This window comes from Dermochelys coriacea, chromosome 20, assembly GCF_009764565.3.
Source record: "Dermochelys coriacea isolate rDerCor1 chromosome 20, rDerCor1.pri.v4, whole genome shotgun sequence".
NCBI classification, from domain to species: domain Eukaryota; kingdom Metazoa; phylum Chordata; order Testudines; family Dermochelyidae; genus Dermochelys; species Dermochelys coriacea.
Genome location: NC_050087.2, coordinates 8,359,480 through 8,430,298, shown reverse-complemented (window position 1 = coordinate 8,430,298; position 70,819 = coordinate 8,359,480). Strand labels below are relative to the sequence as shown.

The 70,819-nt window shown below is 46.9% G+C and overlaps 2 protein-coding genes across 5 annotated transcripts; both read left to right on the top strand.

Moving 5' to 3' along the window:
* Window positions 1-28,891: 28,891 nt before the first annotated feature.
* Window positions 28,892-36,670, top strand: LOC122455396 (maestro heat-like repeat-containing protein family member 2B). 3 transcript variants are annotated; one of them, XR_006278379.1, is made up of 6 exons: window positions 28,892-28,933; window positions 30,150-31,004; window positions 33,497-33,616; window positions 33,871-33,993; window positions 35,863-36,015; window positions 36,481-36,670. XR_006278379.1 is itself a non-coding variant. In XM_043506790.1 (5 exons), the coding sequence occupies exons 1-5, from the start codon at window positions 30,993-30,995 to the stop codon at window positions 36,499-36,501; spliced, it is 429 nt and encodes a 142-aa protein (XP_043362725.1). In that variant the 5' UTR covers window positions 30,101-30,992; the 3' UTR covers window positions 36,502-36,670. The 3 variants fall into 3 exon arrangements, 1 of the variants encoding a protein (XP_043362725.1); XR_006278378.1 differs by lacking the exon at window positions 28,892-28,933 and having other exon boundaries at window positions 30,101-31,004; window positions 35,855-36,015; XM_043506790.1 differs by lacking the exon at window positions 28,892-28,933 and having other exon boundaries at window positions 30,101-31,004.
* A 192-nt stretch (window positions 36,671-36,862) lies between these two features.
* Window positions 36,863-61,703, top strand: LOC119845984 (maestro heat-like repeat-containing protein family member 2B). 2 transcript variants are annotated; one of them, XR_005289747.2, is made up of 8 exons: window positions 36,863-37,025; window positions 37,183-37,305; window positions 37,726-37,805; window positions 38,278-38,417; window positions 38,592-38,686; window positions 39,552-39,656; window positions 60,534-60,790; window positions 60,914-61,703. XR_005289747.2 is itself a non-coding variant. In XM_043506787.1 (7 exons), exons 2-7 carry the CDS (start codon window positions 37,186-37,188, stop codon window positions 60,633-60,635), a joined length of 642 nt encoding a protein of 213 aa, XP_043362722.1. In that variant the 5' UTR covers window positions 36,863-37,025; window positions 37,183-37,185; the 3' UTR covers window positions 60,636-60,881. The 2 variants fall into 2 exon arrangements, 1 of the variants encoding a protein (XP_043362722.1); XM_043506787.1 differs by lacking the exon at window positions 60,914-61,703 and having other exon boundaries at window positions 60,534-60,881.
* Window positions 61,704-70,819: the final 9,116 nt, after the last annotated feature.

Genomic DNA, 70,819 nt, shown 5'->3' with positions numbered 1-70,819 from the left:
AATGTTATAATTCTTGACGTCTGATTTGTGTCCATTCATTCTTTTACGTAGAGACTGTCCAGTTTGGCCAATGTACATGGCAGAGGGGCATTGCTGGCACATGATGGCATATATCACATTGGTAGATGCGCAGGTGAACGAGCCTCTGATAGTGTGGCTGATGTGATTAGGCCCTATGATGGTATCCCCTGAATAGATATGTGGACAGAGTTGGCAACGGGCTTTGTTGCAAGGATAGGTTCCTGGGTTAGTGGTTCTGTTGTGTGGTGTGTGGTTGCTGGTGAGTATTTGCTTCAGATTGGGGGGCTGTCTGTAAGCAAGGACTGGTCTGTCTCCCAAGATCTGTGAGAGCGATGGCTCGTCTGATATTCTTGTTAACTGCTGGAATTAGCCTACCTGCTTGTCACCATGAAAGGTTTTCCTCCTTTCCCCCCCCTGCTGTTGGTGATGGCTTATCTTAAGTGATCACTCTCCTTACAGTGTGTATGATAAACCCATTGTTTCATGTTCTCTGTGTGTGTGTATATAAATCTCTCCTCTGTTTTTTCCACCAAATGCATCCGATGAAGTGAGCTGTAGCTCACGAAAGCTTATGCTCTAATAAATTTGTTAGTCTCTAAGGTGCCACAAGTACTCCTTTTCTTTTTGCGAATACATACTAACACGGCTGCTACTCTGAAACCTAAGAATATCAGAGGAACAGTGGGGGGTGGGGTGGGAGGGAGAAATACCATGGGGAAATAGTTTTACTTTGTGTAATGACTCATCCATTCCCAGTCTCTATTCAAGCCTAAGTTAATTGTATCCAGTTTGCAAATTAATTCCAATTCAGCAATCTCTCGTTGGAGTCTGTTTTTGAAGCTTTTTTGTTGAAGTATAGCCGCTCTTAGGTCTGTGATCGAGTGACCAGAGAGATTGAAGTGTTCTCCAACTGGTTTTTGAATGTTATAATTCTTGACGTCTGATTTGTGTCCATTCATTCTTTTACGTAGAGACTGTCCAGTTTGGCCAATGTACATGGCAGAGGGGCATTGCTGGCACATGATGGCATATATCACATTGGTAGATGCGCAGGTGAACGAGCCTCTGATAGTGTGGCTGATGTGATTAGGCCCTATGATGGTATCCCCTGAATAGATATGTGGACAGAGTTGGCAACGGGCTTTGTTGCAAGGATAGGTTCCTGGGTTAGTGGTTCTGTTGTGTGGTGTGTGGTTGCTGGTGAGTATTTGCTTCAGATTGGGGGGCTGTCTGTAAGCAAGGACTGGTCTGTCTCCCAAGATCTGTGAGAGCGATGGCTCGTCTGATATTCTTGTTAACTGCTGGAATTAGCCTACCTGCTTGTCACCATGAAAGGTTTTCCTCCTTTCCCCCCCCTGCTGTTGGTGATGGCTTATCTTAAGTGATCACTCTCCTTACAGTGTGTATGATAAACCCATTGTTTCATGTTCTCTGTGTGTGTGTATATAAATCTCTCCTCTGTTTTTTCCACCAAATGCATCCGATGAAGTGAGCTGTAGCTCACGAAAGCTTATGCTCTAATAAATTTGTTAGTCTCTAAGGTGCCACAAGTACTCCTTTTCTTTTTGCGAATACAGACTAACACGGCTGCTACTCTGAAACCTGTGATTATGCAAGGCACTGAATTTAGCCGTATAGAGTGGAAATCTGTCAACTTCATGAAAAAACTCGCACAGATACAGACAGACATCATCTTCCTCTCCAAATGCAAACAGATGGACATCATACCGAAAGGACTGAAGGTAAAAAATCCATTACAATCTACATACCACACAGACTATGCTGACAGCTTGTGCCACACACTCTCAAGGAAACTGCGGAACCACCTGATCAACATCCTCTACAGCAAACAGGGAAAGATTAAGAATGAGCTCTCAAAACTGGATACTCTCATAAAGAACCAACCTTCTACACAAACTTCCTCATGGCTGGACTTTACAAAAACTAGACAAGCCATTTACAAAACACACTTTGATTCTCTACAAAAGAAAAAGGACACTAAGCTATCTAAACTACTATATGCCACAAGGGGCCACAACAATGGTTCCCGTAACCCACCCAGCAATATTGTTAATCTATCCAACTATACTCTTAGTCCAGCGGAAGAATCTGTCCTATCTCGGGGCCTCTCCTTTTGCCCCTCCACCCCCACGAACATGATACAGTTCTGTGGTGACCTAGAATCCTATTTTCGACGTCTCAGACTCAAGGAATATTTCCAACACACCTCTGACCAACATATTAACCCACAGAGACCTTCCTGCCAACACTACAAAAAGAAGGATTCTGGGTGGACTCCTCCTGAAGGTCGAAACAGCAGCCTGGATTTCTATATAGACTGCTTCCGCCGACGTGCACAAGCTGAAATTGTGGAAAAGCAGCATCGCTTACCCCATAACCTCAGCCATGCAGAACATAGTGCCATCCACAGCCTCAGAAACAACTCTGACATCATAATCAAAAAGGCTGACAAAGGAGGTGCTGTCGTCATCATGAATAGGTCGGAGTATGAACAAGAGGCTACTAGGCAGCTCTCCAACACCACTTTCTACAAGCCATTACCCTCTGATCCCACTGAGAGTTACCAAAAGAAACTACAGCATTTGCTCAAGAAACTCCCTGAAAAAGCACAAGAACAAATCCGCACAGACACACCCCTGGAGCCCCGACCTGGGGTATTCTATCTGCTACCCAAGATCCATAAACCTGGAAATCCTGGACGCCCCATCATCTCAGGCATTGGCACCCTGACAGCAGGATTGTCTGGCTATGTAGACTCCCTCCTCAGGCCCTTTGTTACCAGCACTCCCAGCTATCTTCGAGACACCACCGATTTCCTGAGGAAACTACAGTCCATTGGTGATCTTCCTAAAAACACCATCCTAGCCACTATGGATGTAGAAGCCCTCTACACCAACATTCCACACAAAGATGGACTACAAGCCGTCAGGAACAGTATCCCCGATACTGTCACGGCTAACCTGGTGGCTGAACTTTGTGACTTTGTCCTGACCCATAACTATTTCACATTTGGGGACAATGTATACCTTCAAATCAGCGGCACTGCGATGGGTACCCGCATGGCCCCACAGTATGCCAACATTTTTATGGCTGACTTAGAACAACGCTTCCTCAGCTCTCGTCCCCTAATGCCCCTACAATACTTGCGCTTCATTGATGACATCTTCATCATCTGGACCCATGGAAAAGAAGCTCTTGAGGAATTCCACCATGATTTCAACAATTTCCATCCCACCATCAACCTCAGCCTGGACCAGTCCACACAAGAGATCCACTTCCTGAACACTATGGTGCTAATAAGCGATGGTCACATAAACACCACCCTATATCGGAAACCTACTGACTGCTATTCCTACCTACATGCCTCTAGCTTTCATCCAGATCATACCACTCGATCCATTGTCTACAGCCAAGCGCTACGATATAACCGCATTTGCTCCAACCCCTCAGACAGAGACAAACACCTACAAGATCTCTATCATGCATTCCTACAACTACAATACACACCTGCTGAAGTGAAGAAACAGATTGACAGAGCCAGAAGAGTACCCAGAAGTCACCTACTACAGGACAGGCCCAACAAAGAAAACAACAGAACGCCACTAGCCATCACCTTCAGGCCCCAACTAAAACCTCTCCAACGCATCAACAAGGATCTACAACCTATCCTGAAGGACGAGCCATCGCTCTCTCAGATCTTGGGAGACAGACCAGTCCTTGCTTACAGACAGCCCCCCAATCTGAAGCAAATACTCACCAGCAACCACACACCACACAACAGAACCACTAACCCAGGAACCTATCCTTGCAACAAAGCCCGTTGCCAATTCTGTCCACATATCTATTCAGGGGATACCATCATAGGGCCTAATCACATCAGCCACACTATCAGAGGCTCGTTCACCTGCGCATCTACCAATGTGATATATGCCATCATGTGCCAGCAATGCCCCTCTGCCATGTACATTGGCCAAACTGGACAGTCTCTACGTAAAAGAATGAATGGACACAAATCAGACGTCAAGAATTATAACATTCAAAAACCAGTTGGAGAACACTTCAATCTCTCTGGTCACTCGATCACAGACCTAAGAGTGGCTATACTTCAACAAAAAAGCTTCAAAAACAGACTCCAACGAGAGATTGCTGAATTGGAATTAATTTGCAAACTGGATACAATTAACTTAGGCTTGAATAGAGACTGGGAATGGATGAGTCATTACACAAAGTAAAACTATTTCCCCATGGTATTTCTCCCTCCCACCCCACCCCCCACTGTTCCTCTGATATTCTTTTCAGAGTAGCAGCCGTGTTAGTCTGTATTCGCAAAAAGAAAAGGAGTACTTGTGGCACCTTAGAGACTAACAAATTTATTAGAGCATAAGCTTTCGTGAGCTACAGCTCACTTCATCGGATGCTCTAATAAATTTGTTAGTCTCTAAGGTGCCACAAGTACTCCTTTTCTTTTTTCTGATATTCTTGTTAACTGCTGGAATTAGCCTACCTGCTTGTCACCATGAAAGGTTTTCCTCCTTTCCCCCCCTGCTGTTGGTGATGGCTTATCTTAAGTGATCACTCTCCTTACAGTGTGTATGATAAACCCATTGTTTCATATTCTCTGTGTGTGTGTATATAAATCTCTCCTCTGTTTTTTCCACCAAATGCATCCGATGAAGTGAGCTGTAGCTCACGAAAGCTTATGCTCTAATAAATTTGTTAGTCTCTAAGGTGCCACAAGTACTCCTTTTCTTTTTGCGAATACAGACTAACACGGCTGCTACTCTGAAACCTATGCATGCCTCAGTTTTCCTCTGTACTTGACACTGTTACCCAATGGGTCCAGAAGGGTTAAAATGCTCATGGGCAAAGTAGGAGACATGAGGTTCCTGGACTTTCAGAAAGCCTTTGATAAAGAGCCTTTGGTGGGGGTCCTAAGCAAAGTAAGCAGTCATGGGATAAGAGGAAAAGTCCTCTCATGGATCAGTAACTTAAAAGACAGGAAACAAAGGATAGGAATAAATGGTCAATATTCAGAATGAAGAGAGGTAAATATTGGTGTCTCCCAGGGATCTGTACTGGGACTAGTGATGTTCAACATATTCATAAATGATCTGGAAAAGGGGATAAATGGTGATGTGGCAAAATGTGCAAATGATAGAAACTTACTCAAGACGGATAAGTCCAAAGCAGACCGTGAAGAATTACAAAGGAATCTCAGACAACTGGGTGATTGGGCACAAAATGGCAGATGAAATTCCATGTTGGTAAGTGCAAAGTAATGCTCATTGGAAAACATAATCCCAACTATACATATAAAATGAGGGGGGTTTATCATATCAATGATGAGCTGTTACCACTCAGGAAAGATCCTGGGGTCACTGTGGATAGTTCTCTGAAAGCATCTGCTCAATGTGTAGTAGCAGTCAAAAAAGCAAACAGAATGTTAGCAACCATTAGGAAAGGGATAGATAATGAAACAGAAGATACCATAATGTCTCTATATATGGTATGGTGTGGTATGGTATGGTATGGTATGGTCACACCTAGTAACCGAGGAGGAGATTTCCCCCACCTCTCTGCAGGGAAGCAGAGCACAGGTCCCCCAGCTAGCAATTTTATAGCCCCGCAGCCCAAGTCAGCTGACCCAGGCCAGCTGTGGGTTTCACTGCAGTGTAGACATACCCCCCCCACACACACACCCACCTACCTACCTGCCTACTCTTCCCGTCCGCTCCCAGAGCTCAGTGTAGAGTCTGACAAGTGCAGAACACCCAGCCTCCTGAACCTGCCCCTGCTGCTGTCTAGGACCACAGGAACTGCCAGCTGGGATCAAAACCAGGGTTCCTCTTGCCCAGCAGCTGGTGCGAGCCCCACACTGATGGCATCTCTTCAATCATGGCCTGGCCTGGAGCTGCAGAGTCCAGGTCTTTGCTCAGATTAAGGGCTGCGTCCACACACAAAACATTAGCTGAGAAGGGCAATGCAAAAAAGAGACTCCAAGTGGGGAGCAGCGACCTGTGAGGAGAACTGCTCAGGGAGCGACCTCACCCCTGCACAGGATGGCAATGCCCCGTGGGAGGCAGTGAGGTGTCAACTTGCGCCTCTGCACAAGGTTTGTGCCTTCGGCTGCAAGCTAGGTGCAAAGGAGGATGCTCCAGAGGGCCAACAGCCTTAGTGAGAGCTGATGCCGGGCAAAGGAGGGAACTCAACACCCCAGTGAAGCAGCCCCCATGCTGGGCAGATCAGCCACAAGACAACTGTGAGATGGACGCTGACTGCACCCCCAGAGGGGCTGACAGCATTGCATGCCGCTATTCAGACAGAAGCGGGAGTTGGTCACACACAGGCTTCTGAAGGCATGAGATCTGCCACCCGCCTTAGCTGTAGTTGGGGGCCCAGGCTGGCATTCCCAGAAGCACTGGTATAAGGCTTGGCATTCATTCTGCCATTTTCTCTTTTCAATTCTTTGCCAAGTACACTTTGCCCTGGTGACTGGCACCAGCAGAACAGGCCCTGCCAGATGCTCCCCATTAGGAACCAGCATCTGACCTTACAGCAGCCGCAGGAGCAGGAAATGCAGCTGCAGCACTGTCGAAAGGGAGGCTCCTGCTGAGAGCTGCCGCAGGGCGTCTGGCATGGGAAGTGCCAGGCATGTCTCTCCCATAGCAAAGGAGGCAGCGTGTCCACACCAGCTGTGAGCAGCAGCCCCAATACCCAGGCTATGCTCTCACCTGGCTGTCAGTCCATCAGCATTGCTGCACATGCACTAAGACACAGGGTGCCTGGCACAGCCCAACTGGGTTCCTCCCACACAGCCGCCCCTAGGTTAGCTCCATGGGCTGCACGAGTGCCCATTCCCTAGCAAGTTTCCTGGTCCTTGACCCACAGCAGAGCTAGGCAGCAGCACTGTTGTGATGCTGACACTCAGGCAGCTCGCCAATATGGTGGGCACCTATTATTAATACTTGGCCTTTCATCAGAGACACCACACCCACCACAAACCAGTTACTGAACCCCAGTGCCCCTACTGGGGGGATGACTGGCCCCATGTGACAGAGGGGAGCAACTCAGCTGAGGTCGCCCGGGAGTCAGTTGGTGCTGCAGAACCTGTCTCCTAGGCACTGTCAGCTTAGATTAGGGTTTTCATCGCATCACACACCCATTGCTAGGCCAGCCCTTGCAGAGTGCAGAACTGGGTGCAGCTCTGCCAGACCTGGCCCAAAGCAACACGCTCAAGGGGGAGAGTTAGCAGTGGACACAGGTGAGCAGCCCCTTGACTCTCATCTCTCAGGCTCTGGCCTTCAATCCCTTTCTGCCCCACCATTACTCAGGGTAACAGCTGCATCTCCGAGGCTCAGGGAATCCTGGTCTTTCAAGCACACTGCCCCTACAAAGGCAGGTGAACAGCCAGGCCTTCATTGGAACCATGTAGGTCAAACCAGGGGGTTGCGGAGCACCATCTCCTGGTGGGCAGGGGACCAGGACTCCAGGTTTTCTTGCTCAGCTCTGCCACCAACTCCCTCTGTGACTTTGGGAGAGTCATTTGGCCTCTCCGTGCCTCAGTTTCACAATCTACAAAACATGCCTAATACAAATCTGGGGAAGCTTGCTTTAAGGGTCAGTTCCCAGGCAGGAGAGGGGAGAGCCACACTGAGAAGGCCAGAGGTTGTTGTTCTCTGCAGCAGAATCACTGGGCACAGCAGGGGCTTGGCACTCTCCTAGGCCTACAGGACTCAGACCAGGGGTCATGCTGGCAAGTGGAAGGTTGGACATATGACCAGGGAAGAGTATAAAAATATTGCTCGGGCATGTAGGAAAGATATCAGGAGGGCCAAATCGCACCTGGAGCTGCAGCTAGCAAGAGATGTCAAGAGTAACAAGAAGGGTTTCTTCAGGTATGTTGGCAACAAGAAGAAAGCCAAGGAAAGTGTGGGCCCCTTACTGAATGAGGGAGGCAAGCTAGTGACAGAGGATGTGGAAAAAGCTAATGTACTCAATGCTTTTTTTGCCTCTGTTTTCACTAACAAGGTCAGCTCCCAGACTGCTGTGCTGGGCATCACAAAATGGGGAAGAGATGGCCAGCCCTCTGTAGAGATAGAGGTGGTTAGGGACTATTTAGAAAAGCTGGACGTGCACAAGTCCATGGGGCCGGACGAATTGCATCCGAGAGTGCTGAAGGAATTGGCGGCTGTGATTGCAGAGCCCTTGGCCATTATCTTTGAAAACTCGTGGCGAACAGGGGAAGTCCCGGATGACTGGAAAAAGGCTAATGTAGTGCCCATCTTTAAAAAAGGGAAGAAGGAGGATCCTGGGAACTACAGGCCAGTCAGCCTCACCTCAGTCCCTGGAAAAATCATGGAGCAGGTCCTCAAAGAATCAATCCTGAAGCACTTAGAGGAGAGGAAAGTGATCAGGAACAGTCAGCATGGATTCACCAAGGGAAGGTCATGCCTGACTAATCTAATCGCCTTTTATGATGAGATTACTGGTTCTGTGGATGAAGGGAAAGCAGTGGATGTATTGTTTCTTGACTTTAGCAAAGCTTTTGACACGGTCTCCCACAGCATTCTTGTCAGCAAGTTAAGGAAGTATGGGCCGGATGAATGCACTATAAGGTGGGTAGAAAGCTGGCTAGATTGTCGGGCTCAACGAGTAGTGATCAATGGCTCCATGTCTAGTTGGCAGCCGGTGTCAAGTGGAGTGCCCCAGGGGTCGGTCCTGGGGCCCGTTTTGTTCAATATCTTCATAAATGATCTGGAGGATGGTGTGGATTGCACTCTCAGCAAATTTGCGGATGATACTAAACTGGGAGGAGTGGTAGATACGCTGGAGGGGAGGGATAGGATACAGAAGGACCTAGACAAATTGGAGGATTGGGCCAAAAGAAATCTAATGAGGTTCAATAAGGATAAGTGCAGGGTCCTGCACTTAGGATGGAAGAATCCAATGCACCGCTACAGACTAGGGACCGAATGGCTCGGCAGCAGTTCTGCGGAAAAGGACCTAGGGGTGACAGTGGACGAGAAGCTGGATATGAGTCAGCAGTGTGCCCTTGTTGCCAAGAAGGCCAATGGCATTTTGGGATGTATAAGTAGGGGCATAGCGAGCAGATCGAGGGACGTGATCGTTCCCCTCTATTCGACACTGGTGAGGCCTCATCTGGAGTACTGTGTCCAGTTTTGGGCCCCACACTACAGGAAGGATGTGGATAAATTGGAAAGAGTACAGCGAAGGGCAACAAAAATGATTAGGGGTCTAGAGCACATGACTCACGAGGAGAGGCTGAGGGAGCTGGGATTGTTTAGTCTGCAGAAGAGAAGAATGAGGGGGGATTTGATAGCTGCTTTCAACTACCTGAAAGGGGGTTTCAAAGAGGATGGCTCTAGACTGTTCTCAATGGTAGCAGATGACAGAACGAGGAGTAATGGTCTCAAGTTGCAATGGGGGAGGTTTAGATTGGATATTAGGAAAAACTTTTTCACTAAGAGGGTGGTGAAACACTGGAATGCGTTACCTAGGGAGGTGGTAGAATCTCCTTCCTTAGAGGTTTTTAAGGTCAGGCTTGACAAAGCCCTGGCTAGGATGATTTAACTGGGACTTGGTCCTGCTTTGAGCAGGGGGTTGGACTAGATGACCTTCTGGGGTCCCTTCCAACCCTGATATTCTATGATTCTATGTTTCAGAGCTGACAATGATCAGGAGCCACATGGCTCAGAGAAGCACAGAGATCTCATGGACCAGTTTCCATCTGGCCAGGCTGCTCCTTCACTCTCAGAGCCTCTAGCCAGGCCCACTGTATCAGTAAGGCAGGGGTGGGCAAACTTTTTGGCCCAAGGGCCACAAGGGGTTGTAAAACGGTATGGAGGGCTGGGTATGGAAGGCTGTGCCTCCCCATATAGCATTGCCTCCTGCCCTTATACACCCCTTCTCCCTTCCCACCCCCTGACTGTACCCCTCAGAATCCCCGACTCATCCAACACCCCCTGCTCCTTGTCCCCTGACCACCCCCTCTAGAGACCCCCCGCTACCCAACCCCCTGCGTCCCCTATCCACACCCCCGCACCCTGAGAGGCCCCCCAGGACTCCCACACCTCTCCAACCACTCCCTGTCTCCTGACCGCCTTGACCCCTATCCACACCCTAGCCCCAACTGCCGCCCGGGACCCCCGTCACCTGACCGCCCTCCCCCTGAGTCCCCGCCCCATCCAACGCCCCCTGCTCCCTGAGTGCCCCTGCCCCTTTCCAGTCCCACCCCCCCCCCGCTCGTTAGAGCCGGCCCCGCCGCTGCAACGCTCCCTGGCAGGCGCAGCCGACGGAGCGCGAGCGGCGTGGCTCCGGGGGAGGGGAGGCAGCGGGGGAGGACCGGGCATTGGACAGGACGGTCCTGCAGGCCGGACATAGTGTGGCCACGTCCTGTCCGGCAGCCTGAGCCCCCCGCCGGGGCAGTCAGGGAGCAGGGGCCGTTGGATGGGTCGGAGACGGGGGGAGGGCAGTCGGGGGAGCGGCCGGGGCTCGCCTCCTTGGCCGGGAGCTCATGCAGGCCGGACGGGCCGATCCTGCGGGCCCTAGTTTGCGCGTGTTGGTCGCAGGCCGGGACTCAGAAGTGAGGGTTCCGGGTGCAGGGGGAAAGGGACTGGGCAGTGGGTCCAGATGAAGGTGGTTGGGGTTCAGCAGGGGAGTCTGGGTGCTGAGGACTCAGCACAGGGGTCCAGGTGCTGGGGGGCTCAGCGGGATGGTCCAGGTGCAGGGGGTTGGGGCCAGTCAGGGCATGGGTCTGGATGCAGGAAGGAGGAGCTCAGCAGAGATCCAGGTGCAGGGGGTGGGGCTCTGTGGGGGGTAGGTCTGGATACAGGGGGTCTCCATCCCTGCTGAAGGCAGCACGGAAGTGAGGGTGTCAATCCTGCAATGCCCCTAGAGCATCCTTGCAACCTTCCCCCATCCCCTTTTGGATTGGGACCATTACTATTACAACACCCTGAAATTTCAGGAGTAAACATCCAAAAAATGTGAAATTGTCTTATTTTCAAATCCTATGGCCGTGAAATTGACCAGAATGGACTGTGAATTTGGTAGGGCCCTAGTAATAACAGAAAGTTTATCACTGCTGTATTCGATCTCATAGTGTGCTCCATCATAACCGTGACAAAACCCAATACAAGAATACACCACCAATTATGGGTTTTGCTCACAAGAGTGAAACAAGCCTAACCGAGGAAAGCATACATTCAGGGCCACACAGCAGTCTCAAATAGATAGATTACTCTGCGCTTCACCCTACATGTAGTGAAGATTGACGGACATGTTCCATCCAAGGGCTGGCTGCAAGTCAGCAAAGGATAAAATAATACCATGTGTAAAGCACTGAAATTCTTCTGGATAAAAGGCACCATATGATCATAACAAGTGTTATCAATAGTCACAGCCACACATCTGATAACCAGAGGACTAAATCTACTAACCAGAGTTTGCTTCAAATGATTCCTTTCCTATTCAGTGGAGTCCAAGGGCTGTACTATAGTGGGAATGCCAAATCCCATGCCCTTTACTTCACTACTGGTGGAGGAGAAGGGCTTCCTGCTCAGGTGTTGTCCCTGAATGTTATTTGAGACTCGCACATTTTTCTGTTAGACTCGGCTACAAAGTGCCTCTTTAATTTGATGGTTTCCCAGTCTGCTGAGAAGAATGGAAACCTTCTTCTCTCCAAGACACAAACCCATCCCTGCTGTCTTGTTAGAGGGAACCAATACCATTCTCTCCATCCATCCATCCCCATTCTCTCCCATCCCTATCAGCTGCTTCTTCCCTTCTCTCTCTGAGTTTTGCTTTTTAGGCTATAGTTACATTACAGCTCAGTGCAGATGGACAGAGTCCCTGCGTGTTTCTGGGAAGGCTCAGCCCTGGCACTGTGTCCCGGTCGGGTGCAGCCTCACCTCTGAGTCCATGTCTCAGGGGAGGTGGGGGGCTTCAGGGTGATCTCCCACCTCCATACAGCCAGTGCGTGATTCTTGCCCCCGTTGCTGTGCCCGCCCTGCAAAGGTGTGGGGATGACACAAGCAGCTATGGGGAAGCCGTCGGAGCCTTGGCCAGGGCTGCCATTTAGGGAGGGTGGAGGGTCACCCCCATCCTGAGTTCCGTACCATAGGTTTGCTCACGGTTCATACCCAGCTCCAGTCACAGCTCTTACCTGCTGCGCCATGCAGGTGCCCTCCTCCAGCTCCTGCGGTCAATTTCCTCCACTGCATTAGAGTGTCTGAGGGTGGGGCAGGCAAAGAAGGGGTCAGTTGGGGGGTGGAGGTGGGGAAGCACAGGGACCCTGGGGATGGGGGAGGGAGAGAAGCAGAGGATCCCCAGTGGTGGGACAGCTTCAGAAAAATCTAGAGAAATTCTGCTCTTAGGTTTGATACTGTTTTATCATCTATTTAGTATGAACATTTAATTGCATGTCATGCCCTGGGCTTTTTGCAAGTAGCATATGGAATGCTTAAACCTTGATTATGTATCTTAGATTATCGTTACAATTGGATGTCTCTGAAGACCTTAGATTGAACTGCTACTGTACATAATAGAGCCACATTAAGTGCATATTTTGCTCCACTTTGCACATTTTAAAATGTGTCTAGATTAGGAAAAATTGTCAGGGTTAGATAAACCTCACGTAGATGCAAGGATGTAGTTTGTGGGGTGGGAGGGTCGCCCCTCCCCTCCAAACTGCAAGCCTTGACAGTTGTGGAATTTGCCCCTCCCCCATGCAGAGTCCTGTTGGCCTGACTGAAGATGGCCCCCCAAATGTAGAAGTCAAACTATGCCTGTGTGTAGATCTTTTACCTCCAGTGAGCTGGTTGAGGTTGATTGCCGGGTACTCCTAGAATTAACCCACTAAAAATCTGCCAAGTTCTTTGAGTGCTTGCTCATGTCGATTCCAAGTAGGTGTGTGTATGCCACGTGCATACTCGTAGGAAGGTTTTTCCCCTAGCAGTACCCGTTGGGTCAGCTGTGGAGCCCCCGGAGCTGCGCCTTCATGGCAGTGTATATAGGTTCCTGCCGACCCGTCACCTCTTCAATTCGTTTGTACTGCCTGTGACGGTCGTTGGATCTGTATGTCTCTCTTGCCTCCGCAAACATTTCCCCTAGTGATTGGACTTTCTGTTAACCTGTAAATAGTTAATTAGTTAGTTTTAGTTTTCAGTAATTAGTTAGATAGAAGTGGTGGGTTCCCCCAACCCCAATTCCCTTCCCTCTTGGGGTTTGGCATATGCCTCCATCCCAAGAGTTTAAGCCACAAGCTGATGTCAATGGGCGACCCCCACGACTCCTGCCTAAAGTGTCTGGGGGAGGCACATCAAACAGATCACTTCAAGATCTGTAAAGTTCTCTGCCTGAGAACAAAGAAAGAAAGGGACTTCAGGCTTAAACTCTGGGCTAGCAGGACTTGGCATTAAGCACCTCTGTGCGCAGCGCTCTGGCCTCTGTTAGAGAAACTACGGCACCGAGGAAGGACTCTAGGCATAGAGACCCATAGCACTGTCACTCCCCGGTGCTGAAGCCTGCAGCGGCCATGTAGCACCGCTCGCACTCACTGGTGCCACATAAGCAGCACAAGAAGACGAATAGAGGGCACTCACCCATGGTCAGAGCACTGGGTCTGACAGCATAAGCGGCATGCATCCTGCACAGGGATCAGCACCGTCGACTTTGGGCCTGCAGAGGGATCCATCAAGTCTGGTGCCATTGGATTCTCCTGCTTGAGAGTGCCAGGTGGAGGAGCTGGAGCTCCCTTCCATCCTGGATACGTTTGAGGTGACCAGGGACTTGATTGCCATGATGGCACCGCAGGTTCCCACCAGGCAAGATAGACCTCCGGCACCATGAGGCACGGTGCTGTCCAGAAGCAAGCCCACAATGATGAAGCTCCGCTCACCTTCACCACGGCACCATCCTCCGACACTGTCCTCTTGGACCACCCTGCCTGAGTGGCTGAAGACGTTAGCTGTCTGGTTCTTAAACTCAGCAGCAGCAGTCACTCGATGGGTGCTCAGTGATTCTCTGCCTCCCTGTGCTCAGCTCTTGCCAAGCCCTGCTTTTCCTCTGCTCCTCCACAGCTTCAGCCCAGATCCTGTCCTACACCCAGCCTTGCTCCTGCCTCAGAACCAGCCCTGCTCCTGTCTTCCCTGCCCCCGGTGATCTGGCTCTGACCCTTGGCTCTGATTCCTGACTCCGACTCTCTCTTGATTCGAGAGTGACCAGATGTCCCAATTTTATAGGGACAGTCCTGATTTGGGGGGTCTTTTTCTTATATAGGTTCCTATTACCCCCCTCCCCCATCCCGATTTTTCACATTTGCTATCTGGTCACCCTACTTAATTCTTGGCTCTGGCATTTGGATTCTGACTCTAGTTCTAATCTTTGAACCTCCTTCTTGGTTTTGGCCCTGTCTCAATCCCTGCTTTTGGCATTTGGACACTCACCACTAGGCATGACTCCCACTCTGACCACTATGGCTGACCGCCTACAACCCAGTCTCCTGCCATGTGGTCAGTCTGGTTTGTGCTTTAACCATCTGGTGAGTTCCATGTAACCTTGTGCATGTCTTTGTGAGGAAACCAAGTATCAGCAATAATGAGTGCATGTTATAGCACAGCGGTTCTCAAACTGTGGGTCGGAACCCCTTTTTAATAGGGTTGCCAGGACTGGAGTTAGACTTGCTGGGGCCCAGGGCTGAAGCCCAAGCTTGAGCCTTGGGAAGCAGGGCTCAGACTTGGGCTTCAGCCCTGAGTTCAGGTTACAGGTCCCCCCACCCTCTGCCTGGGCCTGAAGCCCTTGGGTTTTGACTTTGGCCCCTTCTGGCCCAGGGGAGCTAGGGCTTGGGTGGGCTCAGGCTTCGGTTCTCCCTCCTGGGGTCATGTAGTAATTTTTGTTGTCAAAAGGGGGTCGTGGTGCAATGAAGTTTGAGAACCCTGTTATAGCAAGTTCTTATCTTTCTCTTTTATCGTTTGCTATCCTAATGCCGTGTGGGAAGTAGTTTTGTTTTGCTGTACAGGGGTGGCTTGCTGCATCAGGGCCTCTAGTGGTGGAGCACATACGGGCTCTGGCTGGGAGTTGAGATGTGGCTCCCGCCTTTCCTTTTTAGAGGCATAGGGCTGGCTATGCTGGCTACACCCACCAGCCGGTGCAGAAAGGCATCAGGCCTAATTCAGGCCCCTTTGGATTTTGTATTGCTACTGGTGGTGCTAGCACTCCTTCAGCCCTTATGTTTGAGGTATAAGTTCTTGGCCCTTTCAGCTGTGCTGGTAGATACACGAGAGGGAGGAAGGGCTTTTTGAATCCTGTTTCCATTGCACACCCATACAGCCAGTCATGGGGCCTGATTTTCCCACCTTTCTGTAACCCAGCAGTGAGTGTGTGTTACAGGTCCTACTCTACCGAGCCACAGAGCATATGAGTTGCGACAGGCCCCAGCTACAGAGCCATGTTTCTCTAGCTTAAGCTCTAGCATCTTGTGCTCTTAACTCTGGAGGTCCCCAAGATGGTGGCCATCACACTTACATGGAATTATCTTATTACATGAGCACTACTCATGAAATAAAGTACTAACTGAGGTAAATGAGCGTGGCAGAATCTGGCCTCTGATTATTAACAGCTTTGGGATTAAAATAATTTAAGTATTGTCAAATTTCTGTTCTGATCACTCTGTTCAGGAAGACTCTGCCAGCCTCTGTTAGGTAGAGCTGACTTTCCTACGACAGGAATCCATATGGTTTTCAAAATGGAGTTTTGCACGATAGGTCCATTTTCCCGCTCTTTTAGTTCTCCTGGAAGTTGTAAACAAGTTCCAGTCAGAACCAGTTTTCCTAAGGGGTTTCCCAGAAGGGCTTCCCGCCTTTTCTAAGGGGTTTCCCAGAAGGGCTTCCCGCCTTTTCTAAGGGGTTTCCTAAGCAAGCCTGTAAAAGGCGGCCCTGGACACACCCTCCAGGCTGTCCATCTGAGTGGCAGCCAGGGACGGTCACGGGTCACAGGTCTTACCTGCAGCCTCATCTGTAAAGAGAGAGAAGGAGAAGAAACAAGGCTTACTGTCAGAGAGACACATGTTTATCTTTAACTTATCGCCTTGAACCACTGGTTGAGGCAAGTGTGGGGAATAACTATTTAATTTAACATGCAATTCCTTTGGAAGATATCCATGTAGCAATAGCTTTACTGATACCTGCAGTGGTACAGTGGTTGTCACAACCCCTTGGACTCCCTCTGGACCTGGCTAGCTTTGGTCTTGTGCTGGTCAATTGCAAGTTTTTCAGAGCTAAGCCAGCTCCTGGGAGCCTATGGGTGGGTCTTTGCTCCCGAGTTAGCCAGGTTGATCAGCCCCCCGGTAGCTTAGTCTGGGTCTGAGCAGCCACCCTGCAAAGCCATTTGAGTAACTGTGTCCTCACTGGCTCTGCACTTGTTCCGGGGAAAAATCCCAGGGCTCTTTGTGCTGAGACGCTCAGATTCTTTCCTTGGCCATCGCGGGAGAAGTTGTCTGCCCTGCAGAGGAATTGTGAGAAGGCCCTGGGGGACTGTCGGCACACGAGGGTTTAGCCTCTGCAGAGTGAGTGGGTTCCAGCTCAAGTAAAAGCAGAGCCTAACCCCTACCATGCCGCCAGCTAGGCCAGCTGGCCCCTGGGCTCCATCTCCCACCCCCACTTGGCTGGCTAGCCCCTCCCAACTGGGGTCAGAGGTGTTTGTGTGTGGATAGTAGCAGGGTTAGGTCAGGTTGCCTTCCATGCTGCTCCAGGCCAGAACTTATGGGAGACCCTTAGTGGTGGCACCATGTATTGCTGGCTTGGCAGTGGCAAGCCAGAGAGAACTCCAGGGTGTCTCTGTCAAGGAGCCTGGATAAAGGATCCCTGTTTAGCATCTCTGCTTTGTGGGGTGCCCTATAGAGGGGCATGATCTAGTGAGTTAGAGCAGAAAAGGGGCAGGGGGCTTAGAGATAAGACTCCTGGGTGCTATTCCCAGCACGAGGCAGGGAGGGGTGGTGTATTGCTTAGCGAATGTGTGGAGAACCAGGACTCCTGGATTCTAGGGTTCCCCTTTTGCCACTGTTCTGCCATGTGACCTTCAGCATGGTTCCTTCCCTTCTCTCTGCCTCAGTTTTCCCACCTGTAAACTGGGGTTGATTGTATGCCATGGGAGTTCTGCTTTGAGATCCTCAGGGTGGGAGGATAAAGAAGGGCTTTCATAGGTCATAGGGGGATAAAGAGATACAGTAAGGCGGGGAGGGGAGGAGTTAGGGGATCCTCTCTTCCTTCTCCAGTAGTGGATGAGGGAGGTGTCCAGATGCCCCAAGGGATTATGGGTGATGGGGTATTGGCTAAAAACCCAGTTAGAGCAATGTGGGTGGGGTTGGGAAGCCTCAGTTGTTGTTTATAAACCGACCCCTGGAGCATCGCTGTGTGAACATTGTCTCTCTTTATTTGCAGTGCCACCACATGATTGGCTCTGTCTCTGTCCTCCTCACCCCCTCCCTGGATGTGCGTCCTCATGCCCAGAGCTCAGATCCCATGGAAGGGCTGGTAGCAGGCGCTGCTTTCCGGAACCAGCTGCCCCACATACCGGGGCAGTGAAGGGACACTTTGGGGCATTGCCCTCACCTTGTTGCTGCCTCCATCCCCAGGCAAGTGGGATTGGCAGCGCTGGCAGATCTACCTCTACCGGCAAACAGGAACCCAGGAGTCCCGGGCAAGGCTCACCTTGGGGGCGGACACTGCTGCATCCAGGGGCAATAGGCGCTAACGGGCACAGACCCCCCTGCGCCAAGGGAGCTTGAAGACAGCTGTCACTGGAGGATCTGGGTAGCGCGATGGGGCCCTCCAGCCTGGCATAAACCTGGCCCCTCCGATGCAGCTGAGGGAGTGGTGATGCCATAGACACGCCCTGGAACTGCACTGGGCCCGGTGCTGACTCGGGTCTCTCCTCGGCTCGCCGGACAAGCCAGGGTCGAAGTAGAGGTCGTGTTTGCTCCTGCTGCCTGGGACAAAGTCCCCCATGAGGTGGCAGGCCAGACCTCCCTCTCTGCCTGCCATGACCTCCTAACCGCAGCCGGCGTCCTCCGTGGGTCTCAGCATGGATGGTAAAGGGGGGATTTTGGATAGGGGATCCCAGGCAGGCTGTGTGGTCAACTCCCCTCCCTTAGTATCCCTGATGGCTTGAAGTGCCAGCGTCTGTCCCTTCCTTTCTCTCTGCAAAGGGTAGCTGAACCAGCTGAGCAGCGGGGACAGCAGAGCAGCTCACAGCAGGAGTTTGCCTGGGACTGGTAAGTATCCGAGTGTGTGTGTTTGCTTGCTGAGGAAGTATCCGAGCGTGTGTTTGCTGGGAGGGCAGGGAGAGAGCCTGAGTGAGTGTCTGATTGGCTGCTAGCCTGCAGGGGGCGGGCATTAGGGTGTCTGTGTGTTTGCGTCAGGGAAGCCTGGCTGTTTAAAATTAGCCAGAGCCTCGCAGCAGCGGGGACAGCAGAGCAGTTCACAGCAGGAGTTTGCCTGGGAGTTCGCCTGGAGTGAGCCCAGTGAGGCTTACATCTTGCCAACGTCTCTGAGGAAGCTCATAGTAGGTAGGTGATATGGAAGGGGGGGGTTCAGCTGTTGTGACCTGCACTGGATGTGCCATGTTTGTCTTTCTTCCACAGGACAGAAGCGACTTTGTCTGTACAAAGTGCAAGCTGGTCTCCATATTGGAAGAGAAGATTGAAGGTCTGGAGCAACAGGTAACGACCCTGCATTGTAGATGAGAGACTGAGGATTTTCTGGACCAAACTCAGGATAGGCTTCTAGGGGCACAAAGCTCTAAAGATATAGAGCAGGTTGCACAGAGGAGCCAAGAGGCCAGTGAAGAAGCTTGGCAACATGTGACCTCCAGAAGAGGTAAGCGGAATGTCCGGGTTCCAGTAACACAGACACAGGTAACTAACCGCTTTCATGTTCTCTCCACAAGTACCATTGCGGAGAGTGGACCAGATGATATGTCTGGGGGGAGAAAGCAGAAGGAGACTCCGCTGGTTGGGAGGCATGAGATGCGATGTCCTGAGGTTGGGGGTTCCACGACCACCACTCCCAAGAGGAGAAGGCGGGTGGTGGTGGTCGGGGACTCTCTCCTCCGGGGGACTGAGTCATCTATCTGCCGCCCTGACCGGGAAAACCGAGAAGTCTGCTGCTTGCCAGGGGCTAAGATTCGTGATGTGACGGAGAGACTGCCGAGACTCATCAAGCCCTCGGATCGCTACCCCTTCCTGCTTCTCCACGTGGGCACCAATGATACTGCCAAGAATGACCTTGAGCGGATCACTGCGGACTACGTGGCTCTGGGAAGAAGGATAAAGGAGTTGGAGGCGCAAGTGGTGTTCTCGTCCATCCTTCCCGTGGAAGGAAAAGGCCTGGGTAGGGACCGTCGAATCGTGGAGGTCAACGAATGGCTACGCAGGTGGTGTCGGAGAGAAGGCTTTGGATTCTTTGACCATGGGATGGTGTTCCATGAAGGAGGAGTGCTGGGCAGAGACGGGCTCCATCTTACGAAGAAAGGGAAGAACATCTTTGCCAGCAGGCTGGCTAACCTAGTGAGGAGGGCTTTAAACTAGGTTCACCGGGGGAAGGAGACCAAAGCCCTGAGGTAAGTGGGAAAGCGGGATACCGGGAGGAAGCACAGGCAGGAATGTCTGTGAGGGGAGGGCTCCTGCCTCATACTGGGAATGAGGGGCGATCAACAGGTTATCTCAAGTGCTTATATACAAATGCACAAAGCCTTGGAAACAAGCAGGGAGAACTGGAGGTCCTGGTGATGTCAAGGAATTATGACGTGATTGGAATAACAGAGACTTGGTGGGATAACTCACATGACTGGAGTACAGTCATGGATGGTTATAAACTGTTCAGGAAGGACAGGCAGGGCAGAAAAGGTGGGGGAGTAGCACTGTATGTAAGGGAGCAGTATGACTGCTCAGAGCTCCGGTACGAAACTGTGGAAAAACCTGAGTGTCTCTGGATTAAGTTTAGAAGTGTGTGCAACAAGAGTGATGTCATGGTGGGAGTCTGCTATAGACCACCGGACCAGGGGGATGAGGTGGATGAGGCTTTCTTCCGGCAACTCACGGAAGCTACTAGATCGCATGCCCTGATTCTCATGGGTGACTTTAATTTTCCTGATATCTGCTGGGAGAGCAATACAGCGGTGCATAGACAATCCAGGAAGTTTTTGGAAAGCGTAGGGGACAATTTCCTGGTGCAAGTGCTAGGGGAGCCAACTAGGGGGAGCGCTTTTCTTGACCTGCTGCTCACAAACCGGGTAGAATTAGTGGGGGAAGCAAAAGTGGATGGGAATCTGGGAGGCAGTGACCATGAGTTGGTTGAGTTCAGGATCCTGACGCAGGGAAGAAAGGTAAGCAGCAGGATACGGACCCTGGACTTCAGGAAAGCAGACTTTGACTCCCTCAGGGAACAGATGGCCAGGATCCCCTGGGGGACTAACATGAAAGGGAAGGGAGTCCAGGAGAGCTGGCTGTATTTCAAGGAATCCCTGTTGAGGTTACAGGGACAAACCATCCCGATGAGTCGAAAGAATAGTAAATATGGCAGGCGACCAGCTTGGCTTAATGGTGAAATCCTAGCGGATCTTAAACATAAAAAAGAAGCTTACAAGAAGTGGAAGGTTGGACATATGACCAGGGAAGAGTATAAAAATATTGCTCGGGCATGTAGGAAAGATATCAGGAGGGCCAAATCGCACCTGGAGCTGCAGCTAGCAAGAGATGTCAAGAGTAACAAGAAGGGTTTCTTCAGGTATGTTGGCAACAAGAAGAAAGCCAAGGAAAGTGTGGGCCCCTTACTGAATGAGGGAGGCAAGCTAGTGACAGAGGATGTGGAAAAAGCTAATGTACTCAATGCTTTTTTTGCCTCTGTTTTCACTAACAAGGTCAGCTCCCAGACTGCTGTGCTGGGCATCACAAAATGGGGAAGAGATGGCCAGCCCTCTGTAGAGATAGAGGTGGTTAGGGACTATTTAGAAAAGCTGGACGTGCACAAGTCCATGGGGCCGGACGAATTGCATCCGAGAGTGCTGAAAGAATTGGCGGCTGTGATTGCAGAGCCCTTGGCCATTATCTTTGAAAACTCGTGGCGAACGGGGGAAGTCCCGGATGACTGGAAAAAGGCTAATGTAGTGCCCATCTTTAAAAAAGGGAAGAAGGAGGATCCTGGGAACTACAGGCCAGTCAGCCTCACCTCAGTCCCTGGAAAAATCATGGAGCAGGTCCTCAAAGAATCAATCCTGAAGCACTTAGAGGAGAGGAAAGTGATCAGGAACAGTCAGCATGGATTCACCAAGGGAAGGTCATGCCTGACTAATCTAATCGCCTTTTATGATGAGATTACTGGTTCTGTGGATGAAGGGAAAGCAGTGGATGTATTGTTTCTTGACTTTAGCAAAGCTTTTGACACGGTCTCCCACAGCATTCTTGTCAGCAAGTTAAGGAAGTATGGGCCGGATGAATGCACTATAAGGTGGGTAGAAAGCTGGCTAGATTGTCGGGCTCAACGGGTAGTGATCAATGGCTCCATGTCTAGTTGGCAGCCGGTGTCAAGTGGAGTGCCCCAGGGGTCGGTCCTGGGGCCCGTTTTGTTCAATATCTTCATAAATGATCTGGAGGATGGTGTGGATTGCACTCTCAGCAAATTTGCGGATGATACTAAACTGGGAGGAGTGGTAGATACGCTGGAGGGGAGGGATAGGATACAGAAGGACCTAGACAAATTGGAGGATTGGGCCAAAAGAAATCTAATGAGGTTCAATAAGGATAAGTGCAGGGTCCTGCACTTAGGATGGAAGAATCCAATGCACCGCTACAGACTAGGGACCGAATGGCTCGGCAGCAGTTCTGCGGAAAAGGACCTAGGGGTGACAGTGGACGAGAAGCTGGATATGAGTCAGCAGTGTGCCCTTGTTGCCAAGAAGGCCAATGGCATTTTGGGATGTATAAGTAGGGGCATAGCGAGCAGATCGAGGGACGTGATCGTTCCCCTCTATTCGACACTGGTGAGGCCTCATCTGGAGTACTGTGTCCAGTTTTGGGCCCCACACTACAAGAAGGATGTGGATAAATTGGAAAGAGTACAGCGAAGGGCAACAAAAATGATTAGGGGTCTAGAGCACATGACTTATGAGGAGAGGCTGAGGGAGCTGGGATTGTTTAGTCTGCAGAAGAGAAGAATGAGGGGGGATTTGATAGCTGCTTTCAACTACCTGAAAGGGGGTTTCAAAGAGGATGGCTCTAGACTGTTCTCAATGGTAGCAGATGACAGAACGAGGAGTAATGGTCTCAAGTTGCAATGGGGGAGGTTTAGATTGGATATTAGGAAAAACTTTTTCACTAAGAGGGTGGTGAAACACTGGAATGCGTTACCTAGGGAGGTGGTAGAATCTCCTTCCTTAGAGGTTTTTAAGGTCAGGCTTGACAAAGCCCTGGCTAGGATGATTTAACTGGGACTTGGTCCTGCTTTGAGCAGGGGGTTGGACTAGATGACCTTCTGGGGTCCCTTCCAACCCTGATATTCTATGATTCTATGATGACTCACGGCAGGCACACGGTGATCCTGCCCCCACCTCCCCACAGCTCTGCTGTGCCCCCTTCCTCCTAACCCACTGCTCCCCCTACTATTGTGGGCCTGGGGCCTCTCCCCAGCAGAGACCAGCGGCTTGTGCTAGGCTTCGCACTGGTTCTGTGACCTGAGTTGCAATTAAACCCATGTCTCTTAAAGGCAGGAGGTGAATTCTGCTGTCACCCAGATCTTCCCTGCCATCCTGGGCTGTGGCTGGGGGAAATCCCAAGGCACAAGCCAGTTCTGGTCAATGGTCAGCTCATTTGAGATCTGCTTAACCCATCTGTGAGTTTAACCCTCGGAGACCCGAAGCTCACCTCTACCTGCATCTGGTTACATTATGGTAGCTCTTGAGCCCTGATTGAGCTCAAGGCCCCATTGTGCAGGGTGCTGTACATACTTCCAGTCAGAGGCAGTCCCTACCCTGAAGAGTGCAGAGTCTAAATAGACCAAGTGGGGAGGGGAAACAGGCCTGGAGCGAGGCAGTGACTTGCACAAGGTTAGAACCCTAGTCGCTAGGCTGCGCTGCCTCTCTATGCCAGTTTCTACGAGCAGCCTTGGCTGTGATCTTGCCGTTGTGATCTATGGGGGAGGGAGTGTGGCTTCTGTTGTATAACACCTAGCTCAATGTGGCTGGGCCCGGTGGGGGCCTGTTGGTGCCATCGAATCATAGGCTTGACATCATTGTAACCAATCCCCATGGGAGGTGAAAACCTGGCAGCTCTTTGCGCCCAGCGGCCATCCAGCAGGAGGATGTCAGGGTTCAGGGCTCCGTATCCCTGGCTCCCACAGCCACCTGGCCTGTCCACCCCGGTCACTGTAGTGAAGGTCTCAGTACTCAGCTCTCTTCTCCAGCCTGAGCGAGAGGCAAGACGGTCGTGCACTGGCCCCTGCAATCGTTAGCAGGGTGCTGGGTGTAACGTGGGCTACGTGCGCCAGACCGGGTTCTATTAGATCTTCATTAGATCCTTCGCATCAGGAGCCAGGCCCTGGATTGTTTACGCTCCAGCCCCTTCACCTGCCCACTTGGGCCTCTTTCCCCACTAGGTTCATTAAAGGAAATAAAACAGTTTTTTGGGAACCTGCTTGGTGCTCACCAGAGAGAGACAGTGAATCCTTAGTGGCAGGGAAGCTCTGGATTTAATCCTTCAGCCACCAGCACTGGAGGGGGTGGATTCTCCTCGGTTCTGCCCAGGTAAGATGGAGTTTACACTGTGGGAGATCGGGATCTGGAGCAGTTGGGGGCATGAGAAGGGCGGGATGTAGCTGGAATCAGAATAAGGCCTGGGGCTGTACTAGTGACGGTTCTTTCATGTGGTGCTCGCAGCTTGCCCCGCCCCTTCCCCCATCCTGGTCAGGTGTCATCCCAGTGGAAACCCTCCCATGGCCAGAAATGGCATCCAGTGCGGAAAGCTAGTGGGGCTGAGGCAGGTTGCTAACGTGCATCCAGTGGCCTGGGGAACGGGCCTCAAAGAGCTTAAAACCTAAATCCATGATGGCAGGTGTTGATGCTGGGCTAAGAGCAAGGACCGAGGGGAGTGGAACAAGCCCATGGGGGAGCTGTCAGCACGTTCGTTCCTATTGGACAATCATCGCTGGGGCACGCAAGGGCAGAATCTGTGTAGGTGTTAACCCCGGTGCCATTCTCCCTCCCTGAGTTTTCAGCTGTAGCTTCAGGATCTCTTTGCTGTTGTACAGTGTCCTTAAACAGCTGCCCTGTTTCACCCCAGAGGTGACTGCATTTTGGTGGTGGATGAAATGATCCTTGTAGTGACCATTTTTAAAGCACTTAGTATTGGCTGCTGTGAAAGCTTTGCCTTCAGGAGTCCTGACACCCTGTCAGTTACACTCCAAATGGCAGGACGAATGAGCCTGCTTTTAAATTCTGGCTGCGTTCCAAGGTGACCGGTCCCTGTAAACCTCTAATCTGCTCTTCACCATTCATGCCCTTTGTGCCTCTGGGGCGTGGTGAAATTCAATTAGTCAATTTCACTTTGTTTCTGATTTCTCCAGTGTTGATTTGCAGAGGCTGGTTTTGGGGGCAGTGACTTTAAAGTTTTGTCAAACCAGCCCCCCTCCCCCAAATAGGGGAAGTTGTGTGACGTTTTGTAACCCCGGCCTTGTGCAACTCAATTTTTTTTCTTAAGGGCCTGACCCTGATCCTGCAACGGGATTTCAGAAACAAGCCTAATCTGTCCTCTCTAGGTTCTTATTTTGCTCTTATCACCCCAGTATCTGAATGCCTTCCAGTCGTGCATTAAATGATGTGACTTCACATCTGTCATGTGGCTTGTTCTCTCATCTTCTCCCTTGATGGAGAAGTGAGGGCAGTGGAGTGTCTTATCATTTTAGAGGTTCCAGTAGGTCAAAGAAACGCATCTGGATTTGGGATGGTCTCTGGTTCATGTGGCAGGTAGTTCCACAGTCTACAACCAGACCCTGAGGAAACTCTGTCTCCTGCACAGGTGAACTTCACCGTGGTGGTCGGTGCCATTGCACCAATGAAGTAGAGTTGTCAGCCATTATCTTTCTGCCAAAGTCGTACGCTCATTTAGATCCCCCTTGGCGCAGGCCATGGAGGCCTTGAAGATGGGAACAAGAACTTGAACTTGGTTTGAAAGGCAGAGGCTCTAAGGTGAAGCATGAGGTTGGAAGCTGCTACCCACAAGCTGGCGTGTGTTAGGTTTCTGTAATCACAAATGTTGGGCCTAAAACTTGTCATGTCTCTTTAAGAGCAGTCTGGCCCTCTGATTAAGAGACTCAGCTCTCTTCCAGATAACTCTGATCTCTCCTAATTACAGGTCCCTAGAGCCCTGGTGCTGGGCCCTGCTGGGCTTTGAATCAGGCTCTGATTTCCCTTCAACAGAGAATGGCTTTGTTAGCCAGATCTGTGGTCCTAAGTGGTATGCTTTTTCCTTTCTGTGTATCAGGGTTGATCCCTGTCCCAGGTGTTTGAATAATACCTCGTGCTGCTGCATTGGATGCAAGAGAACTGGATTCATTTTGATAAGCAAGAGCGCAGTCTAGTGGTCAGAGTAAGGAATGGGAGTTGGTATTCCTGGCTCTGGGATGGAGAATGGGATCCAGTGGTTAGAGCAGGGGACTGAGAATCAGAACTCCTGGGTTCTATTCCCAGCTCTGGGAGAGGAGTGGAGTCTAGTGGTTGGGGGTGGGGAGCTGAGAGTCAGGCTTCTTGGTGCTCTTTTCCATTCTTCCACTTCCTGTGCAACAGTGGGCAAGGTCATGTCTCCCTGCCTCAGTGTCCCTTCCCATAAAAAAGGGAATAGTATCTACCTCCTGGAAGGATTAAGGAGATTAAGGTTTTGCTCAGTTTATTGAAAGGTGTTACAAAAGATTAGCGGTATGAAAACATCTCCATTAGCCAGCTATCCTCTGGTGTTTATCTTGGCGCAGGTCAGTGTGTTAGTCTATTGTGTAATTAGACACAGTCAATTAGTTTCATATGCCAGATTTGTGCCATCTGACAAAACTGACATGAATAGAAATGCGTTAATGGGTCTTTAAAGGGGCTCTCTCAGCTGAAAGGCCACTGAGCTGGAAAAGAATGGCTACAAAACCTCGGGGTTATTAGAACAAGAGGCTTCTAAAAATCCAGGTTGCCATTTACTATTTACGAGTTATCGTCAATGGCATGCAGGCTCCTAAAGCCTATAAGCCCTTTGGAAAATGTTACCCTGTTCCCGCTATTGCTTTTGCATAGAAGTTGCTCAGATACTAGGGAGCTGGGCATTCGTATAAAACCCTGAGATAGGTAAGTCTATCTGCTAAGCCAAGGAAATCTCACTAGTATCAATTTCACTCCTGCTTATAGTCAGTTTCACTCTAGGGCTCTCCTAGCTGCAAGAGGGGTGGGGGACCCTTTGTCTGTTTCAAGTGGGACTTAGTTCAAAAATAATTGGAATATTTCAGGATTTGTTTTTAGACAGTATTGGCGGGTTTAACCAAAACTTACATTTTTGGAGGCCAAATTTGAATTGGCTGCTCGTTAAATGTTTTTTAATTACAGTAGCCCCCAGAGATATTGATTGCAACCGAGGACTCCTTGTGCCTGGGTTCTGTACAGACCTGAAATGAACCAGTGTCTGCCCCAAAGAGCTTACAATGGAACTCCCAAAGCTTGCAATTGATTATACAGGGGGGATCCCCCTGGAAATCAATGGGTCTTAGTGTCGGGGTCTGTCCATACACTCAACTGCGGGATTGGAGCCTCAGTTAACCCTTCATCTTGCCACAGTGCCGAGAACCTGCAGAATCTTAGCCCTGCTGGCGAAGGAATGAAACTGACCAGTGCAGAGGCACTGTGTACATTCCTATCCTGCCCTCACTACCACAGTGTTTGGTCATTTTTCAGTCCATGCCATTAGCAAGGTGACTCCCATCTGTCCCCTGCGGTTCATTCTTTCACCAGGGAGAAAGCTATGTGTGCAGTGGAGGTGTTAGTTTTGGTAGGGTCTTTTTATATATGCCTGTGCTGTGCTGTTTTTATAGTGGAGAAGGCTGATCAGAGGAGAGCACATAGCAGGAAGAGGTGGGGAAGTTTGAGATGATCCTTAGATCCGTGGCAGTCAGTTCCACCCTCTTGGATGGGCTCCCAAAGAAGCTCTGTCTCTCTCACAGACGAGCTTCACCTGGGTGGTAGAAAGTGCCATGGGACTGGAGGAGTGGGGCTGTCAGCCACAATCTCCATCCCAGAGCTTTCTGCTCGAGGGGTCCCTGGCCCAGGCCCAGGGCCTTGAAGGGAAAGAACGAGACTCTGAGAAAAAGGGAACAAATTATTGGTGTTGGGCCAAGTGAATTAGAGGCTGGTGGTGGAGAGAAGATTCCTCTATCACTGTCTGGGGCTGACCCCAGTTTATGTAACTGATTAGCAGAGCCTCACAAGTCTTCGTAGACCTCCAGAAGAAGGCAGAATGGCTGATCTCCCCTCCCAAGGCATTGATCACCAAACAAGGTAGTGTCTTTAAAAGACAGAGTGAGGGGGCACCGGACAGGTAGAGTGAGATAATGGGGAGAGAGAGATGAGGTGATAGGTTAGTGAAGGGTCAGTGATGAATAAAAGGAGAAGCTACATGATAGAGAGGGATTCAGACAGCAGGATACTAGAGGTGGGGGAATGGAAATAGCTCTGTACTGAACAGTCTCGCTCTTCTCTGCCAAGGCTTCTGGAGTATGTGGTGCCAGCTCAGTACACTGGTACTTTGAAGCCTCTCTGCAGATGCCTTAGGAAACTGGCTGAGAAAAAGCAGCAGGAAGAAGAAGCAGCTGCTTGCCTCGACTACAGTGGATGAGGTTTATAACAGAAAGTCTTTCATTTCTTCTCTCCAGGCACTATGAAATGAACAGGTTCAGTCTGCTCCAGTTCTCTCATCTGCAATCAGGAGGCTAAAATGAATGAGGGATGGTCTTCTGATTACAACACGGCCATGGGAGGGAGCTAGGAAATGTGGGTTCTGTTCCCAGCTTGCCACCAAAATTCTGATGTGACCTTGGGGAAATCACTTGATCTTTCTCTCTCAGCTTCCCCACTTGTGAAATGAAGGAGTAATTAATGCCAACCTCACAGAGGTGCTGTGAGGCAGAATTCATTCATGTTTGTGAAGCATTTTGAGATGCTCAGACTGAAAGCACTATGGAAATGCAAATTATTATCAGCTGTATTCAACATTGGTGGGCATGTTGGAAATGGATAGGTGAAGAACATCAGCAGGACTCTCTGCAAAGCCTGGCATAATTGACACTATTCTGTTTCTTTCCCTAGTGCAACTCCCTACACCCCAGGGGCTGCTGGTGCGACTCCTGGTGAGTAGACCATGAGAATAGGTTTTCCGTGGAATGGGACAGTTAACTATACAAATTGGTTTTATAACTAGATGCTTGACTTAGGCTTAGGAATGTGTATGATTGGGTCTGTCTCTCTCCACCCTCTCCTGAGACACACTGTTCTGCATCCTCCTACTAGCTAGAATGCTTTCTTCTTCAGGAAGGCACTGCAGTAGAAGCAACAACTCTATTGGATGGTCTCCACAATGAGTCTCTGAAATATTCCCTCCTTCAGGAACAAACTGGTATTGTACTGACAAAACTTAGCCTGTTCTCTCTCTCTCATTAACAGGTAGTAGCCTCATCCCCTTATGAAAGAGAAAGACACGGGTGTGCTGCCTTGCAGTTACTAAAGGCCCTGCACCAAAATACCCACGCAGCAGTGGGTGAGATGTGGGTAGTAAAGATCCCATCTCTGCTGCAGTTCATTGAAGGTAAAGTGCTAGTTACAAGGAGTGTGGTCCATGGAGCCTAGAAAGGAAGCCAAAAAATGCAGCTTCGTATTGACGTGTGTTGTGCCATTCCTGTTGCAGTACATGGGAACAGTGGGGAATTGAAATTGGGCTTCTAGGCCCACACTTTTCCTTTATCTGGATAACTGTGAACCACTGAGGCCAATTCAATCAGGGCAGAATCAGGTCAGGAAAGTTTCAGCTGAATGGAAATTTTACAGGAGTTTCCCCCATACCTTTGCTAAGTTATTATTTGGGAAGGTCAATACGCATGAAGCTGGAGGTTAGTGAAAGATTTTGGGGTTACATATAGAATATGATTTTGCAAACTGACTTTTTCTGAAAATTAAACCCCATGTTTACTTTCAAGGGGGATTCAATTAAAAAACCCAGAGTTTTTCTTTCTGTAAGGAAACCTGAGCCATAAAAGCTAGGTTGGCCAAGTGGGTGCCCTAGGGAGAATCTAGGTATTGTGGGCCTAATAATGTCTTTCACCAATTTTACAGTGGTATGACTCTATTGACCTCCATGGAAAAAACCCTTCAGACAGTGTAGGCTGCATCTACATGATGGGGTTATGCCAGCAGAGCTCCAATGATGTAGCTGTGCCAGTCTAGTCTCTGTGGAGTAGGACAGACCCTAAGTGCAGCACAAACCCGTTATGTTTCTCATGAATGTTGAACCCCACAATGTTCAAGTGGGTTTGATATTCAAAAAAGATTTTAAAAAATGAGCTGCATCTTCCCTCCTTGCTGTGGCTGTACAGAGTTCCCAGTACTACACTGTGCTGACATTAAAGAAGGCTAGGTTAGTGCTGGACACTCAGAAACAGGGCCAGATTCTCAGCTGATGTAAATCAGTATAATTCCATTGACTTCAATGAAGCTACACCGATTTACATCCAGTTCGGATCAAGTCCAGAATCTCTTATTCTGCAGGAAAAGTTTGCATTCATATTAAACCCAGTCTTCTGATGTGCTGAACAGTTTTGTGAGGTGCTCAGCACCCTCAGCTCCCATTAAAGTCAAGAGGAATTGGGAGTGCTCAGCATCTCACTCCTGCTGGGTTGACTGACCCTGAATGAAAATGTAGCAGGGTATGTAACATCTGATGAAGGGAGCTGTAGCTCAGGAAAGCTTATGCTCAAATAAATTCATTAGTCTCTAAGGTGCCACAAGTCCTCCTTTTCTTTTTGCAGATACAGACTGACACGGCTGCTACTCTGAAACAGGATACTTTGTTGGTCCAACACAGAACGTTGGCGCAGGTCCCTGCGACGGTGCAATGACTCACCCCTGCAGCGCCTCCTGCTGGCCATCTGGGAATTAGCTCTTTCCAGCACTGAGCACCCTCTGCAGGCCCGTGTCCCTCCCAGACCCCAGTGCCAGAGAGGGGAACGCCAAACCCTCTAATCCCCACCTTGCCTCAGTCTGGCCTACTGCCCATCATCATGAAGCCCCTGCACCCTGGGGTAGACTGCAGTGTAAGAGCCAATCATCACAGGTGAGGGGGTTTGCGTCTGCTGCCTTTCCCTGCAACCCAGTACCCCTATGGGCCTTGGACCAGGCCTGACAACCTGGGGAGTTGCCAGCCTAGGGCTTCCCTGCTCCTCTTGCCTTTCTCCAGCCCTACCTCATTCCCAGTGCTCTTTCTACAGACAACCAGGCCCTGCTCCCTTCAAGACTAGAGAAAAAGACCTTGTCCTACTGGCCCACTGCCCTCTTATAAGGGCCAGCTGGGCCCTGATTACCCAGGCTACAGCTGTGGCTGCTTTCCCCATCAGCCCAGCTGTTGTTTATCCCTTTCATAGATATCAAGGTCAGAAGGGACCATTATGCTCATTTAGTCTGACCTGCACAATGCAGGCTACAGAATCTCACTCACCCACTCCTGTGAAAAACCTCTCACCTCTTTTAGAAGGACTGATTGCAAAGGAGATACCTGGGATGACTCTTTTTGCTAATCTAGGTGATATTATTGTTTTGCCTCCTGATTTATAGGAAACACAGAGAATTCCCTGAGCCATGCACAGTGGGAGCACATGCTGCTTCAGGTACAGGATGGCTTTCAGATGTATTGTCACAGTCCTCCCATCCCCCCTCCAAATGTATCAGCTAGGGAAAAATTAACAATAAATTATTCATTATAAGCAAAGCTGATCAAACCATTTCATTTGCAACTTTTGTTCAATGAAAAATGGCCTTTTTATTTTCATGGGACTTTTTAAAATTTTTCAGGGCTGTTTTTTTTTAAACACAAAAACAAAACAACCCCAACCCAAATAGAAAATGTTTAGTTTTTCTGAAACTGAAGTTGATTTTTTTTTTTCAGTTGCTTTGCTGTTTGTCTCCTCTTCCCCCACCCCCTCACTTTTTCATTCACAAAGTGGAAGAAGGGAAAAAAAGCGCGGGGATGAGGGATAAAGGGAAGGAAAGGGGGAAACGAAAGAATTGAATAATGGTCATTTTTGATTTTGAAAAGCAAAATATTTTTTGTTTTTTCACTTTTCGTTTGTGTGTTTGAAAAATCAAGAAAACAAAAAAATCCCACTCGTTTTGTGAAATGGACTTACTATTGTTCAGCCAGCTCTAGTTATAAATCCCTCTGTATTACCACTGGGAACAACACAAAACTTAACCAGAAAACCAGCATGCTAATGGTGCTAATGCATCACTGGGGGACATAGAAAAAAAAATCCTTTAGATTTGCCACTCAAAAGAAAATTTGCTCTGAGAAACTCAAAAAGGAAAAGAGACAAGACAAGGTTTGGTGACTGTATCTCATGGAGAAGCCTTTCTGGTCAGAAAGAGCTCTTTACAGCCTCATGTAAATCCAGACAAGGAACATTTTTATGGCGAGTGCTGAAAATGAAAGGAAAGGACCTAGTGACAAAGAAGCCCCAGAAGGTTTGGAGTTCTATTTGGGGTTGGATTACACTCTAGAATTTCCCATTCCAGATCCAGCCTCATTTGAAATTCTTTGGGCTAAAAAATCAAATAAGATTAGGCTCTCTTGTGAGGTTTCTGATATTTCCTGGCTGCTGTTCAAAATCCAGGCCTGAAACAGCAAAGTACTGAGAGTTACTAACCTCTGGCTGACTTCATTGCGAGTTGAGGGTGTGACCCCGGGTCCTTTGGGTGCCCACTGGCAGAGGCCACAGGAGTGCATAAGGTTCCCAGGATTCCCTGGATCTGATCTCTATATCATCAAAGGGTGTCATGTAAAACCTTTACTGGATGCCTGTGCCACACTGCTCCTCATAATCATTGCACAGGGACTGGATGGATAATATAGAAGGCGTTATGGTTGTCTACTGAAATTGATGCTTTGAAGGTCTGTGAGTTGGGGCTGGTCACCAGAAGGTGATGATGAAGTTTCTTTCAGGCAGGAGATGCTTAGCTGCCTGAATGGCTGTATGTAGACTGAGTAATTAATCACAGTGGATGCTAATCAATAGAGCAAAATTCTAATCAAGTGATTGCAAAGTCTCCAGATTTCAGAGTAGCAGCCGTGTTAGTCTGTATTCGCAAAAAGAAAAGGAGTACTTGTGGCACCTTAGAGACTAACAAATTTATTAGAGCATAAGCTTTCGTGAGCTACAGCTCACTTCATGAAGTGAGCTGTAGCTCACGAAAGCTTATGCTCTAATAAATTTGTTAGTCTCTAAGGTGCCACAAGTACTCCTTTTCTTTTTGCAAAGTCTCCAGAGGAGATTTGATACAAGAAAAACAAACAAACAATAGGGGGTACCCTGTTTACAAGTGGACAATGGATGCTTGGAACTATATCTGGAGGTCCAGAGGTATCCTGCACCAGGTATCCTTCACCTATTGGACGAATTGCCAGCTGGCTTGTCTTATGAATGGAGGATCACATTTGGTCTGTGTGTTTCATGCTGGGAGAGAGATTTGGGGGAGCTATCCCTTGTGAGACAGGGGACTGTTTGGTTATTTAAGTTGAAGCTCTAGAAGTCTGTTAGGATTTTATTTTTATGTAACCATTTGTTTACATTAATTTTTCTTGCTGCTTCTCAAGTCTCTCATCTTTTGTGAATTAAACTCTACTTGTTTTCACTATCAACGTATCTAAGTGTGTGAAATGGAGTGGTGATACTGAGGTGAAACTGGTAAGGTGGTGTGTAGCAAACCTCTGAATTCTGTGAGTGTCCAGTGGAACGGGCTGGACATTCTGGGGATGCACAGGGGTCTGGGCGGTTGGAGTGTACCGATTGCTTATCTGTAGAAGGATAGTGGAGCCTGGATGGGGTGAGAAGGGCGTGCTTGCGTTTCCTGTGACTGGCAGAGTCAGGAGCTGACACTTGGCAGGCACAGAGAAGGCTTCCTCATGCTAAGGGCAGGTGGTGGTGAGGTCCCTCACAACCCTGGGTATCCTCGGGAGGTGTCATAAAGGGTCCATAGCACTTCAGAGAAGGTGCCTGGTCCTTGGACTTGGTTATCTTGTTCCTTCCTGAGTATTGCTGAGCTGGGTCTGTACTGACAGGCACGTTGTGTTACTGATATCTCAGGGCTGGTCTCTTTCTTTCAGAGCTTCCTGTATAAGGCGCTAGGAATGTCCTTAGCAGCTTGTGAGGACCTGGTCCATGTGAAATCACAGATTCATACACTTCTGACAACAACAGATTATATGGAAGCCCCTGAGAGACAGGTTAGGACTCTGTCCTTCTCCCCATTTTACCCTGAATAATCCCTGAATGCTCCCTGTGGGGCTCAGCCCTGAGTTGGCCTGGGACAGATGCCATTTTGCTTCCTATGCTCTTCATTGCTGTTTCACTCAGCCACCGCTCCCCATGTGTCTCAGGTCTGATTGGCACTTTACACCACTTCAGGTGAAAGGAATGGACTTGTGGGATCTATCAGACACCTGGTTCGATCCTAACCCATATTTTTCTTGCGTGACAGGGAGTCATTTCCATCCTCACAGGCTGTGCTGAGAGCCACTTGGACCTCGTCTTGAATGCACTTCAGGAGTTTGGGGCTGCAATGAGCAAGGTTAAGATTTCTGGGTTCATCAGCCACCTGAAGGTAAAGGAGCCAGGGGGTTCTCTCAAACGTCCTCTCCCTCTAAAGCAGGGGCAGAAGCCCTGCTGGAGTGTCTGCTTTGGTCAGCTAGCATTGTCCCCCAATGTATGCGTTCTACGTGATGCCTGCAGTTAAGCAAAGAGGAGCACAATGTGGAGCTGGGGTTCTCTCAAATGATTTTTATCATCTGATGTCTCATGGCTTGAGCGCCCCTCCCATGCACAATGTGTTAGAACTACATCAGTTGCTTGCACGGAAAAGCATTGAAGGTATTTTTAGCTGTTTTTTATTCCAGGTTAGTAGCTGGAAATAAGGAGGCGTTGCAAGCAACATGTGGCTAACCAACCCGCTATAGGTAAACCACCAGTGGTCTATGGATGACAATTAGGGAACCTCTGATTTAGAGCAGTGGTTCTCACACTTTCCAGATTAGTGTCCCCCTTTCAGCAGTCTGATTTGTCTTGTGTACCCCAAATTTCACCTCACTTAAAAACTACTTGCTTACAAAATCAGGCATAAAATTATAAAAGTGTCATAGCACATTATTCCTGAAAAAAGACTGCTTATTTTCTCATTTTTACCCTAGAATTAGAAAATAAATCAACTGGAATATAAATCTTCTACTTGCATTTCAGTGTGCAGTATAGAGTAGTCTAAAGAAGCCATTGTATGAAATTTGAGTTAGTAACTTTGCAAGTGCTTTCTTGTAGCCTGCTGTAAAAGTAGGCAAATATCTAGATAAGTTGATCTACCCCCTGGAAGACCTCTGCAGACCCTCAGGGGTACAAAAGTACCTTTGGTTGAACACCACTGATCTAGAGGATAGAGCAGGAGACTAGGCCTCTGGGCTTCCATTGCTGGCTCTGCCATTTACTCACTGTGCAGCCTTAGGCAAAACATTTAGCGCCTGATCTTGTACCCACCAGTGTCAATGACTAAGCTCCTGTGTACTTCACTGCTGTCGGTTCAGCCTTTTCGGCTCTCTGTGTCAGAGTTACCCAGTGGGAACAATGGAGACAGGGCGGCAAGTTCTAGGGGCTCATGGTGCCCAGGCTCCACCAATATTCAGGGCTCGGGGAGCCCAGTTCCACCAATGTTTGGGGCTGGGTCTCTCCCCCGGTCCCGCCTGCCGCCGCCATGCGCCTCCCCCAGCCCCGCCTGCCTCGCCCGAGTGTCCCCCGGCCCCCACTTGCTGCGCCTGCTCACTGTCCAGAGCCTGCAGCTCACGCTGACTCTGCTCTGCCGGCTTCGGGTATCAACTGCTGCCACAGGGTCCTAGTGCCCCCCCCAGTCCCTCCACTGGCGCCAGGGCAGGCTGCCCCAGCCCTGAGCCCCTCCCACATCCCAAACCCCTCATCCCCAGCCCCAGACAAAGCCCTCATCCCCCCCTAACCCTCTGCCCCAGCCCTGAGCCCCTCCCACACCCCGAGCCCCTCATCCCCAGCCCCACAGCTCTCACCCCTGCACCCCCTCCAATTCCCAAACTCCCTCCCAGAGCCTGCACCATGCACCTCTCCTGCACCCTAATCCCCAGTCCAGGGCCTGCACCCCAGACCTCCTCCCCACACCCAAACTCCCTCCCAGAGCCTTAGGCAGGTGGGGGGTGGAGTTGGGGGGCGGGTTCGGGGCACCACCAAAATTTCTACAAACTTGCCACCCCTGGCATGGAGATACTAATATCTCCCTACCTCACATCGTTATTATATTGCTTTAATACTTTTTGCAAGTGGTTTGAGATCTTTGGCTGAAAAGAGCTTTGCAAGTGCAAGCTGCTCTTGCTGTGTGAGCAATTCCTCAGTGAGCAGCAGATAAGAATTGCAAGGCCAAATGAATCGGAAGAACCTGTCTCTAGTGATGTTTCCAGTTGTCTAGGACTACTGCCATGGGACAAGAGGCAAGACTCGCAGCACCCTGATGCTGACATACAGCAACGTGGCTGTCCATGCTCCAAAAGAGCAGCTTCTCTCCCGAGTAGAGGTAGACATCACAGGGAACGTCCTTCACCGTTACAGAACCAGTTGTCAGGTAAGAGCTTTTGCGTGACAACTGTGAGGGGCATTACCCTGAAGTTATAGCATTGCCTCTGAGTTTATAGAGAGAGGGCTTGTATTTTCTAAAACTCTCCTTTGAGCAATAATTTGTCACATAACTCAAATTTAAAACTGTAATGGATGGAGCGTGAGCTGTCCCATGTTGTATCATTTTTGTTGCTCTTCTTTGTGTTTTCTCTGGTTTTTCTATATTCTTCTGAAATTCTGTCAAGCACAGCTACACAGTAATTCAGATGCAGTCACACTCAGGCTATTCAGAATAACCCTCTAACTCCCTAACATGTATGTGTATCTAGCTCTATCTTTTGCTACCCAAGAGAGCATGGTGCTAACTTGTATTTAGTTTATTTGCTGTCACTCTGTTTCTTGGACTCACTACTTCCCTTACCTCTTCTCTGTCGTCTTGTTTGTCTGTGTGCTCATTATTTCTGTTCCCTAGGTGTCTGACTGCTGGTACTGACTCTCCTCTCAGTGCAACCTCGCCACATCACTTTGCCATTCAATTCTGCCCTGTCTAACTGAGACTCTCATTTAGCCATTGTCAAAAAAGTTGATCACAGTTGAACCAAACGGATACCTTCCAGGAGTTCACAAATGCAAATATTCCGAGGATGGCCCCTGATCTTGACCTCTGCAAAACACCCCCTCTGGATACATTTCCTGCCTTTTGGAAGATTTAACAATAGTGAGTTCTCTCTGCTCCATATTCACCAGCCAGGCCATTTAGAGGATGTGTGTTATGTGGGACTATAGACATTGCTAATAGCTGTTTTGCATTTTGTTTTTCAGGTGCTGGGCATCACTGTTACGAACAAGGAAAATTCTAAATAATCTTCCTTCAGCTCTTGCCTTTTCTATACACAAGTTGCTTGTTTAAATTGCACAGAGCTCGATTTCCTTGCTACATCAAGCAGGAGTCCTGGCTGCTCTGGTGGAAGTGGACCTGGATTTCTTTCATGAACCTGGGTTTTCTCTTCTTCTGAGGTGGGTGCAGAGCCAGGGTCCTCTGCCTTCTGGGGTCTGTGGACACCTCTCTCCTCTCCTGAGGCTAGATTTAATTCCTGATCTTTATCTCCTGGACTCTGGTTCTTCTCTCCATTTCTCATCCACATCCTCTTGTTTCTCCTTCTGGATTATGTAGGACATGTACCTAAAATTAACCCTCATCCAGAATGTCACGGAGATTAGCTGTTCCATTTTGGAGACCAGAGACTCCCAGAAGTTCGAATTCTCTTACAAACTGGAGCTCCTTGGCTCCATGCTGGTGAGTGATTAGGAGCTTTGAGGGCTGAAGTACAAAGGAGTTTGTTGTAATGTAATAAGACTGGTTTTCCAGGTAGATGTTGTTTTATCCATTGGCTGTGACTGTACCACTGCAGTCTCATGAGCTACCTGCACGGCACCCAGAATGCTGCTGGGTCCACTCTGAGCTTGGCAGGGATGCTGACCTATCACAATAGGGGCTGTAAGTGGAAGGAATGGCTTGTGTCTGGGGAGTTATCTTTCTGTCCTCTGTATAGCCTGCAGATGGCCCTATGGTCCATTTCTGAGGCAGAGAGCCTGCTGAGCACGGTGTCTGTTTATTACAGGTCTGGCATATGGCCCTGTTTCAGGGTGTGAGAGGAAGGCCTTGCTGCCTTTCAAATCCATTTCCCATTTTTATGTCCCTATTCATGCATTTCAGGACTTCATTGAAAAGGAACCACGGGATACCCTGGCATCTCCAGTTCGCTACAAGGCAATTCTTGCCATTGGACATCTGAGGTAGGCTATTTTCTGCCATATTTCCTGGCACTGTGACGACATCTTCTTTGTTAATTCATGAGTGTCAGGTTGGGAGCAGTCTGATGCCTGCAGGGTTTGGCTCACATGCTGCTCACCAGCAGAACTTTAGTTCTTGAGGGTTTGAATGTGTCCATTTGGAGGTTTGTGCTTGAAAGACACAAGCTTCGAGGTTGAGGTGCATGCAGTACAATGGAGGAGAGTTCAGATGAGAAGGGAGGTGTCTGGCTAGCTGGCATGGGGAAGGAAGCTTGTGGGTTTCTCTAAAAAGGCGACTTGAAGCTTTACCTTTACTTCTAGATGAGCCAGTATTTAATAGAGTTGCAAAGAGGTGCTCAGCTGCAAAGTGAAGGGTTGTTTGCATTTGGGGTTTTAGATTGGGACAATCTCCAGTCACTGGACCCATTTCTTTTACTGAGTCGAATGCATGACTTTTCTCTCTTTCTTCTGCCAGCAAACTCAAACCATCTTTGACCTTGGAGGAAAACCGTGAGCTCCTTGATCAGTGTTTCAAAAGTTTGTTTCCCCTCCCTTTCCTTGGAGAAGATGATGAAAGAAGAAGGCGAGACAGCAAAGAATGCTCTGCCTATACAGGTACGTGAGAACAATTCTCCTCAGGCACCATCCAGTGTATTTCTGCCCAGCAGGCACTGGGTGATGGCAGTCACACATGGCCTCCCTTGCAAGGTTATGGTTAGCTTTCCCCAGCTCCCCCTTCCCCCCCCAAATTATCTGTGCTGAGCCTCACTCCTTCTCTTCTGGTTTCAGTCACTGTACATAGAGTCCCTGGAAGCCCTTGGCAAGCCAATGAAGACTTTGCTGGAGGAAGAACCAACCGCAAACTGGTTCTAAAAATGTTTCAAGTGAGTAGACCATTGAACCATGGTGGAGATTTTGTTTGTTGTGTTACAGCAGGGAAGAGTCAGATTTAGGGGGTCAAGCTTCAGTTGTGGAGGAATTTTCCACAATGGAGTGAATTGTAGGGGAAAAAGCTCCAAATTCTTCCTGGGATAAGCAGGCATGTGCCCTTTGAAATCCACAGAAGCTATGCCATTTTATGCTAGGGCTGGATTGGGACCAAGTTCGTACAATGTAGTTGACACTAGTTGGACCGGCAAGAAAATCACCACTGCAGTAGCCAAATCCAAGAGAACCAGTTGAAACTGATCACTTCTTCAAAGAGGAATTCATTCATACTGAGTTACACCCTGTGTATGGAAACTCATTCAGAGGAGACTTCCTGTTCCTCAGACATGAACAAAATATCTTGAAGAGCTGAGGGGTGGGGAGTTTGAGGCACCTTCAGTATAAAAATGAAGTTCTAAAAGGAGCTGGGCTGGGGGGGACTTCTCTGCTCTTCTTCAAATTAAGAAAAAGAAATGCTTCTCTCTGTCATTTTGCCACTCAACGTGGGAGAAGTTGCCCAGGAAACAGAACACAGCAGCAGACATCAAACAGCATGCAATGTGGTAGACCGCTCCCATCAGACAGTCTACGGCAGACATCACATACATGGGCCCAGATTCATCTCTAATGTAACTCTTTTGGCTTCAATCACCCAGAGGTGAATCTGGTCCCTGGGACTTCCATTAGACATGTAATTCCTTTGCTCCATGGAGGTCAGATGCTTTGGAGAGGGATTTTAGTGACAATTAAACCTGTTTAAGAGGAACTTTTGGGAGGGATTTTCTGGTACTAACTCTGTCCATTCCCCTGCTCTACCAACAGCTACTAGAGACATGGCTCCATTCAGGGAAGGAGTGGGAGAGAGAAAGGGCCTTGCAGGCCAGCATCCAGCTGCTGACTGCCTATCAAGAGACAGTTCATAGCACAGTGAGTATAGCCTTTCTGTTCCTTCAGCTGACTTTCCTGCTTATATCCGATCTGACACTCAAGGCAAATGCATGAAACACGCTTCCAGGGCAGCAGCTGGAATCTCAAAGTGACTAAGATCCCTCTGCTTCGATAACAGAGGTTTACACAACAATGCTGTGACCACACTCCAGGCAGACTGCAAGAAGTAGAGGGCAGGCAATCCCCCAAACTGATGGCTTATTCTAGAATTAGATTCACCAAGTCAAGAGCAAAAGAGCTTCCACCCTAGTTAACAAAATGCCAAACATGGTCCCCTTTTGACATTCCAGACCTTGGCTCCCATCTAAACAGCCCAGTAATATAGTGAGGGGTTACTGAAAACCTGATTCACCATATGTGAGGTTCACCCATCATAAAGGACCAGATGCTTATCCCCAGATCAATGTGAATCTCGGGTCTTTCCCAAATAGCATGCTGTCAGCCAATCCTTAATAATTAAATTGAAGATTGCTTCTTAAAAGAAAAGTTACAAATGGTTAACAGATCAATATCCATACAAGTGACTTTCAGTGTTCATAGTTGAGGATCACAACAGTGATGGAATAAACTGCTGGCTTGTAAAAGTCTCTCTGGAATCATCCCAACAGATCAGAATCTAAAGGCAGCTTAGATGTAAAGTCTGTTAGTTTTTCCATGCATTTTCCAGGTTTTTCCAAATGATGATTTGGAAGCTCTGTCCTATGGCTTACACTTTCCCTGTTCAAAGTTTCAGCAGACTAGAGATGACAGGATGAGGGCCGAGCCTTCTCTTTTCTAGCTATCCTAGCAGGCTGACAAGCCTACCTCACAGAAATGGTTACAGCAGGACCTTCCCCCGAGAAAGACTAGGCAATGCAGATCGTCTCTTGTACTCTGCTTTGAAGCTATTCTTCTATTTCTTGTGCATACATAGTAAACTGAATGCATCCGATGAAGTGAGCTGTAGCTCACGAAAGCTTACGCTGAAATAAATTCGTTCGTCTCTAAGGTGCCACAAGTACTCCTTTTCTTTTTGCGAATACAGACTAACATGGCTGCTACTCTGAAACAGTAAACTAGTTACTGATTCTCAGAAGGTGATTAGCCGTTCTTCCATTATAACACAGATAGTTAAGCTGAAGACAATGTAGAAATTACTAGTTTCCTGCAGTATCTTACGTCTTTGATTCTAAGGTTAACTGAACACTTTGCATATATAATGAAGACCTGAAAGGGAATTAGCATCTACAAGTTAATTTGGTTACATTGTGAAACTTCTAACCACGTATAGATCAACACCGACAAATACACTTAGCATCTATTGTTCATTTTTGAATGAGTTAATGATTGCTAGTCTAATACATTACTTTGAAATTCACATGCAAGTGAACTGTCTTGGTACAGTAGAAGTGCCTCTTAAATTATTATGGGTCATACACAGGTTGCCTGGTCTGCCAGTGTCTCAAATGCATTCTTGGTTCTTATGCTCCCAGGGTGCGAAAGGTGAATTTCTATTTAATCGGCTAAGAACATAAAACATAAGAATGGCTAACCTGCCTCCCGCAAAAGAATGGTTCATCTGGCCCAGTCTCCTGTCTTGTGACTGCATTGTGTGAAGAAACATTTCCTTTGGTTTGTTTTAAACCTGCTGCCTATTAATTGCATTGGGGGACCCCTTGTTCTTGTGTTAGGTGAAGGGCTAAATAACACTTCCTTATTGACTTTCTCTACACCAGTCATGAATTTATAGACCTCTAGCATATTCCCCCTTAGTCGTCTCTTTTCCAAGCTGAAAAGTCGCTCTTTTTTTCATCTCCCCTTGGATGAGAAGTTGTCCCATAGGCCTAATTTTTGTTGCTCTTCTCTGTATTTCTTCCAATTCTAACTCATCTTTTTTGAGATGAGATGACCAAAATTGCATGCAGTATTCAAGGTGTGGGGGTCCTGTAGATTCATATCGTGGCAGAATGATATTTACTGTCTTCTTATCGATCCCTTTCCTAAGGGTTCCTAACATGTTGTTAGCTTTTTTTGACTGCATGTTGAGCAGATGCTTTCGGAGAACTGTACACAATGACTCTGAGGTCTTTCTTGAGTGATAACAGCTAATTTAGACCCCATCCATTTGTATGTACAATTGGGATTGTTTTCCAATGTGCATTACCAGTATAGTACAGGAATCGGAGGCACAATGTCACCAGATGTGCCTGTTATTTTGGGGTAGGCTCATTGATTAGGGTTACTCTTCTTGGGGGTGGGGATGGGGGGGCTGTTCTGTAATTCTATTAATGTGCTGCTTATGTCACTTGTGTGTTCATATGGAGCTCTACTCCTTCCTTCTGCCAGTCCCCTCCCAATGGAGCTACCCTGCAGGACCTAGGTTCCCCAGGGCTGGGATCCTCTAGCCCTAGAACTAGATGAGCGAGCGCGCGCGCATGCACACGCTAGCAGAGCATGTCTGAGCGGACCAGGTCAATCAGCACTCTCCAGCTGATCCCCTCATGTCCCTGTACTCAATGGGCTGGGTTAAGCAGCACTTTCAGCTGCTCCCCTCTTATGTGCCCCAAGTTTAACACATCCCTGTCACACTTTCACATTTCATTGTACTGGTAGTAACCCACTTGATGAGCAAACCCCACAGTATTTTTGTGCACGACAGGGATCTTTAGTTTAGGTAAAAGCAGCCTTGCTGCAGAGTACATGGGGGAAGTTAAAAACACAAAAGAGTAAAATTCAGAGAGAGAGAGAGAGAGAGGAGGGCTAAACAAACATAACCGTTACATTTTAAAGGCTAATACCTGAGGTAGAAAAGAAAACAGATCGTGGGCGGGGGGGAATCTGATCCATTCCATGAGGCTTGAACGGGTCAGGGTTCCCGGGTGATGGTGGTAGCTCAGGATCGGATAATAACAATTTATTCTTCCTGCCCCAATAACAGAGAAACTGGGGATCCCACAGCAGCCGAAGTGACCATTTGGGCAGCTATGGGCTCATGCTAGGCGGGGTGGGGTGCCTATGTAATTGAGATCAGCCCCTGAAGTTCTTTTCCACAACTTGCCACAACTCACCACCAGATGTCAGGGTGGAGCTCATCCTGACGCCTTGCACACAGATTTACACTGGTGTAACTGAAAGTATGCATTCATTATCCTGTTTCAGGTTAGTAAAAGTAAAAGAATGCTGTAGGTTTTGTGGAAGTGTAGACACAGATTTATAAAAACAACATGAAAACAGGGAGTTATGCTGGGGAAAGGGGAAGCCTTATTGAAGCTGATGAGCGTACTAGTTGTTCTTTATTCAGGATCAATGCAAAAACAATCAAGCTCTTTTGTGGAATAGATGGCTGACTTAATAGAAGCCACCATCAAGTAAAGCTGGAATAGGAGTTGAGCCATACAGTAGAAGGGGCTTTCACTGGGGTCTGAATGCAAATGCAGGGAGATGGGGATGTGAGAGAGAGAGCTTTTGGGTAGACTGCTGGATAGAAAGAGACTTGGAATTGTGAGCCAAGAAACTATTCCTGCTGTTGTTAGGGAAATAGAACTTTGTGTACATTCTTTGGAAATAAACAGGATTGCATCAAAAAAATACCTGACTTCATCATCCATTTCTCCCCCTAATGGAAACAACTCACAAGACCCAAAATATTCACTAATTGCTCAGGTCAAAAGGGATAACAATATTATGAATTTTTTTGTTTTCATGTTCTTAGATAAAGAACTGCTTCAGTTCTTTAGCTAAGATAAAGAAAACTGACCTGCTTCAGTAAAGAACCATAAACGCTGAAAATACTGTTTTGTTGGCTCAGAGCTAGCTCTCAGTAGATCTAGAAAATAAGAGTGTTTGTTGTTATACAATCCTTAGAATTCAATTATTTGCACAAATCATTTTAATTTTTCTCTAATTAGAATTTAAAAATAAACAATTCGATATTCTGTAAAGTGCTTAGGAAATGTGTATGATTAAAATCAGCATGTACTCTGTATACATGGCTTTACCATAGAGGACCACATTTCCTGAAGCAGTTTCAAACCACTTCAAGCTAGGAGAGTTTTAAGCAACTTTATGTTTCAAATGTGAATGATGTCCAGCTATGTCAATTAATTTTTTTAAATTATGACCATGATCTACGATCCACATATTAAGAACTTGCTTACATCATTCATATGCTATGATGAATAGGGCTGCTTTCCTGAACTGTGGTCCAGATTTGGAGCTGTTTTTATAGTTTAGACTCAACCAGCCTTCTTAAACAAACAGTTTTAACATATCTGGGCCTCCAAGTATGTTAACTTGAACCAGTTAATCTTTGTTAAACACATTTTAAACTTGAAATGATTTGACATCAGATTTAAAGCCCTTTGAGGAAACATGATTCCCTATAAATATAGAAGGAGATTAATTGGTATTAAACTGCAAAGATCAGATTCTCAGGTGGGGTAAATTGGCAAAGTTTCCTTGACTTTGATGAAATGATATGACTTACATTAGCTGAGGGGTTGGCCCTGATAACAAATATAAAATTAGCATAGAGCAAGCCAAAGTCAAGGAAATGTAATACAGCTACAGCATGAACAATACTATTGACTTGTACCATCATCTGCTGGAAGACACAGAAAATAAAAACAATTGGAAGTTGTTCTATGCTCCCTCGGGACCAGATTTACTCTTCTTTACACAGATTTGGGCCCTAGTCGGGGAGCGATGTACTCATGTAACCGAGGAGCAGAATTTGGCCCTAATATGGGTTCAGTCTCTCAGTTAGGCCTGTCTTTTTATCAGCAAAGAAGCAAAATCCCAGAAAACCAGATCAAAAAATTATTATATTGGAGAGAACAGTCATCTGTCTGTTTTAAAGGTGTCTTGCAAAGGAAAAGAAAATTGGTTTTGATGTAATAAAAGGCCCAATGTGTTGGTTCCTTTTTAAAAAAATAAATCAATCAGTCTGCTGATTTCTTTACAATGGAAATTCAGGTCATATCTTCCCAGTTTTTCTTGGAGGAGCTAGGATGACTAGTAAGTTTTGATTTCACAGATACTAAGGATGTGAAACATGACTGAATAAAAATCACTTCCCCTTATAATTATAGTGTTTAAAACTTTCTTTTTGGTTTCTGTTAAGATGCATTTGATTCAAATGTCTAATAAACGATTGGAAGAATCAACTCCTAACACCTTCAATTTATAGCTGACAGCTCCCAATCCATAACTCTGATTCCTCTAAAGGAGAGCTCCAACAAAACAGGGAAGATATTCTTGATACTTTTCAAGTGAAAAAACAAGTAGAACCCCTTTCCTTTCTTTCATTAAAAAAAACCCTCATAAGCCTTCTTGTATGTTGCAAGAAAGCAGAAAAAGAAACAACTCCCCTAGTTTGTTTTTTTCTTGTTCAACTTTGAATTCCACTATTCCCTCTTCCCTTCAGCAAAGAAAAATACTAATATATCTGGACACAAAATAGGGAGAGAAGATACTCATATATTCAGTACAACCAAAACCATAGCTGACAGAAGCAACAAGTACAATGGAACAAGGCACATCAAGGTCAAGGTCCTTCTAGTGAACTATCCTAGGGGCCTACACTAGATGTCAGAGAGAGGAGAGGAGGGAGCCATAATACTCTTGGCCAGCTGTGTAGTATAGTGTCAAACTGGGGGAATGGAGAAAATAATTTTCCCAATCCCAGCTGAAGATCAGCACATGCCTAAGGCAGTGCTACATTTATGGCAAGACCGGTATCTGCTGCTCTTTCTTCAGTTGTGGGATGTAACAACTTTCTTCAATGTAAGGAAGGTCCCCTTTTTCTCTTGCACTGGTCTGGTGCTTATGATAATGTTTCCTTCAAGTGGCTGATCCCTGCAAGTATACAGATTGCTGCTTTCTCACATCAGATGAGTTCTTTAATTCAGGTGGTGAAGGCACCAGATTCAGTCCGCGCTGCTAACCCTCTGAAAACACTCATACCATAAGGCTGGCTGTAAAAAGCTGGACAGATACAATGCCAGAAAAATTGCTTTCAAGGAGTCCCAGACAAACACAACAATTTTGTTTAAATAAGTAACCAATGTAATCTGCAAAAAAGCAAGCTGACATCAGAAACTAAAGTGAAATATCACTTGGTCTAGCAATCCTGAGTTGCTTCTCGTGTTACAGATACACAGTTAGTAAAAGTTTTTACACTGAGTTTACTTTGGTGAAACTGCAATGAAAAACAGACTAAAAAAGCAGGCAGAGGAATGTGACAGGCTGTCAAGTCTCTGTTTCAGCAGAAAACAACTCTCCCTTGGATAAAAAAAAGCTCTTCTGAAGGAACATATGCAGTATCCTGGCTAGTGTCTTTTTTTTAATGCATTATGACCCTGTCATACAATGAAACACTGCAGGAGGTTCTGTTTTATATAAGGAACAGCATGATTTGTCTTTGTAAACCAGTACAAGACCCTGGTAAGCAAGCTGAGTGGCAATACTAGTTAAATGTTATAAGAAGATAGTTCTGGTTTTATTATCTGTATTTTCTATGCACTGTAAAGTAGCATTTTCTTTTTTGAGAAATGTGATACTTATAGCTTAACTGACTGTGTAGAAAATAAGCTGTCTGAGCCTGATCCAAAAGACATTGGAAAGATTCAGGTGACTTCAGTGGGCTTTGGATCAGGCCGCTAATATGATATAATGATGAAATTACAAGTTCTATTCCAAGACGAGTAACTTCATTAAAGGGACACTGTCAATTTAAAGAGTTTTGTTTATATTAAGTAATTTTAAAACATGGCCAGTTGTTAATAGAGTGCCGCTTAAATATTATGTTCTGACTTTTAAAAAAACTATATTCTGTTCAATAACGTTGTGCAGGTTTTTTCTGCTCCCCTGTTGATGTTTGTCTATTTCAGCAAGGATGAGAATGATTCAATAATTGCCACTGCACTGGAAAGTGTTAAACTGACTGTACTCAAAATGCTGTCAAATACACAAAGTAAATGAGCCTGGAGAAAACAGAGATAAATAGGTGTAATTATAGTGGGTATAAAATTTTCAGACAAAATTGTGATTTCAAGTTGATAGTGTTTTCTTTAATCTGCTACTAAGTTATAAATATGCATCAAATAGGGAAAAACTTTATTAGAAAATTATGGTTTAAAAATAAAAAAAAGCAATTCATGAATGTGTGAAATTCCAGAGATTCAGAGTTATGGTTGCATTTAAAAACCAAAAGTGGAATGCAGAGTTAAGTTATATCAGACAAAACTCTACTCTGTGTTTGTGTCCTCATCCACCCTATATCCAAAGATCGATAACTGAACATTGACAATACCAGCCACATACCCCTAGTGTACAATGCTCTGCTTGACATATGGACAAGTGCACTAGCTTGTGAGTTGCTGGTATCAAGTCCTGTGATCGCTCCTGTGATCATGGATTCTCAACTTGGGAGCTCAGGGCCCCAGAGTGATTATGACCACCTTCTCTTTCTTTATCTCGAGATGGGAGTGAGAAAGAGGTTTGTCCCACCCACCCACCCGCCGCCCCGCCCAGCCCAGCCCAGTGTTTTTATACATAAGAGCAGCCATACTGAGTCAGACCAATAGTCCATCTAGACCAGTATCTTGTCTTCTGACAGTGACTAGTGCCAGGTGCTTCAGAGAGAATGAACACAACAGGACAATTACCTAGTGATCCATCCACTCCAAGCTTCTGGCAAACAGAAGCTAGGGACATCCAGAGCATGGGGTTGCATCCCTGACCATCTTGACTAATAGCCATTGATGGACCTATCCTCCATGAACTCATATATTTCTTTTTGAACCCTGTTATAGTTTGGCCTTCACAACATTCCCTGGCAACAAGTTCCACAGGTTGACATGCATTTTGTGAAGAAGTACTTCCTTTAGTTTGTTTTAAACCTGTTGCCTATTGATTTCATTGGGTGTCCTCTGGTTCTTGTGTTAGGTGAAGGAGTGAATAACACTTCATTACTCACTTTTTCCACACCAGTCAAGATTTTATAGACTTCTATCATATTCCCTCTTAGTTGTCTTTTTTCCAAACCGAAAAATCCCAATCGTTTAAACCTCTTTTCATACAGAAAGTGTTCCATACCCCTAATCATTTTTGTTGTCCTTCTCTGTACTTTTCCCAATTCTAATATATCTTTTTTCTGTTGTAACATGGTGTCATGGTATCAGAAGTTGATCTGGTTAGACTTTGGAGCAACATGGTCCTTGCTTTCTGAGTTATGTTGGCAGAAGTTGCGTGATTTTCTATGCTGAGCTGCTAAGCTTGCGAACAGATCTGTGGGAAGAAGGGAAATGGTCAAAGAAAAACTAATCAGAAACAATTGAAAAGAAAAATGTTCAATTAATTTCTAAGCTTCCACTTCCTACTTGTCCAAATAGAGGTCTGAACCCCAGGGAGATGGTACTACGTGCACAGCAAAAATCAAACACAAAGACCAATACATTAGAGAAGAGAAGCTAAAGTGTTTTGAGCAGCAGAGCTGATCTAATCAAGACAGCCACAGTTTTTACTCTACAACTCTGCCTCCTCCCCTATAATCGGTTTATGGTGAAATTGCTTTACAAACTGAGCGGTGTATTAGAACTACACCCTCTAATGGCCGAGGGGCAGGGTAAGAGAGCTGCTGCAGCCCAGGCAACGGATTCCCCTGGAAGCTTTCAGGGGCCCCTTGCTCAGGGAAGCCCCTTTAGTAAAAGGTGGCAGGCACTTAGGGATCCAAAGCCTGTAGTTGCTCTTTTTGGAGGGCAATTTATCACAGGGACCGGGCTAGGCTGGACATGACATGGGAGCAGGGAACCTCTGGTGTGCAGCTCACAGCGATGACAGGGGACCTGCATTGCTTCCAGCAGAGAGATCTGCTGCACCTCAGTACCTAGGGGCAGGGCGGGGGCTGGGGCGTTTTTGGAGCAAAGGTCTATTCCCCCAAACTGAGTGATTTTTCCAGTGGCTGGGCCTGGCGCCTGCAGCTCCTGGGCTTCTTCAATCCAAAACTTCCTGGTGGCCAGTTTATACCCATTTGTTCTTGTGTCCACATTGGTGCTGAGCTGAAATAATTCCTCTCCCTTGCCTGTATCTATCCCTCTGATATCTATAGAGAGCAATCATATCTCCCCTCAACCTTCTTTTAGTTGGGCTAAATAAGCCAAGCTCCTTAAGTCTCTTTTCATAAGACAAGTTTTCTATTCCTTGAATCATCCTAGTAGACCTTCTCTGTACCTGCTCCAGTTTGAATTCATGCCTTTGAACATGGGAGACCAGAACTGCACACAGTATTCCAGGTGAGGTCTCACCAGTGCCTTGTATAATGGTACTAAAACCTCCTTATCCCTACTAGAAATGCCTCTCTTGATGCATCCCAAAACCGCATTAGCTGCCACATTGGCAGCTCATAGTCATCCTATGGTCAACCAATATTCCAAGGTCATTCTCCTCTTCAGTTACTTCGAAGTGACGCGTCCCCAGCTTATAACTTCAATTCTTGTTATTAATCCCTAAATGCATAACATTACACTCCTCACTTAAATTTCATCCTATAACTATTACTCCAGTTTACAAGGACACCCAGATCCTCCTGTATAATATCCCGAGCATTCTCTGTATTGGCAGTACCTCGTAGCTTTGTATCATCTGCAAACTTTATTAGCACATTCCACTTTTTTTGTCGAGGTCAGTAATAAAAAGATTAAATAAGATTGGTCCCAAATCTGATCCTTGAGAAACTCCACTAGTAACCTCCCTCCAGCCTGACAGTTCGCCTTTCAGTAGGACCCTTTCAGTCTCTCCTTTAACCAATTTCTTATCCACCTTTCGAAGTTCATATTGAGCCCCATCTTTTCCAATTTAACTAATAATTCCCCTTGTGGCACCGTATCAAACGCCTTACTGAAATCTAGGTAAATTAGATCCACTGCTTTTCCTTTGTCTAAAAAAATTGTTACTTTCCTAAAAAAGGAGATCAGATTGGTTTGGCACGATCTACCTTTTGTAAAACCATGTTGTATTTTGTCCCATTTACCATTGACTTCAATGTCCTTAAATAATTTCTCCTTCAAAATATTTTCCAGTACCTTGCATAGCACAGATGTCAAACTAACAAGCCTGTAGTTACCCGGATCACATTTTTTTTCTTTCTTAAAAATAGGAAATATATTATAAATTCTCCAATCATACGGTACTAATCCTGAGTTTACAGATTCATGAAAAGTTCTTACTTGCAATTTCAGGTGCCAATTCCTTTAATATTCTTGGATGAAGATTATCTGGGCCCCCCGATTTAGTCCCATTAAGCTGTTTCAGTTTCGCTTCTACATCAGATATGGTAATATCTGCCTCCATAGCCTCATTCCCATTTGTCATGCAAATTTTAGCCCTAAGATCCTCTTTCGTTTTATTAAAGACTGAGGCAAAGAATTTGTTTAGATATGGGCCACGCCTAGATTATCCTTAATCTCCACTCCATCCTCAGTGTTTAGCGGCCCCACTTCTTTCTTAGTTTTCTTCTTATTTATACGGGTATAGAACCTTTTACCATTGGTTTTAATTCCCTTTGCAAGATCCAACTCTACTTGACTTTTAGCCTGTCTCACTTGATCCCTACATGTTCTGACCTCAATTAGGTAGCTTTCCTTGCTGATCCCCCCATCTTCCGCTCCCTGTATGCTTTCTGCTTTTTATTAATCACCTCTCTAAGATGCTTGCTCATCCAGCTTGGTCTACAACTCCTGTCTATGAATTTTTTCCCCTTTCTTGGGATACAGGCTTCCGATAGATTCTGCAGTTTTGATTTAAAGTAATCCCAGGCCTCCTCTACCTTTAAATCCATAAATTCTTCAATCCAATCCACTTCCCTAAGTAATTTCCTTAATTTTTGAAAGTCAGCCCTTTTGAAATCAAAAACCCTAATTGCAGATTTATTTTTGTTAATACTTCATTTGAGCTAAGATTGTCCCCTACAACCATATCTTCTATGAGTACCTGGCTACTCACCAAAATTAAATCTAAAATGGCATCCCCTCTAGTCGGTTGAGCAACTACTTGATGAAGGTTTCAGAGTAGCAGCCGTTTCAGTCTGTATTCGCAAAAAGAAAAGGAGTACTTCTGGCACCTTAGAGACTAACAAATTTTTTAGAGCATAAGCTTTCGTGAGCTACAGCTCACTTCATCGGATTGATTAGCTCACAAAAGCTTATGCTCAAATAAATTTGTTAGTCTCTAAGGTGCCACAAGTACTCCTTTTCTTTTTACTTGATATAGGAATCCATCAGCTATCGCACCTAGGAAAATCTGAGCCCTAGTATTATTCCTAGCACTGGTCCTCTAGTCTATACCTGGGAAATTAAAGTCTCCCATGATCACGCAGTTTCCGTTAGTATTTACTTTATTAAAATCATTAAAAAGGGCTCTATCTGTATCCAAATCAGATCCCGGAGGTCTATAGCGCACCCCAAGCGCTATCGTAGGAGAGGCTTTACTAGTTATCTTCCCCAGTGTAATTTTTTGCCCAGACTGGGATTTTTATGCCAATCCCTCTCCCATCTTTCATGCAGATGAAGCTAGGGGTGTTGTCTCTGTTCTTCATTCTGTATGCAGATGGAGATATCTTAATCTTGTCACACTTGTCAGAAGGGGGTCTAGGTGTGTCTCCCAATGCCCTTCATTATTCACTGCAAGCTTTTTCTCTGATCGGGTTTGATTCCAACAGACAGAGCGTGGCGTGTCCTTCATGAGTCAGACAGGCTAGATCCTGCATCCTGGTTTCCCAGAAACCCAGAGATGAGTGGTAAGTTCCCCTGGTGATGGGGTGCGTTTGCTGAGCTAGTATCCCGATCACATCCTTGCTCTGTGGTATTGGGTCTGATCTTCCATCTATTGCAGCCGCCGCGTCAATCATGGTTTCCAACAAACCTGCAGAATCAGACCAATTGTTACTATAATTTGGAAAGAAATGATCACCACAATGGGGTGAAGTATGATATTTAAAAGACTTGTTGCACTGGGGCTCCGCCTAACCAAAGTTTCCCACCGAGCGTGATGGTCTGTGTTTTTACCTTAATGGCAATGAGACCCATTCCCAGTGAAATGGGAGAAACCTCCTTGTAGAGCTCAGGAGAGTCATTTAAATGTTGTACAGTCCATATAGGAACAGTAAACTTAATATCTCAAGTAACAATGGTGATGACATTATCGAAACAGCGATTAACATAAGGCACCATGGGTTGGACCCAGTGTCCATTAATCAATACAATAATACATCTTTTCTGTCCACACACACACATATGATTTACCAACATAGCCAATAACAGACCCCTCTTCCTTCATACAATCGAAGGAACAGTGAGACTTATTCCCAGGTTACTCAGTCATCCCAATCCTTATGGCTATTTCCAAGCAAGGGAGCACATGCAGGTGCAATGTGAGAGATATTCATGCCCTCTAAGTGGGTTTGAACCTCCTTCTCAGAATTCTGAGGTTAAAGAACCAAATGTTCTTGTTGATCTAATTTCAGCACATGGAGACCTGAAATTGGGGCTCTCAAATGTCAGAGGGGAGCAAGGTGTGTGATCAGAGGGTTGAAATTTAAAACTGTTTTTTGTTGTTGGCCTAATTCCCCTCTGTACAAACCGGGCTCATGAAATCCCTCCGAAATGGCAATATGCCTGTAGAATTTAAATCAAATTGCTGGCATGAGCTTGTGACCATGTGTGTCCTTTAATGAAACTACCCAGTCTGGGGGACCTTGCTGAATCAAGTAATGTCCCACTAAAGTCTAGTTCAGCGGTTCCCAGTTTACAAGGAATCGTGTGATATTCTTGCCTGCTGGCGTGATCAGAGACAGCTGCAGTTCCTCTCTGGCTAATGGAGGTGTCTGAGTTCCAATGACAATGATGACACATAGGGGCATAGTGTTCCCCAAACAGCAGAGGAAATCAGAGGTACCCTGCACCTTTCACCAGCCAGGAGGCTGTCACTGGGTGTGTTTGTCCCATTCGAACTGGTAGTGATTCTGCAGGGCCAGGAGGTTGCTCCCATTCCCATATTTCAGAGTAGCAGCCGTGTTAGTCTGTATTCGCAAAAAGAAAAGGAGTACTTGTGCCACAAGTACTCCTTTTCTTTTTTCCCATTCCCATAGAATCCATGCATGTGGCACAGCAATTCTACTTCCTGGGCTCCAGCTGGCAAGCCCCTCCAGAGGCTCAGAGGGATCACAGGTACAGCTTAGAGCCTGGACAGCATCAGACTCCGGACACTTATGAAGAGCAGGGTGCTGGTGCACCAGTGGGATGTCATGGCTCGTGTAGGGGACTTGTGAGGGGGCAGAGAAGAGAGAAAAACTTCCCACACTCCCCCCATATATATTGGGAGAATCTGGGATCAATATTACAGGGTGAACATGAAGCGGTGACCTACGTGAGGGTGGCCATAATAAGTCAAGGACTTTTCTAGCCTTTTCCTACCCTAGCATCGGGGTAGGCACTGGGGTATGCCCATTCGATGCATATTTTCCAACAGCTCAAAGCTGTTCCTTTTTGCTGGCCAAGAAGGGTGGCCGACAGAATGGGAAAGACAGTCTTTAGGGTCGGGTGGTTTATCCTTCCATTCTTTGAGTTGTGAAGAATGAAATCATTTCCGCTTGGGTTTTCCTTTCCCCCCCCCCATTCAGGATTTCTATCTGACAAACACTGGGGCTGGCCTGATTCACAATAGAGCAGCGGCCCTCCCAGATATGTGTATAGAGCTGCTTAGCAGTGACAGAGGCAGTGTTGGTTTTAGTAGGGATGGCTTCCACCCTGGATCTCTCTAAAACAAAGTCAGTGGATTTATCCACATTTAAGAAATTTTGGCAGCTGGAAACTGAACCAAATTTCTCAGCACCTACACTGTTGCTTGCTACAGGCAATGATTCATTCAGAACTAACTCAATCAAATCACTTCCACACCCTTCAGTTGCAGCAAACTGCTTGCAAAACCTAGCATGAGGATTTATTCCTTCAGGAGCACTTCTAGGCAACAATTCATTTTCTCCAGAAATGAGATCCAGATCATACCACTCGATCCATTGTCTACAGCCAAGCGCTACAATATAACCGCATTTGCTCCAACCCCTCAGACAGAGACAAACACCTACAAGATCTCTATCATGCATTCCTACAACTACAATACCCACCTGCTGAAGTGAAGAAACAGATTGACAGAGCCAGAAGAGTACCCAGAAGTCACCTACTACAGGACAGGCCCAACAAAGAAAACAACAGAACGCCACTAGCCATCACCTTCAGCCCCCAACTAAAACCTCTCCAACGCATCATCAAGGATCTACAACCTATCCTGAAGGACGAGCCATCGCTCTCTCAGATCTTGGGAGATAGACCAGTCCTTGCTTACAGACAGCCCCCCAATCTGAAGCAAATACTCACCAGCAACCACACACCACACAACAGAACCATTAACCCAGGAACCTATCCTTGCAACAAAGCCCGTTGCCAACTCTGTCCACATATCTATTCAGGGGACACCATCATAGGGCCTAATCATATCAGCCACATTATCAGAGGCTCGTTCACCTGCGCATCTACCAATGTGATATATGCCATCATGTGCCAGCAATGCCCCTCTGCCATGTACATTGGCCAAACTGGACAGTCTCTACGTAAAAGAATGAATGGACACAAATCAGACGTCAAGAATTATAACATTCAAAAACCAGTTGGAGAACACTTCAATCTCTCTGGTCACTCGATCACAGACCTAAGAGTGGCTATACTTCAACAAAAAAGCTTCAAAAACAGACTCCAACGAGAGACTGCTGAATTGGAATTAATTTGCAAACTGGATACAATTAACTTAGGCTTGAATAGAGACTGGGAGTGGATGAGTCATTACACAAAGTAAAACTATTTCCCCATGGTATTTCTCCCCCCCACCCCACCCCCCACTGTTCCTCTGATATTCTTAGGTTTCAGAGTAGCAGCCGTGTTAGTCTGTATTCGCAAAAAGAAAAGGAGTACTTGTGGCACCTTAAAGACTAACAAATTTGTTAGTCTTTAAGGTGCCACAAGTACTCCTTTTCTTTTTCTGATATTCTTGTTAACTGCTGGAATTAGCCTACCTGCTTGTCACCATAGAAGGTTTTCCTCCTTTCCCCCCCCTGCTGTGGGTGATGGCTTATCTTAAGTGATCACTCTCCTTACAGTGTGTATGATAAACCCATTGTTTCATGTTCTCTGTGTGTGTGTATATAAATCTCTCCTCTGTTTTTTCCACCAAATGCATCCGATGAAGTGAGCTGTAGCTCACGAAAGCTTATGCTCTAATAAATTTGTTAGTCTCTAAGGTGCCACAAGTACTCCTTTTCTTTTTGCGAATACAGACTAACACGGCTGCTACTCTGAAACTTAACTATCTGTGTTACAATGGAAGAACGGCTAATCACCTTAGGTGAATGTGTATAACTAAGTAAGTGTTTATGCACAGAAAAAAGAAGATTAGGTTCAAAGCAAGTTCAAGAGGCGATCTGCATTTCCTAGTCTCTCTTGGGAGAAGGTCCTCCTGTAACCATTTCTGGGAAGTAGGCTTGTCAATCTGCTAGAATAGCTATAAAAGAGAAGACTTGGGCCTGATCCTGTCATCTCTAGTCTGCTTAAACGTTGAACAGGGAAAGTGTAAGCCATAGGACAGAGAGCTTCCAAATCATCATTTGGAAGAACGTGGAAAATGCATGGAAAAATCTAAGAGACTTTACATCTAAGCTGCCTTTGGATTCTGATCTGTCGGGATGATTCCTGAGAGACTTGTACAAGCTAGTAGTTTATTCCATCACTATTGTGATCCTGAACGTTGAACATTAAAAGATCAATATCCATACAAGTGACTTTCAACCATTTGTAATTCTGTTTTAACAATAAGTCTTAGGTTTAGTTATTAAGGATTGGCTTACAGCATGATATTTAGGAAAGACCTGAGATTCACATTGACCTGGGGATAAGCATCTGGTCCTTTATGATCGGCGAACCTCACATATAGTGAGGGGTTACTGAAAACCTGAGTGTTGCCCATGTCCCCATTCATGCGTAACATGGACTTTGCCATCGACTGGATGGCAGTGGAGGCCAGATGGGCCTCGTACAGGTGAGTGAGGCCGGTGCTGGGAGCTCCGTGGTTTTTTAGGAAAAACTTTCTAACTATAAAGATAAAAAGAAAAGGAGTACTTATGGCACCTTAGAGACTAACAAATGTATTTGAGCATAAGCTTTCGTGAGCTACAGCTCACTTCATCGGATGCATTAGCTCACGAAAGCTTAGGCTCAAATAAATTTGTTAGTCTCTAAGGTGCCACAAGTACTCCTTTTCTCCTTACAGTGTGTATGATAAACCCATTGTTTCATGTTCTCTGTGTGTGTGTATATAAATCTCTCCTCTGTTTTTTCCACCAAATGCATCCGATGAAGTGAGCTGTAGCTCACGAAAGCTTATGCTCTAATAAATTTGTTAGTCTCTAAGGTGCCATAAGTACTCCTTTTCTTTTTGCGAATGCAGACTAACACGGCTGCTACTCTGAAACCTAACTGTAAAGATAGTTCATCTCTAGAATAGGCTTCAAAAGGAGGTTGTGGAATCCCCATCATTAGAGGTTTTTAAGAACCCATTAGACAAATGCTGTAAGGGAGGGTCTAAGTGTCGTGTTGGACTGGAATGATCTTTCTAGGACCCTTCCAGCCCTACATTTCGAGGATTCTCTGAACTGTGGCGTTTAACTGGTGAGCCCTACAGTGAACTGACCCTTCAGCCTTCACCCAGCTCTAGTGTAATGTGAATTATTAACAAAATGAGCTGGTCCCTAATATGGAGAAATCACAAGACCAGTCAGATACCCAAGGACAGTCGTTCCCTTGTAGTGCAGTGGGGGAAGTTAGGGAATCCAATGGGTCCTCTCCGATAAAGTCTTGCAATACAAACAGGGACTTGGCTTAGAAAAGCAGAGATGCCTTTCCACACACATCATTACAGGCACCTATCCTAAGTCTGTAAGTAGACGCAGTTCACAGATAGCCTTCTGACCCAGAAATAGGCTAGACAGGAGGGAGGCTAACTCACCAGAACACAGTCCATGCCACTTACAATCCAGAAATCATCAGCAACACTGAATTCCCAGAAAAACAAAGAGAATATGATTAAGAACCAGACCCCAGATCACTAACTACAGGGATTAGATCTAGCTTTGTGGGGATCCCGGAAGCGTGGTTAGAGGCCCCAGAGAGGCACAGAGGTCTTCCATCTCCGTGGAGAACGGGCAAGGGAGGAAGCCCCCACATCATGGTTACAGTGGAGAGGCAGGAAGCCCCAATTTCTCTGAAAGAAAAAAATCAGGCCTCTGAGCAATTGAAACAGATACTTCAAACAGTTTCGTAGGAAATGCGTGCACAGAAGATACAAAGTCTGGGGCTGGGTTATTTACATTAGACCTTGTTTGTGAGATACATGGCCAGCATCTGAAAAAGAAACGTATAGAGTCTTTTGTATAGTGCCCCTTATTGCACATAAATACAGTGGAGAATACTAGGGAACAATAATGTGATAACATGGACTGGGAATAAGTTGCTAGATATGGTATAGAAAGCAATCACTAAAACAGGGAAGAAGACTACAAGATTAGGGGAACCCATATTACTTAATATTGTCGCTTTTGAATGAGCAGAATGTGTCAATTCAACAGGAGTCTCTATTGATTTCCTTCCAATAGCCAACTGTTAGAGGAACATTGTCTCCCCATTGAGAGCTATAAGCAATAATGTCCCACACTCCCTCTGCCTTTCACCCTCCTCTGCTAACTGCTGCCTGAGGAATCCTCAGAGGCCCTGAACCTAGGGGGAACAGTAAACTGGAGAATGAGGTGGTGATGGAGACTAGAAACCTGACCATTCAGTGACCTTTTTATATGGAGGTGGAGGATCACAGCAGCTAACTTGGGAGGATGAGTTTTATCGGCTGAGCGCCTTCTCTGAAGGGCAGAGCATCCTTATCTCCAATCACCATCAGTGGGAGTTTGAGAACATTCAGCAACTCATAAGATTGGGCAATACAAATACAAAGGCCTTGGGTGACTAAAGTTAAGCACTAAAATCTGCAGTTAGATGCCTAAATACCCATTATAGCCATCTGCAGAGGTGCTGATTAGGGCACCTAAATCTCCATCAGCATTGTGGTGTTTAAAATAGATATTTGAAAAACAAGGGGAATGATGTTTAAAGGCATAGTTGTCTTTTGGTTGATATCAGACAACTTTATGCCAGGTGACTGAATTTTCCAAACCTGGGTACCTAAACTTAGACTCCTAACAATCACATGTAGGTGCAAAAATAGGGGTGGGGTTAGTTGTAAACTCACCTTTTTGCTGCCCTATATTGCAGTGGAGCAGAGCAAAGTAGCCAAAAAGCTGCCCTAAGAGGCAGCTAGGAATTCCCCAGCATGTGCAAATCCCTAACACACAGAGAACTAGCAGATATAGTGTACAGCCAGCATAGCTTAGGGTAGCATAGCTAAGCATAGCTTAGCTGGCTGTATGTCACCAACTCCTAGCTTCCCAACCAAGTATATGGGTTGTGAGCTGGAAACAGAAGATGGCACGGTAGCAGCACTACGACTCACCCCTGCGGCGCCTCCTGCTGGTCGTCTGGGAATTAGCTCTTTCCAGCGCAGAGCGCCCTCTGCCAGCCGGTATCTTGCTGTCCGCTGGCCCCCTGTCCTTCCCGGACCCCGGTGCCCTTCTATCTGGGGTGCTGACCCCTGGCAATACCCCCACACCCTGCCTCGGGGTCTCCCCTCTCCGGGGAACCCACAACCCTCTAATCCCCACCTTGTCTCAGTCTGTGCTACTGCCAGTCATCATCAAGACCCCACTCCCTAGGGCAGGCTGCAGTGTAAAAGCCACTCATCATAGTCAAGGGGGGTTTGGACCAGCTGCCTTCCTCTACCACCCACTACCTCTGTGGGCCTAGGACCAGGCCCTGCAGCCTTGGGAGTTGCCAGCATGGAGCTCCTCTGGCCTTTACCCAGCCCTGCTTCACTCCCACTACCCCTTCTGCAAATAGGCTCTCTCCAGGCTTGGAGGGTGTAGGGCCTGGCTTTCTGAGCTCCTGGCTCCCAGCATTTTTATACAGGCCAGTTGTGGCCTGATTGGGGCATGACCGCCTCTGTGGCTTTTTCCCCAATCAACCGAGGCTCGCTGCTTTCCCAGTAGCAGCAGCCCTCTGGCACTCTCAGCCCTCTCCCCGGGCTGATTTCAAGCCCTTCAGGGCAGGAGCGAGTAACCAGCCCATACAGAGACACAGAGTGTGCCTTGTGCTACAGCAGGGTTTGGCAATGGTTGCGGGCCATGCCAATTTGTTTACCTGCCGTGGTTCAAAGGTTTGGCCGCTCGCGGCTCCCACTGGCTGCGGCTCACCGCTGCAGGCCAAGGGGGGCTGTGGGAAGCGGCGCAGGGCGAGGGATGTGCTGGCCACGGCTTCCTGCAGCGGTCAACCATGGCCAGTGGAAGCCATGATCGGCCAAACCTGTGGACGCGGCAGGTAAATAAACTGGCCCGGCTCGCCAGGGGGCTTACCCTGGGGGGGCTGCATGCCAAACGTTGTCGACCCCTGTGCTACAGCAATCTCCCGTACAGCAATGGCTGTTACAAGACCGCATACTTTAGAACAACCCAGAGTCTAAAGCTCGGGTGTATTTGAGGCTCTGGGCCAGTACTTGGCTGTTTCTATAGTAATGACCCCTGAGCAAGCAGTATAATGTACATGCTTATCACTGAGTTTGTCCAGAGGCTGCATGTCCATCAGAATGTCTAGATGTCCTGATGTGTAATAAAAACACTTTGAGTCATAAAAAATCAACCCAGCCTACTTTACAGGGCCTGATCCTTCTCTCACTTACAGAATCTTAGCAGTAGGATAATGGCTAATACTGGCCAGTATTATAGTTGCTGTATTTTGTTATAAAACAAACAAAAAAAAATAGTAAAATAAAAAATACAAATTAATGTTTTATAAACCCAGAGGAAAAGAATTTACAGCACAGTACAAGAATTTAAAGCATTCCTTTCTTTCTCTCCAGTATTATAGTCTGTCTTGTTTCAATTTTGGGTACCAGGAGTGAGTAGTTTTAGGGCCCTACCGTCAATCATATGTTAACCCCACCCCTTGACCCCATAAGCCCTGCACACTGGCCACTGGAAGTCCCACTTCATGGGCGTATTACTTCCGGAGTCAAGGCGACACATGTCCGGAAGCAAGGTGTCATGTGACATCTGTAAGAACTCCTCCCACTGTCCTCCACCAATCAGGATGGCTTTTGCCCCAACAGAACTGCCCCGAGAGAAGATTTGACCAATCAGGGGGAGTTACAGGGTTTGTGTGACCCCTCTAAAAACTCCTCCCACTGCCCTCTACCAGTCAAGAGTGGTTTCAGCCGCTGGGGACCACCCCGAGAGGAGATTTGACCAATTGGGGGAATTCTGGGGCGGGGTGACCTGTCCGGAAGTGGCTCGTGTGACCCCTCTAAGAACTCCTCCCACCACCCTCTACCAATCGCGATGGGTTTTGGTCACAGAGGACAGCTCTTGAAAGGAGATTTGACCAAAATAGGGCGGGTTCTGGGATGGGGTCAACCACTCACAAGAGGGTCGTGTGACCCCTCTAAGGACTCCTCCCAACGCCCTCTGCCAATCAGAATACAGCACCATCACCTCATAAGTCCCAGCGCTGGGCAGAGGAGGCCATCTCTTACCAAGACAACGTGTTTTAGAAATTGTGGAAAGGCTGAGAGGAAACATGGACTCTTTTACCATCCCTGTGAGAACTTCAGACTTTGTTTTAGCCCCGAGGACCTTTGGAGTTGTATGGAGAAAGCCCTATAGCAGCGAGAGTTCTGAAGAGGATGAGGGAGAAGCCAAGGGAATTCCTTTGGCCCAGCCATTGATGGATATGCCAGAACCCAAACCCGAAACCCAACCGCTCATGTAACACCCCGATGAGCATGGTGGTCTCTTGTCGTCCGGCACGCTGGAGGAGGAAGGCGATCATGGCTTGGGGGAGGCACTGGCAGACAAGGTGAATGGAAAAGATGTCGCTCAGGTAAATGAATGATTAAGAAGCGACGGTCGATGATTGGGTGTAATGGGGTTAGGAACCACGGATTGTGTAAATCTGAAAACAAGCAGTGGGAACTTACAGTTTTTTGTCTGAAAATCTCGACAGCTCGACGATGCCTTTCTAGAGGACCGGAGGCCCTGGACAGCATTGCATCAAGCAGCGAAGCTGAACCGGGACCACCTTGTTTTTGCTCAACGCTGCTAGAAATTGTTGATGATGACTCCAAGGATGACAGCTATGAGTTTAGGAGGAGGCTTGGCATGGAACTCGCTGAGCTAGTGCCATGTCACGAGCGTAAAAATGTTATACGGACTATTGTATGCATTGCTGTTTATGCTGTTCTTAATCACTGTCTTAGGGAAAAGCTTTCTGAAAATTGTGAGGGCTGTGTCATAGATGCCCCAGCCCAATGGCACCATGACTGTGTGACTTGGACTTCAATGGATAGAAACTGCTAGCTCTGAAGCCTGTGTGCTGAGCTGTGTTTGGAAAGCTTATTGAACACTATTATTAGCATAGGTTATGCTATGCAACGTCTGTGCCTAACCCAAGAACATTTTGCGCAAGGGGTGACCTTGAGAAATGCTGTGCAATTCAGTGGAGATCCTGACCATGTTTTAAAGAAAATGCCCAAACCGGAAGATGCCTGCTTACAGCGTTACATTGACCGTCTGGTCTGCACAAAAAGTGACAGAACCCTGCTTAAGAAAAAGACTAATTGTAAGAAATCTAAAAGGATTAAGTTAGAGAATGATGAGGGGACAACCATGCAATATAACACTTGGTCGCTGTAAATTTTAAGAAATCTATTGAAAAGGGCTTTGTGACTATCTGTGTTTCTGTTAGAAGGTCTCTGGCCCTTAAGTGAGCTAAAAGTTTTAATGGAGCATCTGGGTTTGTTTCAAGGAGCGGTATGTCTTTTAAATTAAAAAAAAATGGTTTGAGAACCTAGCTCTTGTGTCTTTGTGTAAAAGAGACCCATTTACAGCAAAAGCTGAAATGAATGTTGTGGAAGGGGAACAAATCCTAAAAATGTGTTTACAATGTAACCCTTCTGCCCCTCAGAGTTAGCAGCAATAAGGGCTGGGTTGAGTATCAAGGGGTTCCATTCTAATGACACAATGCAAACTGGGTCAAGTCCCCACCAGTGGGGCACTGGGGCTCCCCTACTACAAGCTGAAATCACTAAATACTGTGTTAAGTAGTGGGGGGGCCTCAGGGCTGCGGCACCATTAACCCAAAGTGAATTCAGCTCTGCAGTCTGTAACCAAACTCCTAATAGAATCAAAATTACCTCTGATATTACACAATGGAGGGAAAAAAGAAAGTGCACTGGGTATCTAAGGCCCAAGAGGGGAAGGGGCTCACACCACTAGGTACAAATCTCTAACCTCAACCTCTCTCAATTCACTGAGTTTTGGAATCCTTGTCCCTTGCCTAGCAAGTGCTACTTTGTTGAGGGCGAGTCCCCCCCGTCATAAAAGGCCAAGTTCAGTTCCACTGTCCTTAGGAGTCATAGAATATCAGAATTGGAAGGGACCTCAGGAGATCATCTAGTCCAACTCCCTACTCAAAGCAGGCACAATCCTCAATTTTTTTTTTTTGCCCCAGTTCTCTAAATGGCCCCCTCAAGGATTGAACTCACAACCCTGGGTTTAGCAGGCCAATGCTCAAACCACTAAGCTATCCCTCCCCCCAGTTGATTCACATAATCAGGATAACAACACTTTTTATTTTTTCTGCCCCAATAACAGAGAAACTGGGGATCCCACAGCAGCCAAAGTGACCATTTGGGCTACTGTGGGCTCATGCTAGGTGGGGTGGGTGTGCCTGTGCAAACGAGATCAGCTCCTGAAGTTCTTTTCCACAACTCACCACCAGATGTCAGGGTAGAGCTCATCCTGACTCTGCTTACAACACTAAAACAAAACAGGGATGGTTCAGACATGTGTTTGAGTACAATAGAGTTGACTCATCCTTGTGAACTGAATGGTTTTAATCACAGCCCCACTGAATAGGGAAGGTAACTGTGATTACTTAGCCTTGTTGCTATAGGGATAAATTTGATTGGGGTGTGCACCCATAGTAAGGGAGGTGGGTAGGTGAGTTTGGATTAATATGAAATGAAATAAAACCTCAGGAATTCACAGATGCTATTGAGCAGTTTAAATATAACCCCTGGAGTTGGTAGAGCGCTATTGGACAGTTAAAATGACCCAGGAATTGGCAGAACTCTATTGGACTGTTTAAATATGACCCAGGAGTTGTCTGACTGCTATGGGTCATAGGGGGAACAGAACAAGTATGTGCCTGCAACACTTCATCCTGTACTAGAAGGTAACTTTCTCCAATTGGTTTTTAAATGCATGGGGGTATATTGAAAAGTATTTTGTTGCAAACTGTGTTTTAAATTGTGTGTGTGTGTGTAAAAAAAAACATAGGTGGGTTTTTTAAGTATATGGCTGCAAACTGATGGTAATGGGGTGTTTCAAACTAAGAGGGGTTTTTTTACTGTGCAAAATGTGTTTTAAACTGGATTTTAAAAGTTGATTTTAAAAGCAGTTTGATTTTTATTTTGCAAAATGAGGTGTATTTAAAAAAAATATTTGCGGGTTTGTTGTTTTTTTGTTTTAAAGTGGTAGAAAAACTCAAAACTCCTGTTTGTGGTACAGCCTGAAATGGACTGTTTTGTTCTAAAGCTCAGACTTTTTAAATAGAAAAACACCCTACTGAATATTTTAGTTTTAAGTTTACAAGACAGTTTCATGTGATTTATAAAAATAATAATATTGTCTGCTCCACAGTATGGTCAAAACATGAGAGACCCTTAGACCAGAGGGTAAACAAGCTTAAAAGAAAAGAGACAGCTGAAAAGAAAAATTCACCATTATCAGTGACTGATGGATGGATGAAGCCCAGTAAATATATTGTGTTTGGTTAGTTTATGAGGTTTTGTATTTGAAGTAAATACACAGGTGTGGGTGAGAAAGATGGTAAAGTTAAGTTTTGTAATACATTCCTTCCCACCTAATCAGGCACGTGCAGTTCTTCTGACACTGCTGTAGTCGGAGCTACAGGGACACCTCCACCAGAACAGCCAAAGAACCAGAAGTCTTTAACCTTTAACAACGCAAAACAGCACAGGAGTGCAGATGAACCATCAGGGCAGTCCAAACCTCATATACGTCAAACCCAAGGATAAAACAAAAAACTTTGGTAAAAACCAACCACGCAAACACAACTCCAGTTCCTCAGCGGCCACCTCCACACCAAGCCCTGAGAAAACTGTGAATGAAAACGCCCACCTATGATGCTTCATTCAGAAGACCGACGGACGCTGTATCCTCGGGGGTTCTAAAAGAACGGTATTCTAAAAAGGTTTGGGGAAAATATGACGCTTCGTTCAGAATACCGGTGAACAGTGTATCTTCAGGGGGTCTACAAGAAAGGAGGGCTGGAAAGCACATCAACAATACAAAAGCTTTGGCAGGTGACTTTTTGAAAAATACTTCAATTTTTGGTTCTGCACAGGTGTGACTAGTCATGGAAAGGGGCCTGGGTAAAAGGGGCGCCCTCAAGGCTACCCATCAGCTCAGGTGTAAACAAAAGGGGGGGGACAGCGCTTGGTGGACAAACAAATGGCTGCCAAAAAGTTCCAGGCCAGGGTCACTGTACAAATTTTAAAAAGGGCTGAAGAGGTAATGGGGGCGGGGGAGGGAACAAAAAGAGATGCCCTCGACTGAAGGCTCTCAAACTGGCTTGTCTGAAAATGGGCAGGTGGAATCAGACTCTCACACAGAGTCAGGTTTAGAAAATTCCCCAGAGGGCTCTCTAGAATGATGGGTCCCCATCTACTCCCAATGACCCTCACGGAAGCACCTCGGAGTCTGACTCTCAAATAGCATCTGATGTAGAAGATGCCGCTGATGGTCCTGTAGAGGAACCCCCAAGTAACCCTGAAAATGCAAAGGTGTATATGGAGAGAGGGAGAAGTTGGCAACATGCATTACCTAGATTTGGGGGGTCGGTGTATTGTGAGGAATTTTGTTTTGTCAATCAATTCAGCTCAGCAGGTTGTTGAAGCCATACGCAGGGTGATACAGTTAGTTCTCGATGATGTTAATGGTAGGGTAGGCCCTGATGATTATGTTCAGTTACATTTAGAGAGCCGTAATTTAACTAACCTGTTTTCTGTCTGAAGCAATAGGGATGAGGTGTCTGCTGAGGATTTCTTCAATCAGACCTCAAAGCTGCTACAGAGCAATAGAGAGTTGCAAGTCGATGGGACATTGTGCCTCGTTGTGACAGTTGTAAAAAACAGGGGTGGGGGTGCTCGTAGAGTTTTAAATACTATCCTCAGTAGTCAAATCATCCATAAAAAAAGAGACAATGTTTAGTAGCCCTGACTTACATGGGTACCAATCTGTGTTTTGCGGGTGGGCTCTTGGCCGTCATGTCTGACCATAAACCTACGGATGCGGAATCGTTAGTGGGGGCGAGAAAGTTGCATGAGAAACTGGGCTGGTCAGATCCAAAAAAAAGATTATGCTCAGTGACGTAGCAATGTTTGAACAGCATTTAGGAGTCAACATACAGGGGTGCTGTATGCGGCGAAAGGGGCTTTTTTAAAACGGGGAGGGCCCAGTGTACCCCACGACTTATTTCATCCTGTTGCACGATGAGCATTACTATGGGGTTCTGGTTTTGAAAAAGTTGTTCGGAGCAAAAAATTATGGTGAGTTTTGCCACACGGTGCACAGTCACGACCACTCTTGCAGGTATAGTTGCCGCCTCTGCTTGAGCGTAACATGCTCAGACAGCGTGGACATGCAGCTGAGATGTCCTAGCTGTAGACTATATTGTCAGTCCAAAGAGTGTTTAGACAGACACATCAACGGTGCATCGACAAAACAAGTTGAATGCTGTCTAAAACATTGTGCGATAAGGGTCAGTCTGACGTGGACAAGCGGCACAGGTGTAAAGGGAGGCGCTGTAAGCAGTCAGGGTTTGATCGCTGGTGATGTAGACTGTCACCTCTGTTTTATGGACAGCCTTAGAAAGCCTGAATCCTCAGAAAGGTATATGTATTATGATTCTGAATACTCATAGAAGACTGTATTGCACACTCCCAATTACATTTTTGCTATGTCCCTCAAGCCAGAAAAGTCCTGGGAACTTAAGGGCGATGAGTGTCTATGTTTGTTCAGACCGTTATTGGCAAAGAGTTCCGGGTCTACACGTTCCTAGTGCACAATTCCAAAGGTTACGATGCATACTTTATCATTAGACAATTACTGAAGGAAAAGATGTGCCTAGAACTCAGGGTCACTCAGGGTAGTAAACTAATGCGTGTGGAAGTTAAGGCCCTGGGCATTCGTTTTATGGACTCTTTAAACTTCTTGCCCATGAAGCTTAGCAAGCTCCTGCAGGCGATGGGGTTTGAAAGGTGCAAAGGGTATTTTCCACATTTTTTTTTAAACACTTTAGAAAATCAAAATGACGTGGGGCCTATGCCCGGTGTGGAGCACTATGGTGTAGAAAGCATGATGCCCAGGGAAAAAGCAGAGTTTCTCGACTGGTATCAGGCCCACAGGTAGGAGATGTTTGACTTGCAGAAAGAGCTCGCGTATTACTGTCAGCAGGATGTCAAAATTTTGAGACAGGCTTGTATCCTATACAGAAAAGAGATTATGAAAATGATGGAGAGGGGAGATACAGTAAAAAGAGAACCTGGTTAATTCACTGTGTACAGATCCATTCTGGTACATAACACTGGCATCTGTCTGCATGGCTATGTACAGGTTTATGTTTTTGAAGCCTAACACGGTAGCTCTTCTCCCTCCAGACAATTATCACAGGCAGAAAAAGATATTTGAACCTATCTATTCAGTGGCTGTTGTATACCTCTCACAAAGAAACTATACAAATATGTTTCAGAGTAGCAGCCGTGTTAGTCTGTATTCACAAAAAAGAAAAGGAGTACTTGTGGCACCTTAGAGACTAACAAATTTATTTGAGCATAAGCTTTCGTGAGCTACAGCTTGCTTCATCGGATGCAAGCTGTAGCTCACGAAAGCTTATGCTCAAATAAATTTGTTAGTCTCTAAGGTGCCACAAGTACTCCTATACAAATATGGCCTGCTTTACAGGGTGGGGAACTACAGGTAGGCCCCTACTTTTTAGACAGTTATGCCAATGATGACAGGTACACACAGCCTTAGAGTTTAATGGGTGTTCTTTTCCACGGTTGTGCCACCTGTCATTGTGAAAAAGCACAAAACCCTATGACGGGGACAACTTTTGGGTTTCTTTATTACAAGACACAGCTCAAGACCGACTATCTGAAACAACCAAAGAATACCCTCTCTGACATCCCGATATAGTTTATGACAAATTTGGACCCCTTTCAATTTATTTTGGAATTGCAAAAGTTAAAGTGTACCCCCAACAAGACTTCTTTTTCCCATTGTTACCTGTCAAAGTGGGTGGCAAGCGTATGTTCCCGCTATGCCAAACCTCTGCGGAAACCGAGCAGCGGGAGACGTGCATCCATACTGACGAGGAAAGGGCCATCCTGGGGACTTGGTGCACGGTGGAATTGAATGCGGCCATAGTGAAGTGGCTAAAAATATATGAAATCTGGCATTTTAATAAAAAATCTGATGAACTTTTTTCAGAGTACATCAAATGACACCTCTGCCAGAAACAAGAGACTTCAGGGTATCCCAGATGGTGCACAGACGAAGAAAAACAAAAAAAAAAGTACATGAAAGATTTCTACCGGAAAGAAGGCGTGCGTTTGTGCCAACACGAGATCAGGTTTAACCCCGCTAAATCATAGAATCATAGAATCATAGAATATCAGGGTTGGAAGGGACCCCAGAAGGTCATCTAGTCCAACCCCCTGCTCAAAGCAGGACCAAGTCCCAGTTAAATCATCCTAGCCAGGGCTTTGTCAAGCCTGACCTTAAAAACCTCTAAGGAAGGAGATTCTACCACCTCCCTAGGTAACGCATTCCAGTGTTTCACCACCCTCTTAGTGAAAAAGTTTTTCCTAATATCCAATCTAAACCTCCCCCATTGCAACTTGAGACCATTACTCCTCGTTCTGTCATCTGCTACCATTGAGAACAGTCTAGAGCCATCCTCTTGAAACCCCCTTTCAGGTAGTTGAAAGCAGCTATCAAATCCCCCCTCATTCTTCTCTTCTGCAGACTAAACAATCCCAGCTCCCTCAGCCTCTCCTCATAAGTCATGTGCTCTAGACCCCTAATCATTTTTGTTGCCCTTCGCTGTACTCTTTCCAATTTATCCACATCCTTCTTGTAGTGTGGGGCCCAAAACTGGACACAGTACTCCAGATGAGGCCTCACCAGTGTTGAATAGAGGGGAACGATCACGTCCCTCGATCTGCTCGCTATGCCCCTACTTATACATCCCAAAATGCCATTGGCCTTCTTGGCAACAAGGGCACACTGCTGACTCATATCCAGCTTCTCGTCCACTGTCACCCCTAGGTCCTTTTCCGCAGAACTGCTGCCGAGCCATTCGGTCCCTAGTCTGTAGCGGTGCATTGGATTCTTCCATCCTAAGTGCAGGACCCTGCACTTATCCTTATTGAACCTCATTAGATTTCTTTTGGCCCAATCCTCCAATTTGTCTAGGTCCTTCTGTATCCTATCCCTCCCCTCCAGCGTATCTACCACTCCTCCCAGTTTAGTATCATCCGCAAATTTGCTGAGAGTGCAATCCACACCATCCTCCAGATCATTTATGAAGATATTGAACAAAACGGGCCCCAGGACCGACCCCTGGGGCACTCCACTTGACACCGGCTGCCAACTAGACATGGAGCCATTGATCACTACTCGTTGAGCCCGACAATCTAGCCAGCTTTCTACCCACCTTATAGTGCATTCATCCGGCCCATACTTCCTTAACTTGCTGACAAGAATGCTGTGGGAGACCGTGTCAAAAGCTTTGCTAAAGTCAAGAAACAATACATCCACTGCTTTCCCTTCATCCACAGAACCAGTAATCTCATCATAAAAGGCGATTAGATTAGTCAGGCATGACCTTCCCTTGGTGAATCCATGCTGACTGTTCCTGATCACTTTCCTCTCCTCTAAGTGCTTCAGGATTGATTCTTTGAGGACCTGCTCCATGATTTTTCCAGGGACTGAGGTGAGGCTGACCGGCCTGTAGTTCCCAGGATCCTCCTTCTTCCCTTTTTTAAAGATGGCACTACATTAGCCTTTTTCCAGTCATCCGGGACTTCCCCCGTTCGCCACGAGTTTTCAAAGATAATGGCCAAGGGCTCTGCAATCACAGCCGCCAATTCCCTCAGCACTCTCGGATGCAATTCGTCCGGCCCCATGGACTTGTGCACGTCCAGCTTTTCTAAATAGTCCCTAACCACCTCTATCTCTACAGAGGGCTGGCCATCTCTTCCCCATTTTGTGATGCCCAGCACAGCAGTCTGGGAGCTGACCTTGTTAGTGAAAACAGAGGCAAAAAAAGCATTGAGTACATTAGCTTTTTCCACATCCTCTGTCACTAGCTTGCCTCCCTCATTCAGTAAGGGGCCCACACTTTCCTTGGCTTTCTTCTTGTTGCCAACATACCTGAAGAAACCCTTCTTGTTACTCTTGACATCTCTTGCTAGCTGCAGCTCCAGGTGCGATTTGGCCCTCCTGATATCTTCCTACATGCCCGAGCAATATTTTATACTCTTCCCTGGTCATATGTCCAACCTTCCACTTCTTGTAAGCTTCTTTTTTATGTTTAAGATCCGCTAAGATTTCACCATTAAGCCAAGCTGGTCGCCTGCCATATTTACTATTCTTTCGACTCATCGGGATGGTTTGTCCCTGTAACCTCAACAGGGATTCCTTGAAATACAGCCAGCTCTCCTGGACTCCCTTCCCTTTAATGTTAGTCCCCCAGGGGATCCTGGCCATCTGTTCCCTGAGGGAGTCAAAGTCTGCTTTCCTGAAGTCCAGGGTCCGTATCCTGCTGCTTACCTTTCTTCCCTGCGTCAGGATCCTGAACTCAACCAACTCATGGTCACTGCCTCCCAGATTCCCATCCACTTTTGCTTCCCCCACTAATTCTACCCGGTTTGTGAGCAGCAGGTCAAGAAAAGCGCTCCCCCTAGTTGGCTCCCCTAGCACTTGCACCAGGAAATTGTCCCCTACGCTTTCCAAAAACTTCCTGGATTGTCTATGCACCGCTGTATTGCTCTCCCAGCAGATATCAGGAAAATTAAAGTCACCCATGAGAATCAGGGCATGCGATCTAGTAGCTTCCGTGAGTTGCCGGAAGAAAGCCTCATCCACCTCATCCCCCTGGTCCGGTGGTCTATAGCAGACTCCCACCATGACATCACTCTTGTTGCACACACTTCTAAACTTAATCCAGAGACACTCAGGTTTTTCCACAGTTTCGTACCGGAGCTCTGAGCAGTCATACTGCTCCCTTACATATAGTGCTACTCCCCCACCTTTTCTGCCCTGCCTGTCCTTCCTGAACAGTTTATAACCATCCATGACTGTACTCCAGTCATGTGAGTTATCCCACCAAGTCTCTGTTATTCCAATCACGTCATAATTCCTTGACATCACCAGGACCTCCAGTTCTCCCTGCTTGTTTCCAAGGCTTTGTGCATTTGTATATAAGCACTTGAGATAACCTGTTGATCGCCCCTCATTCCCAGTATGAGGCAGGAGCCCTCCCCTCACAGACATTCCTGCCTGTGCTTCCTCCCAGTATCCCGCTTTCCCACTTACCTCAGGGCTTTGGTCTCCTTCCCCCGGTGAACCTAGTTTAAAGCCCTCCTCACTAGGTTAGCCAGCCTGCTGGCAAAGATGTTCTTCCCTCTCTTCGTAAGATGGAGCCCGTCTCTGCCCAGCACTCCTCCTTCATGGAACACCATCCCATGGTCAAAGAATCCAAAGCCTTCTCTCCGACACCACCTGCGTAGCCATTCGTTGACCTCCACGATTCGACGGT

Bases quoted from the DNA above. Each gene is read 5' to 3' on its own strand.
- LOC122455396 (XM_043506790.1), top strand. The intron at 33,617-33,870 runs GTTAGGACTCTG...CTTGCGTGACAG, and splicing joins TGGAAGCCCCTGAGAGACAG to GGAGTCATTTCCATCCTCAC. The intron at 33,994-35,862 runs GTAAAGGAGCCA...CCAGTTGTCTAG, and splicing joins GGTTCATCAGCCACCTGAAG to GACTACTGCCATGGGACAAG.
- LOC119845984 (XM_043506787.1), top strand. From the start codon at position 37,186: ATGTACCTAAAATTAACCCTCATCCAGAATGTCACGGAGATTAGCTGT. The intron at 37,306-37,725 runs GTGAGTGATTAG...CATGCATTTCAG, and splicing joins AGCTCCTTGGCTCCATGCTG to GACTTCATTGAAAAGGAACC. The intron at 39,657-60,533 runs GTGAGTATAGCC...ACTTTGTTTTAG, and splicing joins AAGAGACAGTTCATAGCACA to CCCCGAGGACCTTTGGAGTT.